This window comes from Triticum dicoccoides, chromosome 4B (assembly GCF_002162155.2).
Source record: "Triticum dicoccoides isolate Atlit2015 ecotype Zavitan chromosome 4B, WEW_v2.0, whole genome shotgun sequence".
Classification (NCBI taxonomy): domain Eukaryota; kingdom Viridiplantae; phylum Streptophyta; class Magnoliopsida; order Poales; family Poaceae; genus Triticum; species Triticum dicoccoides.
In genome coordinates this window covers 90,870,125-90,942,213 of record NC_041387.1, presented here as the reverse complement: position 1 = coordinate 90,942,213, position 72,089 = coordinate 90,870,125, and the positions used below count along the sequence as shown (strand labels likewise).

At 46.0% G+C, this 72,089-nt stretch overlaps 2 protein-coding genes across 2 annotated transcripts; one reads left to right on the top strand and one right to left on the bottom strand.

The window, feature by feature from the left end:
• Positions 1–15,986: 15,986 nt before the first annotated feature.
• LOC119292545 lies at positions 15,987–48,687 on the bottom strand. Its single transcript, XM_037571352.1, has 3 exons — positions 48,256–48,687; positions 19,437–19,445; positions 15,987–16,688 (listed from the first exon to the last, which is right to left on the bottom strand). Exons 1-3 carry the CDS (start codon positions 48,685–48,687, stop codon positions 15,987–15,989), a joined length of 1,143 nt encoding a protein of 380 aa, XP_037427249.1.
• A 5,715-nt stretch (positions 48,688–54,402) lies between these two features.
• On the top strand, positions 54,403–55,385 carry LOC119293404 (21.9 kDa heat shock protein-like). The gene has a single exon (XM_037571894.1). It carries the CDS (start codon positions 54,563–54,565, stop codon positions 55,172–55,174), a length of 612 nt encoding a protein of 203 aa, XP_037427791.1. The 5' UTR covers positions 54,403–54,562; the 3' UTR covers positions 55,175–55,385.
• Positions 55,386–72,089: the final 16,704 nt, after the last annotated feature.

The following is a 72,089-nucleotide window of genomic DNA, read 5'->3' as shown; positions in this document are numbered from 1 at the left end:
CCCCTCAATGCAACCGGAAGCAGTTGCGTCATAATCACGTGGCAGTCACGAGACTTTAGGTTCTAAAACTTTTTCTCTGCCATATTTATTATTCCTTTTATATTAGACGAGAAGCCAGTCGGGACCTTCATACTAAGCAGGCATTCAAAGAAGATTTCCTTCTCTTCTTTGGTAAGAGCATAGCTGGCAGGACCTTCATACTACTTTGGAGGCATGCCGTCTTTTTCGTGCAAACGTTGTAGGTCCTCCCGTGCCTCAGCTGTATCTTTTGTCTTCCCATACACGCCCAAGAAGCCTAGCAGATTCACGCAAAGGTTCTTCGTCACGTGCATCATATCGATTGAAGAGCGGACCTCTAGGTCTTTCCAGTAGGGTAGTGTTGGGGAACGTAGTAGAAATTCAAAATTTTCCTACGTGTCACCAAGATCTATCTATGGAGAGACCAGCAACGAGTAGAAGGGGAGGAGAGTTTGCATCTACATACCCTTGTAGATCGCTAAGCGGAAGCATTCAAGTGAACGGGGTTGATGGAGTCGTACTCGTCGTGATTCAGATCACCGATGATCAAGTGCCGAACGGACGGCACCTCCGCGTTCAACACACGTACAGCCCGGTGACGTCTCCCACGCCTTGATCCAGCAAGGAGAGAGGGAGAGGATGAGGAAGACTCCATCCAACAGCAGCACAACAGCGTGGTGGTGGTGGAGGAGCGTGGCAATCCCGCAGGGCTTCGCCAAGCACCATGGGAGAGGAGGAGTAGGGAGAGAGGTAGGGCTGCACCAAGAGGGAGAGAACTCATGTGTATGGCAGCCCCAAACCTCATCTATATATAGGGGGAAGGGGGGGCTGCGCCCCCTTTAGGGTTTCCCACCCCCAAGGGGTGCGGCCAGCCCTAGATGGCAAAGGGGGTGGCGGCCAAGAGGGGAGAGAAGAGGGAGGCGCACCAATATGGGCCTTAAGGCCCATCTGGACTAGGGTTTGCCCCCTCCCACTCTCCCTTGCGCCTTGCACCCTTGTGGGGGGCGCACCAGCCCTCCTAGGGGCTGGTCCCCTCCCACACTTGGCCCACGCAACCTTCTGGGGCAGGTGGCCCCACTTGGTGGACCCCCGGGACCCTCCCGGTGGTCCCGGTACAATACCGATATCGCCCGAAACTTTTCCGGTGACCAAAACAGGACTTCCCATATATAAATCTTTACCTCCGGACCATTCCGGAACTCCTCGTGACGTCCGGGATCTCATCCGGGACTCCGAACAACATTCAGTAACCACATACAAGCTTCCTTTATAACCCTAGCGTCATCGAACCTTAAGTGTGTAGACCCTACGGGTTCGGGAGACATGCAGACATGACCGAGACGTTCTCCGGTCAATAACCAACAGCGGGATCTGGATACCCATGTTGGCTCCCACATGTTCCACGATGATCTCATCGGATGAACCACGATGTCAAGGACTCAATCGATCCCGTATACAATTCCCTTTGTCTAGCGGTATTTTACTTGCCCGAGATTCGATCGTCGGTATACCGATACCTTGTTCAATCTCGTTACCGGCAAGTCACTTTACTCGTTCCATAACACATCATCCCGTGATCAACTCCTTGGTCACATTGCGCATATGATGATGTTCTACCGAGTGGGCCCAGAGATACCTCTCCGTTTACACGGAGTGACAAATCCCAGTCTCGATCCGCATAAAACAATAGATACTTTCGGAGATACCTGTAGTGCACCTTTATAGTCACCCAGTTACGTTGTGACGTTTGATACACCCAAAGCACTCCTACGGTATCCAGGAGTTACACGATCTCATGGTCAAAGGAAGAGATACTTGACATTGGCAAAGCTCTAGCAAACGAACTACACGATCTTTTGTGCTAGGCTTAGGATTGGGTCTTGTCCATCACATCATTCTCCTAATGATGTGATCCCGTTATCAACGACATCCAATGTCCATAGCCAGGAAACCATGACTATCTGTTGATCACAACGAGCTAGTCAACTAGAGGCTCACTAGGGACATATTGTGGTCTATGTATTCACACGTGTATTACGATTTCCGGATAATACAGTTATAGCATGAATAAAAGACAATTATCATGAACAAGGAAATATAATAATAACTTATTTATTATTGCCTCTAGAGCATATTTCCAACAGTCTCCCACTTGCACTAGAGTCAATAATCTAGTTCACATCACCATGTGATTAACACTGACAGGTCACATCACCATGTGACTAATACCCAAGAGTTTACTAGAATCAGTAGTCTAGTTCACATCACTATGTGATTAATACTCAATGAGTTTTAGGTTTGATCATGTTGCTTGTGAGAGAGGTTTTAGTCAACGGGTCCGAACCTTTCAGATCCGTGTGTGTTTTACAAATCTCTATGTCATCTCCTAGATGTAGCTACCACGTTCTATTTGGAGCCATTCCAAATAACTGTTCCACTTGGAGCTATTCTAAATTGTTGCTCCATTATACGTATCCGGTATCTCTACTTAGAGCTATCCGGATAGGTGTTAAGCTTGCATCGTCGTAACTCTTTATGTCGAACTCTTTATCACCTCCATAACCGAGAAAATTCCTTAGTTCACTAGTTACTAAGGATAACTTTGACCGATATACTGTGATCCATTCTTGGATCACTCTTGTACCCCTTGACTGACTCATGGCAAGGCACACTTCAGGTGCGGCACACAGCATAGCATACTGTAGAGCCTACGTCTAAAGCATAGGAGACGACCTTCATCCTTTCTCTCTTTTCTGCCGAGATCGAGCTTTAAGTCTTAACTTCGTACCTTACAACTCAGACAAGAACTTCTTCTTTGACTGATCCATCTTGAACACCTTCAAGATCATGTTAAGTTATGTGCTCATTTGAAAGTATTATTAAGCATTTTGATCTATCCTTATAGATCTTGATGCTCAATGTTCAAGTAGCTTAATCCAGGTTTTCTATTGAAAAACACCTTTCAAATAACCCTATATGCTTTCTAGAAATTCTACATCATTTCTGATCAACAATATGTCAACGACATATACTCATCAGAAATTCTATAGTGCTCCCACTCACTTCTTTGGAAATACAAGTTTCTCATAAACTTTGTATAAACCCAAAATCTTTGATCATCATCAAAGCATACATTCCAACTCCGAGATGCTCACTCCAGTCCTTAGAAGGATCGCTGGAGCTAGCATACCTTTTAGCATCCTTAGGATCGACAAAAACTTTCTGATTGTATTACCTACAATCTTTTCTCACGAAAACTGGTAAGGAAACTCGTTTTGATATCCATCTGCCAGATTTCATAAATACAGCTAATGCTAACATGAATCCGACGGACTTTAAGCATCGCTACGGATGAGAAAATCTCATCGTAGTCAACTCCTTGAACTTGTGAAAAACTTTTCGCCACAAGTCGAGCTTCATGGACGGTGACATTACCATCCACGTCCGTCTTCTTCTTAAAGATCCATTTATCTTAATGGCTTGCCGATCATCGGGCAAGTCTACCAAAGTCCATGGATCCGTTCTCGGATTTTATGGCCTCGAGCCATTTATCGGAATCCGGGCCCACCATCGCTTCTCCATAGCTCGTAGGTTCATTGTTGTCTAGCAACATGACCTTCAAGACAGGATTACGTACCACTCTGAAGTAGTACGTATCCTTGTCATCCCACGAGGTTTGGTAGTGACTTGATCCGAAGTTTCATGATCAATATCATAAGCTTCCACTTCAATTGGTGTAGGTGCCACAGGGACAACTTCCTGTGCCCTGCCACACACTAGTTGAAGAGACGGTTCAATAACCTCATCAAGTCTCCACCATCCTCCCACTCAACTCTTTTGAGAGAAACCTTTCCTCGAGAAAGGACCCGATTCAAGAAACAATCCATATTGCTTTCGGATCTGAATTAGGAGGTATACCCAACTGTTTTGGGTGTCCTATGAAGATGCATTTTATCCGCTTTGGGTTCGAGCTTATCAATCCTGAAACTTTTTCACATAAGCGTCGCAGCCCCAAACATTTAAGAAACGACAACTTAGGTTTCTCTAAACCATAATTCATACGGTGTCATCTCAACGGAATTACGTGGTGCCCTATTTAAAGTGAATGTGGTTGTCTCTAATGCCTAACCCATGAACGATAGTGGTAATTCGATAAGAGACATCATGGTACGCACCATATCCAATAGGGTGCAACTATGATGTTCGGACACACCATCACACTATGGTGTTCCAGGCGGTATTAATTGCGAAACAATTTCCACAATGTCTTAATTGTGTGCCAAAACTCGTAACTCAGATATTCATCTCTATGATCATATCATAGACATTTTATCCTCTTGTCACAATGATCTTATACTTCACTCTGAAATTATTTGAACCATTCAATAATTCAGACTTGTGTTTCATCAAGTAAATATTCTCAACATCTACTCGAATCATCTGTGAAGTAAGAACATAACGATATTCACTGCATGCCTCAGCACTCATTGGACTGCACACATCAAAATGTGTTACTTCCAATAAGTTGCTATCTTGTTCTATCTTACTGAAAAACGAGGCTTTTCAGTCATCTTGCCCATGTGGTATGATTTGCATATCTCAAGTGATTCATAATCAAGTGAGTCCAAACGATCCATCTGCATGGAGTTTCTTCATGCGTATACACCAATAGACATGGTTCGCATGTCTCAAACTTTTCTAAAACGAGTGAGTCCAAAGATCCATCAACATGGAGCTTCTTCATGCGTTTTATACCATTATGACTTACTTGGCAGTGCCACAAGTAAGTGGTACTATCATTACTATCTTATATCTTTTGGCATGAAAATGTGTATCCCTACGATCAAAATTCAATAAACCTTTCCTTTAGGTGCAAGAGCACTTATTCAGGTTTAATACTAATCTTGATGGTAGAGGGAGCGTGCGATGTTAGATCACATCAAACTTGGAAACACTTCCAACACGTATCGTCAGCTCACCTTTAGCTAGTCTCCGTTTTATTCCGTAGCTTTTATTTCGAGTTACTAACACTTAGCAACCGAACCGGTATCTAATACCCTGGTGCTACTAGGAGTACTAGTAAAGTACACATTAACATAATGTATATCCAATATACTTCTATCGACCTTGCCAGCCTTCTCATCTACCAAGTATCTAGGGTAATCTTGCTCCAGTGGTTGTTCCCCTTATTACAGAAGCACTTAGTCTCGGGTTTGGGTTCAACCTCGGGTTTCTTCATTGGTGAAGCAGCTGATTTGCCGTTTCATGAAGTATCCCTTCTTGCCCTTGCCCTTCTTGAAACTAGTGGTTTTACTAACCATCAACGATTGATGCTCCCTTTTGATTTCTACTTTCGCGGAGTCAAACATCGCGAATATCTCAAGGATCATCATATATGTCCTTGATATATTATAGTTCATCACGAAGCTCTAGCAGCTTGGTGGCAATGACTTTGGAGAAACATCACTATCAAGTGATTGTTGCACTCAGACAATCTGAGCACAAGCTCAACGATTGAGCTTTTCTCCCTTAGATTGCAGGCTAAGAAAATCGTCGGAGGTCTCATACCTCTTGACGTGGGCACGAGCCTGAAATCCCAATTTCATCCCTCGAAACATCTCATATGTTCCGCGACATTTCGAAAAACGTCTTTGGTGCCTCAACTCTAAACCGTTTAACTGAACTATCATGTAGTTATCAAAACGTGTATGTCCGATGTTCGCAACATCCACAAACGACGTTTGGGGTTCAGCACACTGAGTAGTGCATTAAGGACATAAGCTTTCTACTGATCGCATAATCGCTACTGTCAACTTTCAACTATATTTTCTCTAGGAACATATCTAAAACAGTAGAACTAAAGCGCGAGCTACGACATAATTTGCAAAAAGGTCTTTTGACTATGTTCAAGATAATTAAGTTCATCTTATGAACTCCCACTCAGATAGACATCCCTCTGGTCATCTAAGTGATTACATGATCCGAGTCAACTAGGCCGTGTCCGATCATCACGTGAGACGGACTAGTCATCATCAGTGAACATCTTCATGTTGATCGTATCTGCTATACGACTCATGCTCGACCTTTCGGTCTCCGTGTTCCGAGGCCATGTCTGTACATGCTAGGCTCGTCAAGTTAACCCTAAGTGTTTTCGCTGTGTAAAACTGTCTTACACCCGTTGTATGTGAACGTAAGAATCCATCACACCCGATCATCACGTGGTGCTTAGAAGCGACGAACTGTAGCAACGGTGCACAGTTAGGGGAGAACACTTCTTGAAATTTTGTAAGGGATCATCTTATTTACTACCGTCGTTCTAAGCAAACAAGATGCATAAACATGATAAACATCACATGCAATCAAATAGAGTAGTGACATGATATGGCCAATATCATATAGCTCCTTTGATCTTCATCTTCGGGGCTCCATGATCATCTTGTCACCGGCATGACACCATGATCTCCATCATCATGATCTCCATCATCGTGTCTTCATGAAGTTGTCACGCCAATGACTACTTATACTTCTATGACTAACGCGTTTAGCAATAAAGTAAAGTAGTTTACATGGCGTTCTTCAATGACACGCAGGTCATACAATAAATAAAGACAACTCCTATGGCTCCTGCCGGTTGTCATACTCATCGGCATGCAAGTCGTGATTCCTATTACAAGAACATGATCAATCTCATACATCACATATCATTCACCACATTCTTGTTGGCCATATCACATCCCAAAGCATACCCTGCAAAAACAAGTTAGACGTCCTCTAATTGTTGTTGCATGTTTTACGTGGCTGCTATGGGTTTCTAGCAAGAACGTTTCTTACCTACGCAAGACCACAACGTGATATGCCAATTGCTATTTACCCTTCATAAGGACCCTTTTCATCGAATCCGTTCCGACTAAAGTGGGAGAGACTGGCACCCGCTAGCCACCTTATGCACCAAGTGCATGTCAATCGATGGAACCTGTCTCACGTAAGAGTACGTGTAAGGTCGGTCCGGGCCGCTTCATCCCACAATACCGTCGAAACAAGATTGGACTAGTAACGGTAAGCATATTGAACAAAATCAACGCCCACAACTACTTTGTGTTCTACTCGTGCAAAGAATCTACGCAATAGACCTAGCTCATGATGCCACTGTTGGGGAACGTAGCAGAAATTCAAAATTTTCCTACGTGTCACAAAGATCTATCTATGGAGAAACCAGCAACGAGTAGAAGGGGAGGAGAGTTTGCATCTACATACCCTTGTAGATCGCTAAGCGGAAGCGTTCAAGTGAACGGGGTTGATGGAGTCGTACTCGTCGTGATTCAGATCACCGATGATCAAGTGCCGAACGGACGGCACCTCCGCGTTCAACACACGTACAGCCCGGTGACGTCTCCCACGCCTTGATCCAGCAAGGAGAGAGGGAGAGGATGAGGAAGACTCCATCCAACAGCAGCACAACGGCGTGGTGGTGGTGGAGGAGCGTGGCAATCCCGCAGGGCTTCGCCAAGCACCATGGGAGAGGAGGAGTAGGGAGAGAGGTAGGGCTGCACCAAGAGGGAGAGAACTCATGTGTATGGCAGCCCCAAACCTCATCTATATATAGGGGGAAGGGGGGGCTGCGCCCCCTTTAGGGTTTCCCACCCCCAAGGGGTGCGGCCAGCCCTAGATGGCAAAGGGGGTGGCGGCCAAGAGGGGAGAGAAGAGGGAGGCGCACCAATATGGGCCTTAAGGCCCATCTGGACTAGGGTTTGCCCCCTCCCACTCTCCCTTGCGCCTTGCACCCTTGTGGGGGGCGCACCAGCCCTCCTAGGGGCTGGTCCCCTCCCACACTTGGCCCACGCAACCTTCTGGGGCAGGTGGCCCCACTTGGTGGACCCCCGGGACCCTCCCGGTGGTCCCGGTACAATACCGATATCGCCCGAAACTTTTCCGGTGACCAAAACAGGACTTCCCATATATAAATCTTTACCTCCGGACCATTCCGGAACTCCTCGTGACGTCCGGGATCTCATCCGGGACTCCGAACAACATTCAGTAACCACATACAAGCTTCCTTTATAACCCTAGCGTCATCGAACCTTAAGTGTGTAGACCCTACGGGTTCGGGAGACATGCAGACATGACCGAGACGTTCTCCGGTCAATAACCAACAGCGGGATCTGGATACCCATGTTGGCTCCCACATGTTCCACGATGATCTCATCGGATGAACCACGATGTCAAGGACTCAATCGATCCCGTATACAATTCCCTTTGTCTAGCGGTATTTTACTTGCCCGAGATTCGATCGTCGGTATACCGATACCTTGTTCAATCTCGTTACCGGCAAGTCACTTTACTCGTTCCATAACACATCATCCCGTGATCAACTCCTTGGTCACATTGCGCATATGATGATGTTCTACCGAGTGGGCCCAGAGATACCTCTCCGTTTACACGGAGTGACAAATCCCAGTCTCGATCCGCATAAAACAATAGATACTTTCGGAGATACCTGTAGTGCACCTTTATAGTCACCCAGTTACGTTGTGACGTTTGATACACCCAAAGCACTCCTACGGTATCCAGGAGTTACACGATCTCATGGTCAAAGGAAGAGATACTTGACATTGGCAAAGCTCTAGCAAACGAACTACACGATCTTTTGTGCTAGGCTTAGGATTGGGTCTTGTCCATCACATCATTCTCCTAATGATGTGATCCCGTTATCAACGACATCCAATGTCCATAGCCAGGAAACCATGACTATCTGTTGATCACAACGAGCTAGTCAACTAGAGGCTCACTAGGGACATATTGTGGTCTATGTATTCACACGTGTATTACGATTTCCGGATAATACAGTTATAGCATGAATAAAAGACAATTATCATGAACAAGGAAATATAATAATAACTTATTTATTATTGCCTCTAGAGCATATTTCCAACAGGTAGGTCCCAAAATATAGATTTCTTCTTCCACATGGGTGCGTGTCCCCCAGCGTCACTCGGAACAGCTAGTGCGCCGGGACCCTTTCCAAAGATTACGTGTAAATCATTGACCATAGCAAGTACGTGATCACCGGTACGCATGGCGGGCTTCTTCCGGTGATCTGCCTCGCCTTTGAAATGCTTGCCTTTCTTTCGACATTGATGGTTGGTCGGAAGAAATCAACGATGGCCCAGGTACACATTCTTCCTGCAGCTTGCCAGGTATATACTATCGGTGTCAAGTAAACAGTGCGTGCATGCGTGGTATCCCTTGTTTGTCTGTCCTGAAAGGTTACTAAGAGCGGTCCAATCGTTGATGGTCATGAACAGCAACGCCTTTAGGTTAAATTCCTCCTGTTTGTGCTCATCCCACGTACGTACATCGTTTCCATTCCACAGCTGTAAAAGTTCTTCAACTAATGGCCTTAGGTACACATCAATGTCGTTGCCGGGTTGCTTAGGGACTTGGATGAGAACTGGCATCATAATGAACTTCCGCTTCATGCACATCCAAGGAGGAAGGTTATACATACATAGAGTCACGGGCCAGGTGTTGTGATTGCTGCTCTGCTCCCCGAAAGGATTAATGCCATCCGCGCTTAAAGCAAACCATACGTTCCTTGGCTCACTTGCAAACTCATCCCAGTACTTTCTCTCGATTTTTCTCCACTGTGACCCGTCAGCGGGTGCTCTCAACTTCCCGTCTTTCTTACGGTCCTCACTGTGCCATCGCATCAACTTGGCATGCTCTCTGTTTCTGAATAGACGTTTCAATCGTGGTATTATAGGAGCATACCACATCACCTTCGCAGGAACCCTCTTCCTGGGGGGCTCGCCATCAACATCACCAGGGTCATCTCGTCTGATCTTATACCGTAATGCACCGCATACCGGGCATGCGTTCAGATCCTTGTACGCACCGCGGAAGAGGATGCAGTCATTAGGGCATGCATGTATCTTCTGCACCTCCAATCCTAGAGGGCATACGACCTTCTTTGCTGCGTATGTACTGTCGGGCAATTCGTTATCCTTTGGAAGCTTCTTCTTCAATATTTTCAGTAGCTTCTCAAATCATTTGTCAGGCACAACATTCTCTGCCTTCCACTGCAGCAATTCTAGTACGGTACCGAGCTTTGTGTTGTCATCTTCGCAATTGGGGTACAACCCTTTTTTGTGGTCCTCTAACATGCAATTGAACTTTAGCTTCTCCTTTTGACTTTCGCATTGCGTCCTTGCATCGACAATGACCCGACGGAGATCATCATCATCGGGCACATCGTCTGGTTCCTCTTGATCTTCAGCAGCTTCGCCCGTTGCAGCATCATCGTGCACATCGTCTGGTTCCTCTTGATCTTCAGTAGCATCACCATATTCAGGGGGCACATAGTTGTCATTGTACTCTTCTTCTTCGCCGTCTTCCATCATAACCCCTATTTCTCCGTGCCTCGTCCAAACATTATAGTGTGGCATGAAACCCTTGTAAAGCAGGTGGGTGTGGAGGATTTTCCGGTCAGAGTAAGACTTCATATTCCCACATATAGGGCATGGACAACACATAAAACCATTCTGCTTGTTTGCCTCAGCCACTTCGAGAAAATCATGCACGCCCTTAATGTACTCGGAGGTGTGTCTTGAACCGTACATCCATTGCCGGTTCATCTGCGTGCATTATATATAATTAAGTGTGTCAAAAATCATTACAGAACATCATGAATAGATAATTAAGTGATCAAATTAATAGAAGTTCATCATCACATTAAAACCAAAGTACATACATAGTTCTCATCTAACAACATAAAGCTCTGCAGAGCATCTAAATTAATTAAACCATACACTGAAACTATGTAAAACATTTCAATGCGAAAACAAATGCGATCATAATCGCAACCAATGTAACAACTGATCCAACGGCATAATGATACCAAGCCTCGGTATGAATTGCATATTTTCTAATCTTTCTAATATTCAAGCGCATTGCATCCATCTTGATCTTGTGATCATCGATGACATCCGCAACATGCAACTCCAATATCATCTCCTCCTCCTCAATTTTTCTAAGTTTTTCCTTCAACAAATTGTTTTCTTCTTCAACTAAATTTAACCTCTCGACAATAGGGTCGGTTGGAATTTCCGGTTCAACAACCTCCTAGATAAATAAAATCTATGTCATGTTGGTCGGCATAATTGACATAAACAATAAATGAACCAATAGTTATGAAAAGATAATATATACCACATCTGAATCATAGAAAGGACGAGGGCCGACGGGGGCGGATACCAAAACCATCGCACTATATAAGATGCAATAATAAAAGTAAGAAAATTATACAAGTATCTATATAAATATACAAGTAAGATTTTTTTTCCTTTCAGAAAGAAGATAAGAACAAGAGGCTCACCACGGTGGTGTCGGCGACGAGATCGGCGCGAGCGATCGACGGTGGTGAAGACGGGGACGGGACGTGACGAACCGCTAAACCTAGACAAATATTGAGGAAAATGAAGCTTGGAGGTCGAGCTTGGAGAGGAGAAAGCTTAAGTAGTGTGGCTCAGGCATTCCATCGAACACCTCGTGTGCATAGGAGGTGAGCTAGAGCACCACAAAGCTCTCCCCTCGCCGGCCACGAAAAACAGAGCACTGGGAGTGCTCTGCTCGCGGGCGAGGGGTAGATATAGGCAACTAATTGGTCCCGGTTCGTGCCACGAACCGGGACTAAAGGACAGCCTTTGGTCCCGGTTCACTCCACCAACCGGGACCACTGGTGGTGGGCCAGGAGCGAGGCGCATTGGTCCCGGTTCGTCCCACCAACCGGAACCAATAGGTCCAGCCGAACCGGGACCAATGGCCCACGTGGCCCGGCCGGCCCCCGGGGCTCACGAACCGGGTCCAATGCCCCCATTGGTCTCGGTTCTGGATTGAACCGGGACTAATGGGCTGACCCGGCCTGGACCATTGCCCCCTTTTCTACTAGTGTGATTATGCCATTGATATGAGTAAATGTGAGACCTAAATGTTATTGTGAATATGGTTAGTTCATGATCTTTGCTGAAAACTTGAATGTTGACTTTACGTAGTTGCAACAACAAGATCAAACAGAGTTTGTAAAAGTTTTTCTTTATCACTTTCAGTTTGTCAACTGACTTGCTTGAGGACAAGCAATGGGTTAAGCTTGGGGGAGCTGATATGTCTCCAACGTATCTACTTTTCAAAACTCTTTTGCCCTTGTTTTGGACTCTAATTTGAATGATTTGAATGGAACTAACCCGGACTGACGTTGTTTTCAGCAGAGCTGCCATGGTGTTATTTTTGTGCAGAAATAAAAGTTCTCGGAATGACCTGAAACTTCACGGAGATAACTTTTGGAATAAATAAAAAATATTGGCAAAAGAATCAACCGAAGGGGACCCACACCCTATCCACAAGGTTGGGGGCGCGCCCTACCCCCTAGGCACGCCCCCTGTCTTGTGGGACCCCCGGACCTCCACCGACCTCGACTCCAACTCCATATATTCACGTTCGGGGAGAAAAAAATCAAAGAGAAGGATTCATCATGTTTTACGATACGGAGCCGCCGCCAAGCCCTATTTTTCCTTGGGAGGGCAGATCTGGAGTTCGTTCGGGGCTCTGGAGGGGAATCCATCGCCATCGTCATCATCAACCATCCTCCATCACCAATTTCATGATGCTCACCTCCGTGCGTGAGTAATCCCATTGTAGGCTTGCTGGACGATGATGGGTTGGATGATATTTACCATGTAATCGAGTTAGTTTTGTTAGGGTTTGATCCCTAGTATCCATTATGTTCTAAGGTTGATGTTGCTATGACTTTGCCATGCTTAATGCCTGTCACTAGGGCCCGAGTGCCATGATTTCAGATCTGAACCTATTATGTTTTCATGAATATATGTGAGTTCTTGATCCTATCTTGCAAGTTATAGTCACGTACTACGTGTTATGATCCGGCAACCCCGGAGTGACAATAATCGGGACACTTTCCGGTGATGACCGTAGTTTGAGGAGTTCATGTATTCACTAAGTGCTAATGCTTTGGTCTGGTACTCTATTAAAAGGAGGCCTTAATATCCCTTAGTTTCCATTAGGACCCCGCTGCCACGGGAGGGTAGGACAAAAGATGTCATGCAAGTTCTTTTTCATAAGCACGTATGATTATATTCGGAATGCATGCCTACATTATATTGATGAATTGGAGCTAGTTCTGTGTCACTCTAGGTTATAACTGTTGCATGATGAATGACATCCGACATAATTATCCATCATTGATTCATTGCCTATGAGCTCGTTTCATATTAATCTTTGCTTGTTACTTCTCCGTTGTCACTGTTACGATTGCTACAAAACTGCTACTGTTACTTTTGCCACCGTTACCATTATTTTCATACTACTTTGCTAATAAATACTTTGCTGCAGATATTAATTCTTTCAGGTGTGCTTGAATTGACAACTCAGCTGCTAATACTTGAGAATATTCTTTGGCTCCCCTTGTGTCGAATCAATAAATTTGGATTCAATATTCTACCCCCGAAAACTGTTGCGACCCCCTATACTTCTGGGTTATCACTTATTAACCTAGTGCCCAGTGCCAGTTGCTATTTTCCCCTTGTTTTTACCTTTATAGAAAATCAATACCAAACGGAGTTCAAATGGAACAAACTTTTTTGACGATTTTCCTGGCCAACAAGACACCCAGAAACCTTCAGGAGGAGGTCGGAAGGGCCACAGATTGGCAACAAGCTCTTGAGTCTTGACAAAGGAGCAACATCAAAGACTTCATCATAAAAAAACAGTTATGATCAGCTCTGTGGAAACTTAAGGTCATCCCAAAGGTATGGGTATTTTGGTGGTGAGTACTCCGGGGTATTTTACGAAGTATGCTACCATGCGGTATCGGCATATTAGGACATCATCTTTACGTGATCTTTGTAAATCAGAAGAAGAAAACCTGATGCATGCTCTTGTACTGTGCTCACATGCACAAAGTTTTTAGGGGGCGGCCAGAGAGGTCATGGACCTTAAACTTCCACTGTTACATCATAATACTTGGTCTAGGAACATCGTGGTGGACTAAGTGTTCACTAACGCTCATAGGTGCAAGATTATTACTATCCTGCATGCTATCTGGACTTCTCGAAACCGCTGGACTCATGATCAGTGTGGTACAATCATGTTTAGGCTATCAAGTGGGCGAGGGATGATCCGTTACTTCTTGATTTTCCCAAGAATAATAGCAAGATCCCCCAACAATGTTGGCATCCGCCTGATCTTTGATGGGTTAAGATTAACACCGATGAAGCCATTGATCTTTAGGCACAAAAGGGTGGTGGGGTAGGTGTTGCCCGGTCACATCTCTCCTTAGGTGCATGGAGTGAGCCTCTTCCTAGTGTTACAGATCCGTTCATCGCCGAGGTTTTGGCTTTGCGAGAAGGAGTTATATTTGCTTGTCTGAGTGGCTTCTCGCATGTGGTGATGGAGGTAGACTGTTTAGAGGTTATCAACCTCTAATTTTTGCATCACAATTCAAGGTCGATTGTGACGCCTACCTTTGAAGAAATCTTGGAGTGGGTTTCTAATTCGCATCCTTTTCGTTTCAGCATGCTTCAAGGGAAAATAATGGTCCTGCGGACCTGTGCGCCAAACATGCTCTTTCTCTAGATATTTCTGATTGTTGGTTGGAGCAAGTCCTTCTTTCCTTGTTAGTAGCCTTAGGGCAGACTGTATGTGAATCTGTATTATGTAATAAAGCTTATGAGTTCGTGTAAAAAAGTATTTAGGATCATACTTTCATCATGATTTTTACTAATAAAATATAAGTTATATATATTAAAAATAATATTACCAGAAACTATGTTTAAATACGAATCAAACGATATAATTTTTTATGACATGCATCAACATTTTGTTAGTTAAACTATGCTCAAACTTTGACACAAAATACCCAGGGGACCAACAAACAAGGACGAAGGTAGTAAGAGGGGATTGATTGAACCATCACAATGAACGACGACGACATACTCTTTAATAGCAGAGATGGGGCCGAAAATTGCTTTTGGAGCTCGGTCTCCATGGAGGCCGGTTTTTGAAAAATTCAAAAAAAATAATCATATATTTACATTTCAAAAAAAAATCAGACATACATGAAGGCATAATACACATGTGTGTAAATTTTCAGAACGAAATACGTTGAAATAATGGTGGTGCAAAAAAGACAAATTTATGGCTTTTCAACACATGATACTATTCATCCCAAAAGTCCATGAATTTGTTCTTTTTGCACAAATTGCATCTCAAGGCATTTCATCCTAAAATTTTATACACATCACATCCTTGTATACTTGTACATTTTCTTTAGAATTTTTTGAAACCGGAAAGTATGCATTTTGATAAAAAAAAAATTAAACGGCCTCCATAGAGGCCGAGCTCCAAAATGCCGCTCTCAGATTGGACCATATACTTAGAACAATCCCGTCGTACCACCATGAGAGTATACTCTACCACAACGGTACGCACAAATCGTACGTAGTACAAGTGATCGCACATACGAGAAAATCGATTCTGGCCTGACCATTAGCAAAAGAGAAGATTTGTACGCACAAACCTTTGTTGTCAATCTACCTTCTTGTATTGTTTACAAAACATTTGGTGTGCCCAGTGTTGCTCGCAAACATAGGATATTTGCTCTTATTTCAATGTATTTGACAACATTTCAGTACACCAAGGGAGTAGATGAGCTCGGGCACCAAATTGGATTTCCGATACAAAAGAGCTTTATTCTAAGCAAGAGAATACAAAAATTTGGGATGATGTACAAGGGCATGTAAAGAGCACATCAGGCATCATACATGTACTCCCTCCGTTCGGAATTACTTGTCGTAGAAATGGATGTATCTAGACATTTTTTAGTCTTAGATACATCAACTTCTGCGACAAGTAATTCGGAACGGAGGGAGTATGTACACTTCAAAGCTAGTAGTCGCCGGCTACGGGTATGGGTCTGTCCAGGAGGCGTCGTCCGCCGCGGCTTCCTTCCATCTCCTGTTGAATATCTGCATCTCAGCGAACGATCGCCGCCTCACGGCGACCCGGAAGGCGGCGGCCTTGCCCTCGGTGCCGCCGAGGGTGGGCACTCCCCTGTGGAGGACGTATTTGCTGTCGACGACGCCGACCTTGAGCGTCCTGTCGCCCTGCGTGCAGTAGCCGAGCTTGTGGTCGAGGCCCCACGCGTGCACCAGGTCGTTCTGGACCATGCCCCAGCTGCAGCGCCACGCCGCGCGGGAGAACACCGGGACCATGATCTCCACCCACCCCGCGCACGGCGGCCCCGTGCTGCTGTCGTCGCACCCTCCACCTCCCCAGCCGGCCGCCGGCTTGTAGAACCGCCTGTGCACGTCGCCCCCTCCTTCGGCTCCGGGCCTCAGCAGCGCACGCGTCGTGATGCCGTGGTGGATCTCCGACCGGCGGTCCAGCGCCGGCTGCGATATCTCGAGCCCTTCCCTCTTGACGATGTCGAGATACCTGAGCGGGTCGAAGGCGTCCACCTCGACGTCCTCGTCCCAGAGGAAGACGTAGTCGTACACCGCGACGACGTCGGGGTGCAGGAACCTCTTGGCGAACCACCACTTGGTCTGGCCGAGCGCCGAGACGTGCACCGCGCGGCGCGACCACTCGAGGTCGCCCCACTGCTCCTCGCCGGTGTCGAGTAAATAGGCAGTTTCTCGATTAAATTAATCCACAAGTAAATCACTAGCATGTCATTGACTAAGTTGATGACGTACTGACTTTGATCTAAACATGCACGTACTAAGCAAACAGTAGACAAATCTACACATACTGCTAGTACTGCTAATATGAAATTAATCAGGAGCGGGATAAACGAGTTATACCCTCCAGTAGGCCATGCAGAGGCCGCGGCTTTGGTGGCAGCAGCCGCGTCCTCGGCGACCTTCTTGTCGGCTTCAGCTTTCTCGGTGGCGGCATGGTCGGGGTCGGTGGACATGGTGATGATGAAGGCGACGCGGACGTAGAGGAAGTAGACGATCGGAAGCGAGCAGTCGCGTAATCGCTGCCCAAAAACCTATTCGCCCCTCACCCCGTACAGGAACCAGAAGGGCGTGGTTTCGGAGACCTGCTTTCCCGTCGACCATGTACGCGGCGGACGGGATGGAGTCACGGGCGGCAGCAGCAGCAAAGGAACAACGGTGGGCGTGCGCGTGAGCAGATGTGATCTGTTCGTGGCGGCTAGGGTTAGGGGACACCGCACACTTATATAGACGCAGCCGCGTGGAGAGACGTGGGCTTGACCCACGTCCGAGTCCGTGTCAGCCCACGATCCGACGTCTCGGATCGTGGCCCTGCTGTCAGAACCTCTCCGTTAGTGACTGGCAAAAATAAGCGCATAGGTGTGAGCTCGGCTCGGCTCATTCCCGCAACCCGCGGCGCGTCGTAACGAGGCGAGGCGAGGCGTGGCGAGGCGGCAGCGGAGGAGGAGTGCGCGAGGGCCTCTTCTCTTCTCAAGCTCCAATAGCATGTAGAAGAGCCACCCTTATAAACCACTCCAACTTTCCTTCCACTAGCATGGTAGGACTAAACTTCCCACCACCTTGTCATGCCACCTACATGGGCCCTTAGAGATCAAATCTGAAATTATCATATGGGCTCTAGGCCCATCTCACATTTCAACAATCCCCCACCAGATCTCAGGGGCCCACTTTGTCCTTTGTTCCAAACGATGTTTTGATATACTAGTGTTTCAGTGAAGACCTGTTAAGGTTGAGCTTCACCTAGAGCAAGTAGCTACACTCCTTCACAACTGAACAATGGATTATGCCTTGAATTGTCAGTTTGGCGTAAAGAAGTTTCACCACATGTCTTACTAGTACTGGGCTGCCGAAGGCTGACCCCTCGGGTGGAGCATATAAGTCACACTCCTGGTCTATTCATGAGCTTACTAGAGATCACCCCAATCTCATAGACTGTGACTAGCAGTCGGGCTCATATAGGTGTGTTCCTCCAAAGATCGCTCTGTAGGATAGCATCTTGCTTATACATATAAGCCTTGGAACACATTAAGACAGTAGTCATCCTTCCATACAGTTTCCGAGAGTATTGCATCTCCAACTGAGTGGGTTAGTAAAGTTACTCTCCTAAGTTCATCACTGGCTTGTTTCCCAGGTCCTACTTCACGGGATCTCCGATCACATAGGTTGGGTTACCACCATGGCAACTCATGTGGGTCTCATACCCATCTTCCTCGATGCACTATCTATCACGACACGTGATAGCCCTTTCGTAAAGGGATCTGCCAGATTCTTAGCCGTATGGACATAGTCCAGCGCTATCACTCCGGAGTTTCTTAATTTTCTGACAGCTTTTAATCTCATTCTTATGTGTTTGTTGGAGTTCATGTTGTCCTTTGAACTCTTCACCTTGGTGATGACAGTCTGATTGTCAAAGTTCATAAGGATAGCCGGAACCGGTTTATCAACCAGTGGCAAGTCCATCAAAAGATCTCGAAGCCATCCTGCTTCAACACCAGAAGTGTCTAATGCTGTTAATTCTGCTTCCATTGTCGATCTCGTTAAGATCGTTTGCTTGCAAGACTTCCAGGAAACAGCGCCACCTCCAAGAGTAAACATATACCCAGTTGTGGCCTTCATCTCATCAGCATCAGAGATCCAATTCGCATCACTATACCCTTCAAGTACCGACGGGTCTCCGGTATAGTGAAGTCCATAGTTCATAGTACCTTTCAGATAGCGCATAACTCTTTCAACAGCATGCCAATGTACATCACCCGGTTTGGAAACAAACTGGCTCAGTTTGCTCACAGCAAACGCGATGTTAGGCCTCGTTGCGCTCGCTAGGTACATCAGTGAACCAATGATTTGAGAGTATCTCAATTGATCTTTAGCCATGCCTTTGGACTTTCGAATCAACACGCTAGGATCATATGGTGTTTGAGATGGTGTGCAGTCCGAATATCCAAAACGACTCAACACCTTCTCAACATAATGGGATTGCAGAAGTGTGATCCCACCCTCATTATCTCTCAGTAGCTTGATATTCAAGATAACATCAGCCACACCAAGGTCCTTCATCTCAAAGTTCTGAGACAGAAACGATTTGACCTCCTCAATGACTTTGAGGTTTGTTCCGAATATCAGTATGTCATCAACATACAAGCACAGTATAACTCCTTCGCCCCCACCATGGCGATAGTATACACATTTGTCAGCCTCATTAACAACGAAACCAACAGATGTCAGAGTTGTATTGAACTTATCATGCCATTGCTTAGGTGCTTGCTTCAGGCCATATAAAGATTTCAGCAACTTACACACCTTCCTTTCCTGACCATCTATCACAAAGCCATCTGGCTGTTGCATGTAGATTTCCTCATTTAGCTCTCCATTCAGAAAAGCCGTCTTAACATCCATTTGCTGGACGAGAAGACCATGTGAGGCCGCCAACGAGAGTAATACTCGAATGGTGGTCAGTCTAGCCACAGGTGAATAAGTATCGAAGAAATCTTCCTCTTCTTTCTGGTCATAGCCCTTGGCCACAAGCCTGGCCTTGTACTTTTCAATCGTACCATCGGGCCTAAGCTTTTTCTTGAACACCCACTTACATCCCAATGGTTTGCAACCATAGGGACGCTCAGTGATCTCCCATGTCCCGTTAGCCATGATGGAATCCATCTCGCTACGAACCGCATCCTTCCAGTAGTCAGCTTCTGGAGAGGCATACGCTTCTGAGATAGAAGTGGGAGTATCATCCACGAGGTACACGAAGAAATCATCACCAAAGGTCTTTGCAGTCCTTTGTCTCATGCCCCTACCAAGGGTTTCCTCGTCATCCTCCTCAGGATTTTCATCATGTGTTCGTTCATAATATTCCATAGGAATGGCAGGCTCAGGAGTCTCCTCAGATTCCTGTCTAGTAGTGCTTTGCATATCTCTCATAGGAAAAATATCCTCAAAGAATGTAGCATACTTAGACTCTATGATTGTACCGACCTTCTGGTCAGGTAACTCAGATTTCACTACTAGAAATCTATAGCCAACGTTGTTCTTAGCGTAGCCCAAATTAACGCAGTCCACAGTCTTGGGTCCAAGCTTACGCTTTTTGGGGATCGGCACGTTGACTTTCGCCAAATAGCCCCAAGTACGCAAGTACGAGAGTGTTGTCCTTCTCTTTGCCCATCTCTCATAGGGAGTGATATCATTATCCTTTATCGGAACTTTATTCAGGACATGACATGCCGTCAATATAGCCTCCCCCACCATGCCTTGGATAAACCCGACGTATCTAAAATGGCGTTAACCAGATCAGTTAGAGTACGGTTTTTCCGCTCGGCAACCCCGTTTGACTGGGGTGAATAGGGAGGCGTCCTCTCATGAATAATGCCGTGTTCCGCACAGAAGGAATCAAACTCACTCGAGAAGTACTCTCCACCACGATCTGAACGGAATCGTTTAATTTTCTTTTCAAGTTGATTCTCAACTTCTGCCTTATAGATTTTAAAGTAGTGTAGAGCCTCATCTTTAGTATTTAACAGATACACATAGCAATATCTAGTGGAATCATCTATCAATGTCATGAAGTATTTCTTTCCACCTTTAGTCAATACACCGTTCATCTCACAAAGATCAGAATGTATGAGTTCTAATGGTGCCAAGTGTCTCTCCTCCGCAGCCTTGTGAGGCTGGCGAGGTTGCTTAGCTTGCACACATGACAGGCACTTAGAACCTTTGGCTAAAGTGAAACTCGGGATTAAATCCAACTTAGCTAGCCGCGTCATAACACCAAAACTTATGTGACAAAGACGTGAATGCCAAACCACAGATTCATTAACACTCGAATGAACATGGTTCACGACTTTATTACAGAAATCTGCGAGGGAAAGGCGGAACATCCCTCCGCTCTCATAACCTTTTCCAACAAATAGTCCATACTTAGTAACAACTAATTTATTAGACTCGAATACCAACTTAAACCCTTCTCTACATAGAAGGGAGCCACTAACAAGGTTCTTCTTGATGGCGGGGACATGTTGCACGTTCTTCAGCTGCACGATCCTTCCCGAAGTAAACTTCAGATCGACCATGCCAACACCATGAATAGAAGCACTCGCGCCATTCCCCATCAATACGGACCCATGGCCTGTGACCTGGTAAGAAGAGAACAATGAAATGTCAGCACACACACATGAACACCTGCACCTATATCCACCCACCAATCGGTAGGCTGAAACACTGAAAAAAACAGTAAATAAATTACCGTACCCAGATGCACCATTCTCATTGTTGCCCACAATCATGTTGACAGGCTTGGAGTCCTGTCCTGACTTCTTAAACTTGTTTGGGCACCTGTTGGCCCAATGTTCAGTCGAACCACAAGTAAAGCAGCCCTCATCCTTCTTGTTCTTCTTGAAGGTCTTCTTACCCTTCTTCTTGAAGTCGGTATTCTGTTGGACACCGTTCTTTCCCTTGAAATTGTGGGAGTTGAGGTTCCTCTAGTTCACCATGTTGGCAACAGAAGTCCCTTCGGCCCCTTTTCCGTGTGAGTCCTTTGCCCTCGAATTCTGCTCGACACTCAGATGGCCAATGACATTCTCCACAGAGAATTCACGCCTCTGATGTTTCAGAGTGGTGGCAAAGTTCCTCCAGGAATTGGGGAGCTTAGCGATTATGCAGCCCGCGACAAACTTGCCCGGTAAGTCGCACTTCAGAAGCTCAAGCTCCTTAACAATGCATATTATCTCATGAGCCTGCTCCAGTACAGGACGGTTCTCAACCATCTTGTAGTCGTGGAACTGCTCTATAATATACATCTCGCTCCCTGCATCGGCGGCCCCGAACTTAGATTCGAGCGCCTCCCACAAGTTCTTGGCGACATGCACATGTAAATATGCATCGACCAGTTTATCTCCGATCACGCTAAGAACTGCTCCGAGAAACATAGTGGTTGCCTCCCTGAACGCCTTCTCCTGTTTAGGAGCAATCATTCCCGTGGATACACCGGTGACCCAGAACACGTTCATAGCCGTGAGCCATAAAGTGGTCTTTGTCTGCCAACGCTTAAAATACGTACCGGTAAACGTATCCGGTTTCAGTGCTGCGGCAAAGCCACTTGCCGAAAAATTCCCTACACATAATAGGTTTTTGGATTGTTGAGTAAATGGGCAATTTCTCGATTAAATTAATCCACGAGTAAATCACTAGCATGGCATTGACTAAGTTGCTGACATACTGACTTTGATCTAAACATGCACGTACTAAGCAAACAGTAGACAAATCTACACATACTGCTAGTACTGCTAATATGAAATTAATCAGGAGCGGGATAAACGAGTTATACCCTCCAGTAGGGCATGCAGAGGCCGCGGCTTTGGTGGCAGCAGCGGCATCCTCAGCGGCCTTCTTGTCGGCTTCAGCTTTCTCGGCGGCGGCACGGTCAGGGTCGGTGGACATGGTGATGATGAAGGCGACCCGGACGTAGAGGAAGTAGACGATCGGAAGCGAGCAGTCGCGTAATCGCTGCCCAAAAACCTATTCGCCCCTCACCCCGTACAGGAACCAGAAGGGCGTGGTTTCGGAGACCTGCTCTCCCGTCGACCGTGTACGTGGTGGACAGGATGGAGTCACCGGCGGCAGCATCAGCAAAGGAACGACGGTGGGCGTGCGCGTGAGCAGATGTGATCTGTCCGTGGCGGCTAGGGTTAGGGGACACCGCACACTTATATAGACACAGCCGCGTGGAGAGACGTGGGCTTGACCCACATCCGAGTCCATGTCAGCCCATGATCCGACGTCTCGGATCGTGGCCCTGCTGTCAAAACCTCTCCGTTAGTGACTGGCAAAAATAAGCGCATAGGTGTGAGCTCGGCTCGGCTCATTCCCGCAACCCGCGGCACGTCGTGACGAGGCGAGGCGAGGCGTGGCGAGGCGGGCGGAGGAGGAGGAGCGCGCGAGGGCCTCTTCTCTTCTCAAGCTCCAATAGCATGTAGAAGAGCCACCCTTATAAACCACTCCAACTTTCCTTCCACTAGCATGGTGGGACTAAACTTCCCACCACCTTGTCATGCCACCTACATGGGCCCTTAGAGATCAAATCTGAAATTGTCATATGGGCTCTAGGCCCATCTCACATTTCAACAATCCCCCACCAGATCTCAGGGGCGCACTTTGTCCTTTGTTCCAAACGCTGTTTTGATATACTAGTGTTTCAGTGAAGACCTGTTAAGGTTGAGCTTCACCTAGAGCAAGTAGCTACACTCCTTCACAACTGAACAATGGACTATGCCTTGAATTGTCAGTTTGGCATAAAGAAGTTTCACCACATGTCTTACTAGTACTGGGCTGCCGAAGGCTGACCCCTCGGGTGGAGCATATAAGTCACACTCCTGGCCTATTCATGAGCTTACTAGAGATCACCCCAATCTCATAGACTGTGACTAGCAGTCGGGCTCACATAGGTGTGTTCCTCCAAAGATCGCTCTGTAGGATAGCATCTTGCTTATACATATAAGCCTTGGAACACATTAAGACAGTAGTCATCCTTCCATACAGTTTCCGAGAGTATTGCATCTCCAACGGAGTGGGTTAGTAAAGTTACTCTCCTCAGTTCATCACTGGCTTGTTTCCCAGGTCCTACTTCACGGGATCTCCGATCACATAGGTTGGGTTACCACCATGGCAACTCATGTGGGTCTCATACCCATCTTCCTCGATGCACTATCTATCACGACACGTGATAGCCCTTTCGTAAAGGGATCTGCCAGATTCTTAGCCGTATGGACATAGTCCAGCGCTATCACTCCAGAGTTTCTTAATTTTCTGACAGCTTTTAATCTCATTCTTATGTGTTTGTTGGAGTTCATGTTGTCCTTTGAACTCTTCACCTTCGTGATGACAGTCTGATTGTCACAGTTCATAAGGATAGCCGGAACCGGTTTATCAACCAGTGGCAAGTCCATCAAAAGATCTCGAAGCCATCCTGTTCAACACTAGAAGTGTTTAATGCTTTTAATTCTGCTTCCATTGTCGATCTCGTTAAGATCGTTTGCTTGCAAGACTTCTAGGAAACAGCGCCACCTCCAAGAGTAAACATATACCCAGTTGTGGCCTTCATCTCATCAGCATCGGAGATCCAATTCGCATCACTATACCCTTCAAGTACCGACGGGTCTCTGGCATAGTGAAGTCCATAGTTCATAGTACCTTTCAGATAGCGCATAACTCTTTCAACAGCATGCCAATGTACATCACCCGGTTTGGAAACAAACTGGCTCAGTTTGCTCACAGCAAACGTGATGTCAGGCCTTATTGCGCTCGCTAGGTACATCAGTGAACCAATGATTTGAGAGTATCTCAATTGATCTTTAGCCATGCCTTTGGACTTTCAAACAACACGCTAGGATCATATGGTGTTTGAGATGGTGTGCAGTCCGAATATCCAAAACGACTCAACACCTTCTCAACATAATGGGATTGCAGAAGTGTGATCCCACCCTCATTATCTCTCAGTAGCTTGATGTTCAAGATAACATCAGCCACACCAAGGTCCTTCATCTCAAAGTTCTGAGACAGAAACGATTTGACCTCCTCAATGACTTTGAGGTTTGTTCCAAATATCAGTATGTCATCAACATACAAGCACAGTATAACTCCTTCGCCCCCACCATGGCGATAGTATACACATTTGTCAGCCTCATTAAGAACGAAACCAACAGATGTCAGAGTTGTATTGAACTTATCATGCCATTGCTTAGGTGCTTGCTTCAGGCCATATAAAGATTTCAGCAACTTACACACCTTCCTTTCCTGACCATCTATCACAAAGCCATCTGGCTGTTGCATGTAGATTTCCTCATTTAGCTCTCCATTCAGAAAAGCCGTCCTAACATCCATTTGATGGACGGGAAGACCATGTGAGGCCGCCAACAAGAGTAATACTCGAATGGTGGTCAGTCTAGCCACAGGTGAATAAGTATCGAAGAAATCTTCCTCTTCTTTCTGGTCATAGCCCTTGGCCACAAGCCTGGCCTTGTACTTTTCAATCGTACCATCGGGCCTAAGCTTTTTTTCTTGAACACCCACCCATGATGGAATCCATCTCGCTACGAACCGCATCCTTCCAGTAGTCAGCTTCTGGAGAGGCATACGCTTATGAGATAGAAGTGGGAGTATCATCCACGAGGTACACGAAGAAATCATCACCAAAGGTCTTTGCAGTCCTTTGTCTCTTGCCCCTACCAAAGGTTTGCTCGTCATCCTCCTCAGGATTTTCATCATGTGTTCGTTCATAATATTCCATAGGAATGGCAGGCTCAGGAGTCTCCTCAGATTCCTGTCTAGTAGTGCTTTGCATATCTCTCATAGGAAAAATATCCTCAAAGAATGTAGCATCCTTAGACTCTATGATTGTACCGACCTTCTGGTCAGGTAACTCAGATTTCACTACTAGAAATCTATAGCCAACGCTGTTCTTAGCGTAGCCAAAATTAACGCAGTCCACAGTCTTGCGTCCAAGCTTACGCTTTTTGGGGATCGGCACGTTGACTTTCGCCAAACAGCCCCAAGTACGCAAGTACGAGAGTGTTGTCCTTCTCTTTGCCCATCTCTCATAGGGAGTGATATCATTATCCTTTATCGGAACTTTATTCAGGACATGACATGCCGTCAATATAGCCTCCCCCCACCATGCCTTGGATAAACCCGACGTATCTAACATGGCGTTAACCAGATCAGTTAGAGTACGTTTTTTCCGCTCGGCAACCCCGTTTGACTGGGGTGAATAGGGAGGCGTCCTCTCATCAATAATGTCGTGTTCCGCATAGAAGGAATCAAACTCACTCGAGAAGTACTCTCCACCACGATCTGAACGGAATCGTTTAATTTTCTTTTCAAGTTGATTCTCAACTTCTGCCTTATAGATTTTAAAGTAGTGTAGAGCCTCATCTTTAGTATTTAACAGATACACATAGCAATATCTAGTGGAATCATCTATCAATGTCATGAAGTATTTCTTTTCACCTTTAGTCAATACACCGTTCATCTCACAAAGATCAGAATGTATGAGTTCTAATGGTGCCAAGTGTCTCTCCTCCGCAGCCTTGTGAGGCTGGCGAGGTTGCTTAGCTTGCACACATGACAGGCACTTAGAACCTTTGGCTAAAGTAAAACTCGGGACTAAATCCAACTTAGCTAGCCGCGTCATAACACCGAAACTTATGTGACAAAGACGTGAATGCCAAACCTCAGATTCATTAACACTCGAATGAACATGGTTCACGACTTTATTACAGAAATCTGCGAGGGAAAGGCGGAACATCCCACCGCTCTCATAACCTTTTCCAACAAATAGTCCATACTTAGTAACAACTAATTTATTAGACTCGAATACCAACTTAAACCCTTCTCTACATAGAAGGGAGCCACTAACGAGGTTCTTCTTGATGGCGGGGACATGCTGCACGTTCTTCAGCTGCACGATCCTTCTCTAAGTAAACTTCAGATCGGCCGTGCCAACACCATGAACAGAAGCACTCGCGCCATTCCCCATCAATACGGACCCGTGGCCTGTGACCTGGTAAGAAGAGAACAATGAAATGTCAGCACACACATGAACACCTGCACCTGTATCCACCCACCAATCGGTAGGCTGAAACACTGAAAAAACAGTAAATAAATTATCGTACCCAGATGCACCATTCTAATTGTTGCCCACAATCATGTTGACAGACTTGGAGTCCTGTCCTGACTTCTTAAACTTGTTTGGGCACCTGTTGGCCCAATGTTCAGTCGAACCACAAGTAAAGCAGCCCTCATCCTTCTTGTTCTTCTTGAAGGTCTTCTTACCCTTCTTCTTGAAGTCCGTATTCTGTTGGACACCGTTCTTTCCCTTGAACTTGTGGGAGTTGAGGTTCCTCTGGTTCACCATGTTGGCAATAGAAGTCCCTTCGGCCCCTTTTCCGTGCGAGTCCTTTGCCCTCGAATTCTGCTCGACACTCAGATGGCCAATGACATCCTCCACAGAGAATTCACGCCTCTGATGTTTCAGAGTGGTGGCAAAGTTCCTCCAGGAATTGGGGAGCTTAGCGATTATGCAGCCCGCGACAAACTTGCCCGGTAAGTCGCACTTCAGAAGCTCAAGCTCCTTAACAATGCATATTATCTCATGAGCCTGCTCCAGTACAGGACGGTTCTCAACCATCTTGTAGTCGTGGAACTGCTCTATAATATACATCTCGCTCCCTGCATCAGCGGCCCCGAACTTAGATTCGAGCGCCTCCCACAAGTCCTTGGCGACATGCACATGTAAATATGCGTCGACCAGTTTATCTCCGATCACGCTAAGAACTGCTCTGAGAAAGACAGTGGTTGCCTCCCTGAACGCCTTCTCCTGTTCAGGAGCAATCGTTCTCGTGGACACACCGGTGACCCAGAACACGTTCATAGCCGTGAGCCATAAAGTGGTCTTTGTCTGCCAACGCTTAAAATACGTACCGGTAAACTTATCCGGTTTCAGTGCTGCGGCAAAGCCACTTGCCAAAAAATTCCCTACACATAATAGGTTTTTGGATTGTTGAGTAAATAGGCAATTTCTCGATTAAATTAATCCACGAGTAAATCACTAGCATGGCATTGACTAAGTTGATGACGTACTGACTTTGATCTAAACATGCACGTACTAAGCAAACAGTAGACAAATCTACACATACTGCTAGTACTGCTAATATGAAATTAATCAGGAGCGGGATAAACGAGTTATACCCTCCAGTAGGCCATGCAGAGGCCGAGGCTTTGGTGGCAGCAGCGGTGTCCTCGGCGGCCTTCTTGTCGGCTTCAGCTTTCTCGGCGGCAGCACGGTCGGGGTCGGTGGACATGGTGATGATGAAGGCGGCGCGGACGTAGAGGAAGTAGACGATCGGAAGCGAGCAGTCGCGTAATCGCTGCCCAAAAACCTATTCGCCCCTCACCCCGTACAGGAACCAGAAGGGCGTGGTTTCGGAGACCTACTCTCCCGTCGACCGTGTACGCGGCGGACGGGATGGAGTCACCGGCGGCAGCAGCAGCAAAGGAACGACGGTGGGCGTGCGCGTGAGCAGATGTGATCTGCTCGTGGCGGCTAGGGTTAGGGGACACCGCACACTTATATAGACGCAGCCGCGTGGAGAGACGTGGGCTTGACCCACGTCCGAGTCCGTGTCAGCCCACGATCCGACATCTCGGATCGTGGCCCTGCTGTTAGAACCTCTTCGTTAGTGACTGGCAAAAATAAGCGCATAGGTGTGAGCTCGGCTCGGCTCATTCCCGCAACCCGCGGCGCGTCGTGACGAGGCGAGGCGAGGCGTGGCGAGGCGGGCGGCGGAGGAGGAGCGCGCGAGGGCCTCTTCTCTTCTCAAGCTCCAATAGCATGTAGAAGAGCCACCCTTATAAACCACTCCAACTTTCCTTCCACTAGCATGGTGGGACTAAACTTCCCACCACCTTGTCATGCCACCTACATGGGCCCTTAGAGATCAAATCTGAAATTGTCATATGGGCTCTAGGCCCATCTCACATTTCAACAATCCCCCACCAGATCTCAGGGGCCCACTTTGTCCTTTGTTCCGAAAGCTGTTTTGATATACTAGTGTTTCAGTGAAGACCTGTTAAGGCTGAGCTTCACCTAGAGCAAGTAGCTACACTCCTTCACAACTGAACAATGGACTATGCCTTGAATTGTCAGTTTGGCGTAAAGAAGTTTCACCACATGTCTTACTAGTACTGGGCTGCCGAACGCTGACCCCTCAGGTGGAGCATATAAGTCACACTCCTGGCCTATTCATGAGCTTACTAGAGATCACCCCAATCTCATAGATTGTGACTAGTAGTCGGGCTCACATAGGTGTGTTCCTCCAAAGATCGCTCTGTAGGATAGCATCTTGCTTATACATATAAGCCTTGGAACACATTAAGACAGTAGTCATCCTTCCATACAGTTTCCGAGAGTATTGCATCTCCAACGGAGTGGGTTAGTAAAGTTACTCTCCTCAATTCACCACTGGCTTGTTTCCCAGGTCCTACTTCACGGGATCTCCGATCACATAGGTTGGGTTACCACCATGGCAACTCATGTGGGTCTCATACCCATCTCCCTCGATGCACTATCTATCACGACACGTGATAGCCCTTTCGTAAAGGGATCTGCCAGATTCTTAACCGTATGGACATAGTCCAGCGCTATCACTCCGGAGTTTCTTAATTTTCTGACAGCTTTTAATCTCATTCTTATGTGTTTGTTGGACTTCATGTTGTCCTTTGAACTCTTCACCTTGGTGATGACAGTCTGATTGTCACAGTTCATAAGGATAGCCGGAACCGGTTTATCAACCAGTGGCAAGTCCATCAAAAGATCTTGAAGCCATCCTGCTTCAACACCAGAAGTGTCTAATGCTGTTAATTCTGCTTCCAGTGTCGATCTCGTTAAGATCGTTTGCTTGCAAGACTTCTAGGAAACAGCGCCACCTCCAAGAGTAAACATATACCTAGTTGTGGCCTTCATCTCATCAGCATCAGAGATCCAATTCGCATCACTATACCCTTCAAGTACCGACGGGTCTCCGATATAATGAAGTCCATAGTTCATAGTACCTTTCAGATAGCGCATAACTCTTTCAACAGCATGCCAATGTACATCACCCGGTTTGGAAATAAACCGGCTCAGTTTGCTCACAGCAAACGTGATGTCAGGCCTCGTTGCGCTCGCTAGGTACATCCGTGAACCAATGATTTGAGAGTATCTCAATTGATCTTTAGCCATGCCTTTGGACTTTCGAATCAACACACTAGGATCATATGGTGTTTGAGATGGTGTGCAGTCCGAATATCCAGAACGACTCAACACCTTCTCAACATAATGGGATTGCAGAAGTGTGATCCCACCCTCATTATCTCTCAGTAGCTTGATGTTCAAGATAACATCAGCCACACCAAGGTCCTTCATCTCAAAGTTCTGAGACAGAAACGATTTGACCTCCTCAATGACTTTGAGGTTTGTTCCGAATATCAGTATGTCATCAACATACAAGCATAGTATAACTCCTTCGCCCCCACCATGGCGATAGTATACACATTTGTCAGCCTCATTAACAATGAAACCAACAGATGTCAGAGTTGTATTGAACTTATCATGCCATTGCTTAGGTGCTTGCTTCAGGCCATATAAAGATTTCAGCAACTTACACACCTTCCTTTCCTGACCATCTATCACAAAGCCATCTGGCTGTTGCATGTAGATTTCCTCATTTAGCTCTCCATTTAGAAAAGCCGTCTTAACATCCATTTGATGGATGAGAAGACCATGTGAGGCCGCCAACGAGAGTAATACTCGAATGGTGGTCAGTCTAGCCACAGGTGAATAAGTATCGAAGAAATCTTCCTCTTCTTTCTGGTCATAGCCCTTGGCCACAAGCCTGGCCTTGTACTTTTCAATCGTACCATCGGGCCTAAGCTTTTTCTTGAACACCCACTTACATCCCAATGGTTTGCAACCATAGGGACGCTCAGTGATCTCCCATGTCCCGTTAGCCATGATGGAATCCATCTCGCTACGAACCGCATCCTTCCAGTAGTTAGCTTCTGGAGAGGCATACGCTTCTGAGATAGAAGTGGGAGTATCATCCATGAGGTACACGAAGAAATCATCTCCAAAGGTCTTTGCAGTCCTTTGTCTCTTGCCCCTACCAAGGGTTTCCACGTCATCCTCCTCAGGATTTTCATCATGTGTTCGTTCATAATATTCCATAGGAATGGCAGGCTCAGGAGTCTCCTCAGATTCATGTCTAGTAGTGCTTTGCATATCTCTCATAGGAAAAATATCCTCAAAGAATGTAGCATCCTTAGACTCTATGATTGTACCGACCTTTTGGTCAGGTAACTCAGATTTCACTACTAGAAATCTATAGCCAACACTGTTCTTAGCGTAGCCCAAATTAACGCAGTCCACAGTCTTGGGTCCAAGCTTACGCTTTTTGGGGATCGGCACGTTGACTTTCGCCAAACAGCCCCAAGTACGCAAGTACGAGAGTGTTGTCCTTCTCTTTGCCCATCTCTCATAGGGAGTGATATCATTATCCTTTATCGGAACTTTATTCAGGACATGACATGCCGTCAATATAGCCTCCCCCCACCATGCCTTGGATAAACCCGACGTATCTAACATGGCGTTAACTAGATCAGTTAGAGTATGGTTTTTCCGCTCGGCAACCCCGTTTGACTGGGGTGAATAGGGAGGCGTCCTCTCATGAATAATGCCGTGTTCCGCACAGAAGGAATCAAACTCACTCGAGAAGTACTCTCCACCATGATCTGAACGGAATCGTTTAATTTTCTTTTCAAGTTGATTCTCAACTTCTGCCTTATAGATTTTAAAGTAGTGTAGAGCCTCATCTTTAGTATTTAACAGATACACATAGCAATATCTAGTGGAATCATCTATCAATGTCATGAAGTATTTCTTTCGACCTTTAGTCAATACACCGTTCATCTCACAAAGATCAGAATGTATGAGTTCTAATGGTTCCAAGTGTCTCTCCTCCGCAGCCTTGTGAGGCTGGCGAGGTTGCTTAGCTTGCACACATGACAGGCACTTAGAACCTTTGGCTAAAGTGAAACTCGGGATTAAATCCAACTTAGCTAGCCGTGTCATAACACCGAAACTTATGTGACAAAGACGTGAATGCCAAACCTCAGATTCATTAACACTCGAATGAACATGGTTCACGACTTTATTATAGAAATCTGCGAGGGAAAGGCGGAACATCCCTCCGCTCTCATAACCTTTTCCAACAAATAGTCCATACTTAGTAACAACTAATTTATTAGACTAGAATACCAACTTAAACCCTTCTCTACATAGAAGGGAGCCACTAACGAGGTTCTTCTTGATGGCGGGGACATGCTGCACGTTCTTCAGCTGCACGATCCTTCCCGAAGTAAACTTCAGATCGACCGTGCCAACACCATGAACAGAAGCACTCGCGCCATTCCCCATCAATACGGACCCGTGGCCTGTGACCTTGTAAGAAGAGAACAATGAAATGTCAGCACACACATGAACACCTTGAAGGAAATATGCCCTAGAGGCAATAATAAAGTTATTATTTATTTCCTCATATCATGATAAATGTTTATTATTCATGCTAGAATTGTATTAACCGGAAACATGATACATGTGTGAATACATAGACAAACATATAGTCACTAGTATGCCTCTACTTGACTAGCTCGTTAATCAAAGATGGTTATGTTTCCTAACCATAGACATGTGTTGTCATTTGATTAATGGGATCACATCATTAGGAGAATGATGTGATTGACATGACCCATTCCGTTAGCCTAGCACTTGATCGTTTAGTATATTGCTATTGCTTTCTTCATGACTTATACATGTTCCTGTAACTATGAGAATTATGCAACTCCCGTTTACCGGAGGAACACTTTGGGTACTACCAAACGTCACAACATAACTGGGTGATTATAAAGGAGTACTACAGGTGTCTCCGAAGGTACATGTTGAGTTGGCGTATTTCGAGATTAGGTTTTGTCACTCCGATTGTCGGAGAGGTATCTCTGGGCCCTCTCGGTAATGCACATCATTATAAGCCTTGCAAGCAATGTGACCAAATGAGTTGGTTACAGGATGATGCATTACGGAACGAGTAAAGAGACTTGCCAGTAACGAGATTGAACTAGGTATTGGATACCGACGATCAAATCTCGGGCATGTAACATACCGATGACAAAGGGAACAACGTATGTTGTTATGCAGTTTGACCGATAAAGATCTTCGTAGAATATGTAGGAACCAATATGGGCATCCAGGTTCCGCTATTGGTTATTGACCAAGAATAGTTCTAGGTCATGTCTACATAGTTCTTGAACCCGTAGGGTCCGCACGCTTAACGTTATGATGACAGTTTTATTATGAGTTTATAAGTTTTGATGTATCGAAGTTTGTTCGGAGTTCCGGATGTGATCACGGACATAACGAGGAGTCTCGAAATGGTCGAGACATAAAGATTGATATATTGGAAGCCTATATTTGGACATCGGAAAGGTTCCAGGTGAAATCGGGATTTTACCGGAACACCGGGGGGTTACCGGAACCCTCCCGGGGGTTAATGGGCCTTAGTGGGCCATAAGGGAGAAGAGGAGGGCCGGCCAGGGCAGGCCGCGCGCCCCCTCCCCCCCCCCCCTAGTCCGAATAGGACAAGGAAGGGGGGGCGGCGCCCCCTTTCCTCTTTCCCCTCCCTCCTTTCCTTCTCCACCAAGGCAAGAGGGGGGAGTCCTACTCCCGGTGGGAGTAGGACTCCTCCAGGTGCACCCCAAGGGGGCCGGCCGCACCTCCCCCTCCCTCCTTTATATACGGGGCAGGGGGCACCCCATAACACACAAGTTGATCTACGGATCGTTCCTTAGCCATGTGCGGTGCCCCCCTCCACCATATTCCACCTCGGTTATATCGTCGCGGAGTTTAGACGAAGCCCTGCGCCGGTAGAACATCATCATCATCACCACGCCGTCGTGCTGACGGAACTCATCCCCGAAGCTTTGCTGGATCGGAGCCCGGGGATCGTCATCGAGCTGAACGTGTGCTGAACTCGGAGGTGTCGTACGTTCGGTACTTGGATCGGTCGGATCGTGAAGACGTACGACTACATCAACCGCGTTGTGCTAACGCTTCCGCTTACGGTCTACGAGGGTACGTGGACAACACTCTACCCTCTCGTTGCTATGCCATCACCATGATCTTGCGTGTGCGTAGGAATTTTTTTGAAATTACTACGTTCCCCAACAGTGGCATCCGAGCCTAGGTTTTATGCGTTGATGTTATATGCACGAGTAGAACACAAGTGAGTTGTGGGCGATACAAGTCATACTACTTACCAGCATGTCATACTTTGGTTCGGCGGTATTGTGAGATGAAGCGGCCCGGACCGACATTACGCGTACGCTTACGCGAGACTGGTTTCACCGTTACGAGCACTCGTGCTTAAAGGTGGCTGGCGGGTGTCTGTCTCTCTCACTTTAGCTGAATCGAGTGTGGCTACGCCCGGTCCTTGCGAAGGTTAAAACAGCACCAACTTGACGAACTATCGTTGTGGTTTTTATGCGTAGGTAAGAACGGTTCTTGCTAAAGCCCATAGCAGCCACGTAAAATTTGCAACAACAAAGTAGAGGACGTCTAACTTGTTTTTGCAGGGCATGTTGTGATGTGATATGGTCAAGATGTGATGCTATATTATATTGTATGAGATGATCATGTTTTGTAACCGAAGTTATCGGCAACTGACAGGAGCCATATGGTTGTCGCTTTATTGTATGAAATGCAAACGCCCTGTAATTGCTTTACTTTATCTCTAAGCGGTAGCGATAGTCGTAGAAGCAATAGATGGCGTAACGACAACGATGCTACGATGGAGATCAAGGTGTCGCGCCAGTGACGATGGTGATTATGACGGTGCTTCGAAGATGGAGATCACAAGCACAAGATGATGATGGCCATATCATATCACTTATATTGATTGCATGTGATGTTTATCCTTTATGCATCTTATCTTGCTTTGATTGACGGTAGCATTTTAAGATGATCTCTCACTAATAATCAAGAAGTGTTCTCCCTGAGTATGCACCATTGCGAAAGTTCTTCGTGCTGAGACACCACGTGATGATCGGGTGTGATAGGCTCTACGTTCAAATACAACGGGTGCAAAACAGTTGCACACGCGGAATACTCAGGTCATACTTGACGAGCCTAGCATATACAGATATGGCCTCAGAACACGGAGACCGAAAGGTCGAGCATGAATCATATAGTAGATATGATCAACATAGTGATGTTCACCATTGAAACTACAACATCTCACGTGATGATCGGACATGGTTTAGTTCATTTGGATCACGTGATCACTTAGATGACTAGAGAGATGTCTGTCTAAGTGGGAGTTCTTAAGTAATATGATTAACTCAACTTAAATTTATCATGAAACTTAGTACCTGATAGTATTTTGCTTGTCTATGTTTATTTGTAGATAGATGGCTCGTGCTGTTGTTCCGTTGAATTTTAATGCGTTCCTTGAGAAAGCAAAGTTGAAAGATGATGGTAGCAATTACACGGACTGGGTCCGTAACCTGAGGATTATCCTCATTGCTGCACAAAAAAGTTACGTCCTGGAAGCACCGCTGGGTGCCAGGCCTGCTGCTGATGCAACTGACGACGTTAAGAACGTCTGGCAGAGCAAAGCTGATGACTACTCGATAGTTCAGTGTGCCATGCTTTACGGCTTAGAACCGGGTCTTCAACAACGTTTTGAACGCCATGGGGCATATGAGATGTTCCAGGAGTTGAAGTTAATATTTCAAGCAAATGCCCGGATTGAGAGATATGAAGTCTCCAATAAGTTCTACAGCTGCAAGATGGAGGAGAATAGTTCTGTCAGTGAACACATACTCAAAATGTCTGGGTATAATAATCACTTGATTCAACTGGGAGTTAATCTTCCTGATGATAGTGTCATTGACAGAATTCTTCAATCACTGCCACCAAGCTACAAGAGCTTCGTGATGAACTATAATATGCAAGGGATGAACAAGACTATTCCCGAGCTCTTCGCGATGCTGAAAGCCACGGAGGTAGAAATCAAGAAGGAGCATCAAGTGTTGATGGTTAACAAGACCACCAGTTTCAAGAAAAAGGGCAAAGGGAAGAAGAAGGGGAACTTCAAAAGAACAGCAAGCAAGTTGCTGCTCAAGAGAAGAAACCCAAGTCTGGACCTAAGCCTGAAACTGAGTGCTTCTACTGCAAGCAGACTGGACACTGGAAGCGGAACTGCCCCAAGTATTTGGCGGATAAGAAGGATGGCAAAGTGAACAAAGGTATATGTGATATACATGTTATTGATGTGTACCTTACTAATGCTCGCAGTAGCACCTGGGTATTTGATACTGGTTCTGTTGCTAATATTTGCAACTCGAAACAGGGACTACGGATTAAGTGAAGATTGGCTAAGGACGAGGTGACGATGCGCGTGGGAAATGGTTCCAAAGTCGATGTGATCGCGGTCGGCACGCTACCTCTACATCTACCATCGGGATTAGTTTTAGACCTAAATAATTGTTATTTGGTGCCAGCGTTAAGCATGAACATTATATCTGGATCTTGTTTGATGTGAGACGGTTATTCATTTAAATCAGAGAATAATGGTTGTTCTATTTATATGAGTAATATCTTTTATGGTCATGCACCCTTGAAGAGTGGTCTATTTTTATTAAATCTCGATAGTAGTGATACACATATTCATAGTGTTGAAACCAAAAGATGCAGAGTTAATAATGATAGTGCAACTTATTTGTGGCACTGCCGTTTAGGTCATATCGGTGTAAAGCGCATGAAGAAACTCCATACTGATGGGATTTTGGAATCACTTGATTATGAATCACTTGGTACTTGCGAACCGTGCCTCATGGGCAAGATGACTAAAACGCCGTTCTCCGGAACTATGGAGCGAGCAACTGATTTGTTGGAAATCATACATACTGATGTTTGTGGTCCAATGAATGTTGAGGCTCGGGGCGGATATCGTTATTTTCTCACCTTCACAGATGATTTGAGCAGATATGGGTATATCTACTTGATGAAACACAAGTCTGAAACATTTGAAAAGTTCAAAGAATTTCAGAGTGAAGTAGAAAATCATCGTAACAGGAAAATAAAATTTCTACGATCTGATCGTGGAGGAGAATATTTGAGTTACGAGTTTGGTCTACACTTGAAACAACACGGAATAGTTTTGCAACTCACGCCACCCGGAACACCACACGAAATGGTGTACCCGAACGTCGTAATCGTACTTTACTAGATATGGTGCGATCTATGATGTCTCTTGCTGATTTACCGCTATCGTTTTGGGGTTATGCTTTAGAGACGGCCGCATTCACGTTAAATAGGGCACCATCAAAATCCGTTAAGATGACACCTTATGAACTGTGGTTTGGCAAGAAACCAAAGTTGTCATTTCTTAAAGTTTGGGGTTGCGATGCTTATGTGAAGAAACTTCAACCAGATAAGCTCGAACCCAAATCGGAGAAATGTGTCTTCATAGGATACTCTATCACAGATCTGAGGGCAAGATTTTCGTTGCTAAAATCGGATCCTTTCTAGAGAAGGAGTTTCTCTCGAAAGAAGTGAGTGGGAGGAAAGTAGAACTTGATGACATAATTGTATCTACTCCCTTATTGGAAAGTAGTTCATCACAAGAACCGGTTCCTGTGACAACTACACCAATTAGTGAGGAAGCTAATGATATTGATCATGAAACTTCAGATCAAGTTTCTACTGAACCTCGTAGGTCTATCAGAATAAGATCCGCACCAGAGTGGTACGGTAATCCAATTCTGGAAGTCATGTTGCTTGACCATGATGAACCTACGAACTATGAGGAAGCGATGATGAGCCCAGATTCCGCAAAATGGCTAGAGGCCATGAAATCTAAGATGGGATCCATATATGAAAACAAAGTATGGACTTTGGTTGACTTGCCCAATAATCGGCAAGCCGTTGAGAATAAATGGATTTTTAAGAAGAAGACTGACGCTGATGGTAATGTAACTATCTACAAGGTTTCATGGCTTGCCGATCTACAAGACTGTCTATAAAGCTCGAGTTGTTGCGAAAGGTTTTCGACAAGTTCAAGGGGTTGACAACGATGAGACTTTCTCACCCGTAGCGATGCTTAAGTCTGTCCGAATCATGTTAGCTATTGCTGCATTTCATAATTATGAAATTTGGCAAATGGATGTCAAAACTGCATTCTTGAATGGATTTCTGGAAGAAGAGTTGTATATGATGCAGCCAGAAGGTTTTGTAGATCCAAAAGGTGCTAACAAAGTGTGCAAGCTCCAGTGTTCCATTTATGGACTGGTGCAAGCATCTCGGAGTTGGAATAAACGCTTTGATAGTGTGATCAAAGCATATGGTTTTATACAGGCTTTTGGAGAAGCCTGTATTTACAAGAAAGTGAGTGGGAGCTCTGTAGCATTTCTGATATTATATGTAGATGACATATTATTAATTGGAAATGATATAGAATTTCTGGATAGCATAAAGGGATACTTGAATAAAAGTTTTTCAATGAAAGACCTCGGTGAAGCTGCTTACATATTGGGAATCAAGATCTATAGAGATAGATCAAGACGCTTAATAGGACTTTCACAAAGCACATACCTTGATAAAATTTTGAAAAGGTTCAAAATGGATCAGGCAAAGAAAGGGTTCTTGCCCGTACTACAAGGTGTGAAGTTGAGTCAAACTCAATGCCCGACCACAGCAGAAGATAGAGAGAAAATGAAAGATGTTCCCTATGCTTCAGCCATAGGCTCTATCATGTATGCAATGCTGTGTACCAGACCTGACGTATGCTTAGCAATAAGCTTGGCAGAAAGGTACCAAAGTAATCCAGGAGTGGATCACCGGACAGCGGTCAAGAACATCCTGAAATACCTGAAAAGGACTAAGGATATGTTTCTCGTATATGGAGGTGACAAAGAGCTAGTCGTAAATGGTTACGTCGATGCAAGCTTTGACACTGATCCGGACGATTCTAAATCGCAAACCGGATACGTGTTTTTATTAAACGGTGGAGCTGTAAGTTGGTGCAGTTCTAAACAAAGCGTCGTGGCGGGATCTACATGTGAAGCGGAGTACATAGCTGCTTTGGAAGCAGGAAATGAAGGAGTCTGGATGAAGGAGTTCATTTCCGATGTAGGTGTCATACCTAGTGCATCGGGACCAATGAAAATCTTCTGTGACAATACTGGTGCAATTGCCTTGGCAAAGGAATCCAGATTTCACAAGAGGACCAAGCACATCAAGAGACGCTTCAATTCCATTCGGGACCAAGTCCAAGTGGGAGACATAGAGATTTGCAAGATACATACAGATCTGAATGTTGCAGACCCATTGACTAAGCCACTCTCACGAGCAAAACATGATCAGCACCAAGACTCCATGGGTGTTAGAATCATTACTATGTAATCTAGATTATTGACTCTAGTGCAAGTGGGAGACTGAAGGAAATATGCCCTAGAGGCAATAATAAAGTTATTATTTATTTCCTCATATCATGATAAATGTTTATTATTCATGCTAGAATTGTATTAACCGGAAACATGATACATGTGTGAATACATAGACAAACATATAGTCACTAGTATGCCTCTACTTGACTAGCTCTTTAATCAAAGATGGTTATGTTTCCTAACCATAGACATGTGTTGTCATTTGATTAATGGGATCACATCATTAGGAGAATGATGTGATTGACATGACCCATTCCGTTAGCCTAGCACTTGATCGTTTAGTATATTGTTATTGCTTTCTTCATGACTTATACATGTTCCTGTAACTATGAGAATTATGCAACTCCCGTTTACCGGAGGAACACTTTGGGTACTACCAAATGTCACAACGTAACTGGGTGATTATAAAGGAGTACTACAGGTGTCTCAGAAGGTACATGTTGAGTTGGCGTATTTCGAGATTAGGTTTTGTCACTCCGATTGTCGGAGAGGTATCTCTGGGCCCTCTCGGTAATGCACATCATTATAAGCCTTGCAAGCAATGTGACCAAATGAGTTGGTTACGGGATGATGCATTACGGAACGAGTAAAGAGACTTGCCGGTAATGAGATTGAACTAGGTATTGGATACCGACGATCAAATCTCGGGCAAGTAACATACCGATGACAAAGGGAACAACGTATGTTGTTATGCGGTTTGACCGATAAAGATCTTCGTAGAATATGTAGGAAACAATATGGGCATCCAGGTTCCGCTATTGGTTATTGACCGAGAATAGTTCTAGGTCATGTCTACATAGTTCTCGAACCCGTAGGGTCCGCACGCTTAACGTTATGATGACAGTTTTATTATGAGTTTATAAGTTTTGATGTATCGAAGTTTGTTCGGAGTTCCGGATGTGATCACGGACATGACGAGGAGTCTCGAAATGGTCGAGACATAAAGATTGATATATTGGAAGCCTATATTTGGACATCGGAAAGGTTCCAGGTGAAATCGGGATTTTACCGGAACACCGGGGGGTTACCGGAACCCTCCTGGGGGTTAATGGGCCTTAGTGGGCCATGAGGGAGAAGAGGAGGGCCGGCCAGGGTAGGCCGCGCGCCCCCTTCCCCCCTAGTCCGAATAGGATAAGGAAGGGGGGGCGGCGCCCCCCTTTCCTCTTTCCCCTCCCCCCTTTCCTTCTCCACCAAGGCAAGAGGGGGGAGTCCTACTCCCGGTGGGAGTAGGACTCCTCCAGGCGCACCCCAAGGGGGCCGGCCGCACCTCCCCCTCCCTTCTTTATATACGGGGCAGGGGGCACCCCATAACACACAAGTTGATCTACGGATCGTTCCTTAGCCGTGTGCGGTGCCCCCCTCCACCATATTCCACCTCGGTCATATCGTCGCGGAGTTTAGGCGAAGCCCTGCGCCAGTAGAACATCATCATCATCACCACGCCGTCATGCTGACGGAACTCATCCCCGAAGCTTTGCTGGATCGGAGCCCGGGGATCGTCATCGAGCTGAACGTGTGCTGAACTCGGAGGTGTCGTACGTTCGGTACTTGGATCGGTCGGATCATGAAGACGTACGACTACATCAACCGCGTTGTGCTAACGCTTCTGCTTACGGTCTACGAGGGTACGTGGACAACACTCTCCCCTCTCATTGCTATACCATCACCATGATCTTGCGTGTGCGTAGGAAATTTTTTGAAATTACTACGTTCCCCAACACACCTGCACCTGTATCCACCCACCAATCGGTAGGCTGAAACACTGAAAAAACAGTAAATAAATTACCGTGCCCAGATGCACCATTCTCATTGTTGCCCACAATCATGTTGACAGACTTGGAGTCCTGTCCTGACTTCTTAAACTTGTTTGGGCACCTGTTGGCCCAATGTTCAGTCGAACCACAAGTAAAGCAGCCCTCATCCTTCTTGTTCTTCTTGAACGTCTTCTTACCCTTCTTCTTGAAGTCGGTATTCTGTTGGACACCGTTCTTTCCCTTGAACTTGTGGGAGTTGAGGTTCCTCTGGTTCACCATGTTGGCAACAGAAGTCCCTTCGGCCCCTTTTCCGTGCGAGTCCTTTGCCCTCGAATTCTGCTCGACACTCAGATGGCCAATGACATCCTCCACAGAGAATTCACGCCTATGATGTTTCAGAGTGGTGGCAAAGTTCCTCTAGGAATTGGGGAGCTTAGCGATTATGCAGCCCGCGACAAACTTGCCCGGTAACTCGCACTTCAGAAGCTCAAGCTCCTTAACAATGCATATTATCTCATGAGCCTGCTCCAGTACAGAACGGTTCTCAACCATCTTGTAGTCGTGGAACTGCTCTATAATATACATCTCGCTCCCTGCATCGGCGGCCCCGAACTTAGATTCGAGCGCCTCCCACAAGTCCTTGGCGACATGCACATGTAAATATGTGTCGACCAGTTTATCTCCGATCGCGCTAAGAACTGCTCCGAGAAACACAGTGGTTGCCTCCCTGAACGCCTTCTCCTGTTCAGGAGCAATCGTTCCCGTGGACACACCGGTGACCCAGAACACGTTCATAGCCGTGAGCCATAAAGTGGTCTTTGTCTGCCAATGCTTAAAATACGTACCGGTAAACTTTTCCGGTTTCAGTGCTGCGGCAAAGCCACTTGCCGAAAAATTCCCTACACATAATAGGTTTTTGGATTGTTGAGTAAATAGGCAATTTCTCGATTAAATTAATCCACGAGTAAATCACTAGCATGGCATTGACTAAGTTGATGACGTACTGACTTTGATCTAAACATGCACGTACTAAGCAAACAGTAGACAAATCTACACATACTGCTAGTACTGCTAATATGAAATTAATCAGGAGTGGGATAAACAAGTTATACCCTCCAGTAGGCCATGCAGAGGCCGCGGCTTTGGTGGCAGCGGCGGCGTCCTCGGCGGCCTTCTTGTCGGCTTCATCTTTCTCGGCGGCGGCACGGTCGGGGTCGGTGGACATGGTGATGATGAAGGCGACGCGGACGTAGAGGAAGTAGACGATCGGAAGCGAGCAGTCGCGTAATCGCTGCCCAAAAACCTATTTGCCCCTCACCCCGTACAGGAACCAGAAGGGCGTGGTTTCGGAGACCTGCTCTCCCGTCGACCGTGTACGCGGCGGACGGGATGGAGTCATCGGCGGCAGCAGCAGCAAAGGAACGACGGTGGGCGTGCGCGTGAGCAGATGTGATCTGTTCGTGGCGGCTAGGGTTAGGGGACACCGCACACTTATATAGACGCAGCCGCGTGGAGAGACGTGAGCTTGACCCACGTCCGAGTCCGTGTCAGCCCATGATCCGACGTCTTGGATCGTGGCCCTGCTGTCAGAACCTCTCCGTTAGTGACTGGCAAAAATAAGCGCATAGGTGTGAGCTCGGCTCGGCTCATTCCCGCAACCCGCGGCGCGTCGTGACGAGGCGAGGCGAGGCGTGGCGAGGCGGGCGGCGGAGGAGGAGCGCGCGAGGGCCTCTTCTCTTCTCAAGCTCCAATAGCATGTAGAAGAGCCACCCTTATAAACCACTCCAACTTTCCTTCCACTAGCATGGTGGGACTAAACTTCCCACCACCTTGTCATGCCACCTACATGGGCCCTTAGAGATCAAATATGAAATTGTCATATGGGCTCTAGGCCCATCTCACATTTCAACAATCCCCCACCAGATCTCAGGGGCCCACTTTGTCCTTTGTTCCAAACGCTGTTTTGATATACTAGTGTTTCGGTGAAGACCTATTAAGGTTGAGCTTCACCTAGAGCAAGTAGCTACACTCCTTCACAACTGAACAATGGACTATGCCTTGAATTGTCAGTTTGGCGTAAAGAAGTTTCACCACATGTCTTACTAGTACTGGGCTGCCGAAGGCTGACCCTTCAGGTGGAGCATATAAGTCACACTCCTGGCCTATTCATGAGCTTACTAGAGATCACCCCAATCTCATAGATTGTGACTAGCAGTCGGGCTCACATAGGTGTGTTCCTCCAAAGATCGCTCTGTAGGATAGCATCTTGCTTATACATATAAGCCTTGGAACACATTAAGACAGTAGTCATCCTTCCATACAGTTTCCGAGAGTATTGCATCTCCAACGGAGTGGGTTAGTAAAGTTACTCTCCTCAGTTCACCACTGGCTTGTTTCCCAGGTCCTACTTCACGGGATCTCCGATCACATAGGTTGGGTTACCACCATGGCAACTCATGTGGGTCTCATACCCATCTCCCTCGATGCACTATCTATCACAACACGTGATAGCCCTTTCGTAAAGGGATCTGCTAGATTCTTAGCCATATGGACATAGTCCAGCGCTATCACTCCGGAGTTTCTTAATTTTCTGACAGCTTTTAATCTCATTCTTATGTGTTTGTTGGACTCCATGTTGTCCTTTGAACTCTTCACCTTGGTGATGACAGTCTGATTGTCACAGTTCATAAGGATAGCCGGAACCGGTTTATCAACCAGTGGCAAGTCCATCAAAAGATCTCGAAGCCATCCTGCTTCAACACCAGAAGTGTCTAATGTTGTTAATTCTGCTTCCATTGTCGATCTCGTTAAGATCGTTTGCTTGCAAGACTTCCAGGAAACAGCGCCACCTCCAAGAGTAAACATATACCCAGTTGTGGCCTTCATCTCATCAGCATCAGAGATCCAATTCGCATCACTATACCCTTCAAGTACCGACGGGTCTCCGGTATAGTGAAGTCCATAGTTCAGAGTATCTTTCAGATAGCGCATAACTCTTTCAACAGCATGCCAATGTACATCACCCGGTTTGGAAACAAACCGGCTCAGTTTGCTCACAGCAAACGTGATGTCAGGCCTCGTTGCGCTCGCTAGGTACATCAGTGAACCAATGATTTGAGAGTATCTCAGTTGATCTTTAGCCATGCCTTTGGACTTTCGAATCAACACGCTAGGATCATATGGTGTTTGAGATGGTGTGCAGTCCGAATATCCAAAACGACTCAACACCTTGTCAACATAATGGGATTGCAGAAGTGTGGTCCCACCCTCATTATCTCTCAGTAGCTTGATGTTCAAGATAACATCAGCCACACCAAGGTCCTTCGTCTCAAAGTTCTGAGACAGAAACGATTTGACCTCCTCAATGACTTTGAGGTTTGTTCCGAATATCAGTATGTCATCAAGATACAAGCACAGTATAACTCCTTCGCCCCCACCATGGCGATAGTATACACATTTGTCAGCCTCATTAACAACGAAACCAACAGATGTCAGAGTTGTATTGAACTTATCATGCCATTGCTTAGGTGCTTGCTTCAGGCCATATAAAGATTTCAGCAACTTACACACCTTCCTTTCCTGACCATCTATCACAAAGCCATCTGGCTGTTGCATGTAGATTTCCTCATTTAGCTCTCCATTCAGAATAGCTGTCTTAACATCCATTTGATGGACGAGAAGACCATGTGAGGCCGCCAACGAGAGTAATACTCGAATGGTGGTCAGTCTAGCCACAGGTGAATAAGTATCGAAGAAATCTTCCTCTTCTTTCTGGTCATAGCCCTTGGCCACAAGCCTGGCCTTGTACTTTTCAATCGTACCATCGGGCCTAAGCTTTTTCTTGAACACCCACTTACATCCCAATGGTTTGCAACCATAGGAACGCTCAGTGATCTCCCATGTCCCGTTAGCCATGATGGAATCCATCTCGCTACGAACCGCATCCTTCCAGTAGTCAGCTTCTGGAGAGGCATGCGCTTATGAGATAGAAGTGGGAGTATCATCCACGAGGTACACGAAGAAATCATCACCAAAGGTCTTTGCAGTCCTTTGTCTCTTGCCCCTACCAAGGGTTTCCTCGTCATCCTCCTCAGGATTTTCATCATGTGTTCGTTCATAATATTCCATAGGAATGGCAGGCTCAGGAGTCTCCTCAGATTCCTGTCTAGTAGTGCTTTGCATATCTCTCATAGGAAAAATATCCTCAAAGAATGTAGCATCCTTAGACTCTATGATTGTACCGACCTTCTGGTCAGGTAACTCAGATTTCACTACTAGAAATCTATAGCCAATGCTGTTCTTAGCGTAGCCCAATTCAACGCAGTCCACAGTCTTGGGTCCAAGTTTACGCTTTTTGGGGATCGGCATGTTGACTTTCGCCAAACAGCCCCAAGTACGCAAGTAAGAGAGTGTTGTCATTCTCTTTGCCCATCTCTCATAGGGAGTGATATCATTATCCTTTATCGGAACTTTATTCAGGACATGACATGCCGTCAATATAGCCTCCCCCCACCATGCCTTGGATAAACCCGACGTATCTAACATGGCGTTAACCAGATCAGTTCGAGTACGGTTTTTTTTCTCGGCAACCCCGTTTGACTGGGGTTAAAAGGAGGCGTCCTCTCATGAATAATGTCGTGTTCCGCACAGAAGGAATCAAACTCACTCGAGAAGTACTCTCCACCACGATCTGAACGGAATCGTTTAATTTTCTTTTCAAGTTGATTCTCAACTTCTGCCTTATAGATTTTAAAGTAGTGTAAAGCCTCATCTTTAGTATTTAACAGATACACATAGCAATATCTAGTGGAATCATCTATCAATGTCATGAAGTATTTCTTTCCACCTTTAGTCAATACACCGTTCATCTCACAAAGATCAGAATGTATGAGTTCTAATGGTGCCAAGTGTCTCTCCTCCGCAGCCTTGTGAGGCTGGCGAGGTTGCTTAGCTTGCACACATGACATGCACATAGAACCTTTGGCTAAAGTGAAACTCGGGATTAAATCCAACTTAGCTAGCCGCGTCATAACACCGAAATTTATGTGACAAAGACGTGAATGCCAAACCTCAGATTCATTAACACTCGAATGAACATGGTTCACGACTTTATTACAGAAATCTGTGAGGGAAAGGCGGAACATCCCTCCGCTCTCATAACCTTTTCCAACAAATAGTCCATACTTAGTAACAACTAATTTATTAGACTCGAATACCAACTTAAACCCTTCTCTACATAGAAGGGAGCCACTAACGAGGTTCTTCTTGATGGCGGGGACATGCTGCACGTTCTTCAGCTGCACGATCCTTCCCGAAGTAAACTTCAGATCGACCGTGCCAACACCATGAATAGAAGCACTCGCGCCATTCCCCATCAATACGGACCCGTGGCCTGTGACCTGGTAAGAAGAGAACAATGAAATGTCAGCACACACATGAACACCTGCACCTGTATCCACCCACCAATCGGTAGGCTGAAACACTGAATTAACAGTAAATAAATTACCGTACCCAGATGCACCATTCTCATTGTTGCCCACAATCATGTTGACAGACTTGGAGTCCTGTCCTGACTTCTTAAACTTGTTTGGGCACCTGTTGGCCCAATGTTCAGTCGAACCACAAGTAAAGCAGCCCTCATCCTTCTTGTTCTTCTTGAAGGTCTTCTTACCCTTCTACTTGAAGTCGGTATTCTGTTGGACACCGTTCTTTCCCTTGAACTTGTGGGAGTTGAGGTTCCTCTTGTTCACCATGTTGGCAACAGAAGTCCCTTCGGCCCCTTTTCCTGCGAGTCCTTTGCCCTCGAATTCTGCTCGACAATCAGATGGCCAATGACATCCTCCACAGAGAATTCACACCTCTGATGTTTCAGAGTGGTGGCAAAGTTCCTTCAGGAATTGGGGAGCTTAGCGATTATGCAGCCCGCGACAAACTTGCCCGGTAACTCGCACTTCAGAAGCTCAAGCTCCTTAACAATGCATATTATCTCATGAGCCTGCTCCAGTACAGGACGGTTCTCAACCATCTTGTAGTCGTGGAACTGCTCTATAATATACATCTTGCTCCCTGCATCGGCGGCCCCGAACTTAGATTCGAGCGCCTCCCACAAGTCCTTGGCGACATGCACATGTAAATATGCGTCGACCAGTTTATCTCCGATCACGCTAAGAACTGCTCCGAGAAACACAGTGGTTGCCTCCCTGAACGCCTTCTCCTGTTCAGGAGCAATCGTTCCCGTGGACACAGCGGTGACCCAGAACATGTTCATAGCCGTGAGCCATAAAGTGGTCTTTGTCTGCCAACGCTTAAAATACGTACCGGTAAACTTATTCGGTTTCAGTGCTGCGGCAAAGCCACTTGCCGAAAAATTCCCTACACATAATAGGTGTTTGGATTGTTGAGTAAATAGGCAATTTCTCGATTAAATTAATCCACGAGTAAATCACTAGCATGGCATTGACTAAGTTGATGACGTACTGACTTTGATCTAAACATGCACGTACTAAGCAAATAGTAGACAAATCTACACATACTGCTAGTACTGCTAATATGAAATTAATCAGGAGCGGGATAAACGAGTTATACCCTCCAGTAGGCCATGCAGAGGCCGCGGCTTTGGTGGCAGCAGCGGCGTCCTCGGCGGCCTTCTTGTCGGCTTCAGCTTTTTCGGCGGCGGCACGGTCGGGGTCGGTGGACATGGTGATGATGAAGACGACGCGGACGTAGAGGAAGTAGACGATCGGAAGCGAGCATTCGCGTAATCGCTGCCCAAAAACCTATTCGCCCCTCACCCCGTACAGGAACCAGAAGGGCGTGGTTTCGGAGACCTGCTCTCCCGTCGACCGTGTACGCGGCGGACGGGATGGAGTCACCGGCGGCAGCAGCAGCAAAGGAACGACGGTGGGCGTGCGCGTGAGCAGATGTGATCTGTTCGTGGCGGCTAGGGTTAGGGGACACCGCACACTTATATAGACGCAGCCGCGTGGAGAGACGTGGGCTTGACCCATGTCCGAGTCCGTGTCAGCCCACGATCCGACGTCTCGGATCGTGGCCCTGCTATCAGAACATCTCCGTTAGTGACTTACAAAAATAAGTGCATAGGTGTGAGCTCGGCTTATTCCCGCAACCTGTGTCGCGTCGCGTCGGGGCGCGGCGGACAGCGGTGGAGGAGCGCGCGAGGGCCTCTTCTCTTCTCAAGCTCCAATAGTATATAGAAGAGCCACCCTTATAAACCACTCCAACTTTCCTTCCACTAGCATGGTGGGACTAAACTTTCCACCGCCTTGTCATGCCACCAACATGGACCCTTAGAGATCAAATCTGAAATTGTCATATGGGCTCTAGGCCCATCTCACATTTCAACAGCCGGCCCCGTCGTAGTGGAACAGCATCACGGTGAACCGGTCGGCGGGAAACTTGGAGACGAGTTTGTCGACGGCCGCCTTGTTCTTGATGCCGACCGGGATCGCGAGGAGGCTCTTGGACGGCCTGCTGCCGCCCTCCTGCTCAGGGTCGCCGACCATGGGCACCATCTCGAGGTCGGACGTGGCTTGCACGATGCCCCTCAGCAGAGCCGAGCCGCCCGACGACGGCTTCTCGGATTCTCGTGCTTCCGTTCGGTGGACGGCTACGCGCAACAGTTTGCGTGGCATGGACCTGGAATCCTCGGACAGTTCGCTCGCGCGTGACACCGACGGGTTACAATCCTTGTGATGAAGCTTGAAGCCTGCGCCGGCGACGAATAGCAGCACGAGGAGGAACACGAGCGCCACCGGCAGCGAGAAGCGCTTCTGCGACGCCATGGAGTGCTTGGAACAGATCCACGCGAGGTGAGGCAAGCGATCTATAAGACTATGACGGGTTCGAGCTTGTGCTGGTGCTATATATATGCTGGAGTTGCACGTACATCAGACCGAGACTGATCTGCAGTCGGGCGCTGGAAACATGACACAATCTGTTCAGGAATCGGACAGGCGATGTAAATCTCGGACGTCCGTCGACAATCCAAACCGCCTGTCTGTCGCTATAAGCTTCGTGCATGCGATCTGATTATTTATTTTTGGAATCTAAGCACACTTGCCTTATTAATCAAGTAATGATCATGGGATTACAGGGTTTAGAAGCCACACATGGAAAAGGAAATTAAATAAAAAAACAACTAAAAATGAAAATAAAAAAGAAAAACAAAAAAACGACTTATAAATAAAAAGGAGAAAGTAAAAGAAAAGGAGACTGCTGAAAACTGAAGAAATGAAGAAGTCAGAGTGCATACATTTGTTCTTGAATTTAATTTAATTTTAAGAAATTCATGTTAAGCTTTCCACGGAGGCAGGCTGATACTGGGCCTCGCGGCGTCCGAGCAGGCCATGCGAAAGCTATTTGTCGTCGGTCTTTTGTTCTATTTGTTAATCTTCTCGAGACCCCCTATTCAAGGAGTCCTTAGGGGCGCTGATATGTCTCACCTACAGCCTGATGAGAGGAAGTCTCGCCGAAGGCGAGCTCCATATAGGGCCGGCCCTTCATGCCAATGGCCACAGGCCATATACTCCTTTTTTTTCTTGTTTCTTTTCTTTATTTTATTTATTTTCCAGATATTCTATTTTACAAAAAATACATAAATAATTCAAAATATATTAAATGTGCATAGGAAAATGTTTATCATGTATACAAAACATATACAACGTGAAATGTCTATAGAAAATATGTTGGCCATTTTATTTAATTTTTCAATCCAAGAATTTTTAAAAATGGTGAACAAAGTGTTTGAAAAATGTTAAATTTGTATTTGAAAAATGTTGACCATCTATCCACAAAATTTTAAACTTATATTTGAAAAATGTTAAATCTGTTTAGAATTCTTTTTGACCAAGTATTGTAAAATGTAAAAGTTGTCTTTCAATAATGTTAAATGTGTATAGAACAAATATTGACCATGTATTTAAAGAATGTTAAACTTGTCTTTGAAAGATGTTAAATGTGTATAGAAAAATATTGACCATGTATTTACAAAATTGTTAAACTTCTGTTTGAAAAATATTAAATGTGTATAGAAAAAAATATTGACCATGTATACAAAAAATGTTAAATTCTTATTTGAAAAATGTTAAATGTGTGTAGAAAAAATATTGGCCATGTATTAAAAAAGTGTTAAACTTGCCTTTCAAAAATGTTAAATGTGTATAGAAAAGATGTTGACCATGTATACAAAAAATGTTAAACTTGTCTTCAAAAATGTTAAATGTGTATAGAAAAAATGCTGATCATGTATTCAAAGAATGTTAAACTTGTCTTTCAAAAGTGTTAAATGTGTATAGAAAAAATGGTGACCGTGTATTAAAAAAATTAACTTGTCTTCGAAAAATGTTAAATGTGTATAGAAAAAGATGTTGACCTTGTATACAAAAATGTTAACATTGTATTTGAATTTTTTTTAATGTGTATAGAAAAAATGTTTTCCCATGTATTAAAACAATATTAAATTAGTCTTTGAAAACTTTTAAATGTGTATGTAAAAAATATTGACCATGTATTAAAAAATTGCTAAACTTCTATTTGAAAAATGTCAATAAACCATTTGAAAAAATTGTTCAATGTGTATAGGAAAAAAGTTGACCATGTATTGAAAAATGTAAATTCACTATTTGAAAAATGTAATAAAGCATTTGAAAATTGTCTAAATGTGTTTAAAAAATGTTAAACATGTATTCAATAAGTGTGAATCGTATACTAGAAAAATAAATTAGATATATACTAAAAGTGTGTATAGAATAACAACGAAACCCAGACAGAAAACAACCCATAGTCAGATGAAAAACGAGAAAAGAAGCAAACAAAACGTGGGGTGTAAAGAAAAGAAAAAAACTAGTGAAAACCGAGTAAGAAACAAAGAGACCCGAACAAAATAAATAAAAAGGTAAAAAAACCGAGAATGAAACAAAGAAAACGAAAGAAAGAAAAAATGCAATAGAAGAGATAAAGAGACAAAGAAAAACTTCTAAAAAAGGAAAAATAAATAAAGAACCCGTAAAAACCAATAGAAACCTGCCTTATTTCCTTTAAGTAGTTCGCGCCCTATTGAGAGAACGCAAACTTGCTACTTGACGCAGTGGCTAGCAAGCTACGTGGGAACCAGTTGATCTTGGGATCAATTCCCTGGCTGCTCCCATTTTTTATTTTGTTGAGGCAGCCGGCCCAATATGGGATCCTGCTGGAGTTGGTTTTTTTTCTTACTTAGTTAGAGACAACAATTAGTTGAGGAGTGCTTCTTCGGGAGCCTCCTCAGCAATCACATAGGGTGGACATGCTCTCAGTCCCGCCACTTGTGGCACTTTGGACCATTCCTTCGGATTATGCATTTTTATTTTTCCGCACGCGTTTTCAGCTTTTTAAATGATCTTTTTTGATTTTTCAGTTTTTCACCTGTCTATTTTAGTTTTTTGACAAAAATTCGGGAAAAAATATGGGCAAAAAAATAAGTTTTTCCGTGAAAGGCATGATTTTTTTTCGCGAGCTCTCGGAAACGGAAAAAATAAATGTGTTTTCTCTTTTTTTTTTTGTGGGATGCATGTTTTTGCTTCCGTGAGAGGCACGACCATGCCTCTCGGAAATGGAAAAAAATACGTCTTCTCTTTTTCCCCCTTCCGTGATAGGTACGATTTTGCTTTCGCGAGAGGCACGACTGTGCCTCTCGGAAATGAAAAAAAACTTATTTGCTTTTTTTTTCATTTTCTTCCATGAGAGGCAGGTTTTTGCTTCCGCGAGAGGCATGATTTTGCCGTGCCTCTCGGAAACAAAAAAAAACATGTTTTCTCTTTTTTTTTCATGAAGGCGCGGTTTTGCTTTTGTGAGAGGTATGGATTTGCTTCCGCGAGAGGCACGGCTATGCCTCTTGGAAACAACTTCCGAAAAGGGAAAAAACATGCTGCCGGTTCGATTTTCTCGCTCAGTTTTTTCATGAATTTTTTTCGGCAAAATATATCAACATGGAATCTAATTTTGAAGACCTCGACATGAGGATCCGACGGTGAAGATGATTCGAGATTTGGACGCACGATTTAAGAGATAAAACGTTTTGAATAAACAGATTTATGAAAAAGGGAAAAAACTCACAGGTTGTGACAAGTGGCGCACATGCAGCACCCCACTGGTCACAACCTGAGAAGGGGGAGTGATCTCTGAAAGGAGTGCTTCTCAATTAGTGATTTCTTCTGTATTCTTTGTTGGTTTTCATTGGTTCCTGCTCTAAGGAAAACAGGCAATGTGTCGGCCCATATAGCAGGGCAGCTCTCGCAATGGTTATCCATCGACCTACAAGCAATGGGCTGGCATATATAGCAGGACCAGGATGTTCCCTATTCGAGGGTCAAACAGGGAAAACCACCCATGCCAGCCTATATAGCCTATAAACATCCACGCCAACCTATATGGGATATAATTTTGGCTAAAAAGAAAATGGGATATAGATATTATGAAAATATATAAGGATATATTGTTAAAGCAAGTTTAAATACTGAAAAAGTTCCACAAAATATTAAAAAAAGGTATTTGGAAAATATTTATGTGTAAAAAAAGATCACCATGCACAATAAATGTTTAAACTGTTTGTAAAATGCTCACTGTGTGTTTAGAAATTGGCTATCCTATATTTTAAAAGTTCATCAAATATTGAAAAATGTCCAAGATGTGTTTTGAAAGTCTATGGTATGCTTAGAAAGTGTATGTGTATTTTATAAAAGAAAAGGTAAAACCCGAAGGAGAAAACCCCAAGAGGAAACCAGAAAAACAAAAGAAAATAGACAAAAAGTAGGTATGGAAACTGAAAATAAAAATAACCAAAACAATAAAAAAGACTTATAAATGGAAATGAGTAATACGAAGAAAAAGGAAACCTTAGAAAACCGAAAAAACTTAAAGCACATATATTTTGTTGTTGAATTTAGTTTAAGGTTATCGAAGAAACCCTAGAAAGGTCACATGTAATTTTTTTTAAAATCCGAAAGAAACTAGAAATTATACTTGTGAATAGTTCTTAACACTCGATAACATGCACACATAGCAACAATAATATTGGGCCGGGCCAAGCCAAGGGTGTGGGAGGATGCATGTTGTGTCAACTATATGACGGAAAATGCCGGTTTTATGAAATGTACACAATTTTAGAATAAGAGTCACATGCTTTTTTAATGTTCAGGGCCATGTCATAATCGGAATTATAATAAGAGCCATGTACCCTTTTTCCAAAATATGAGAGATGTACGAATCCTGCGTACCCTACTCACCTCCCTTCTTCAGTAATAAAACACCCCCTCTGAATTTTAAGGTGGGCCCGCATGCCCACTAGTGGTCAATAAGAAGCTGACATATCATTACCTAAACCATTAGGTGTAGCAAAGCTCATTCTTTTCAGGGATGGGCCATGTTCATGTCCTAAGTTGCCTCGGGATTTTACTGTCAGGATGAAAGGGGGGGGGGGCTCAGTCACCGGAAAAAAAACCGTAAGTGGAGAGGTAAATGTAGAGGAAGGGTTAGAGAGATGGCTTGGATGGCAGTGGTTTGAGGGTGGGGCGGCGATTAATGCACATTAGACCATTGGCGCCACGGGCCGTTGGAACGCATGAGTAGGCGGTTAGAGCGGGGTAGGTCAAAGGCTCAAGAGGAAGAAAGGTATTGCGGGGAAGATAAACAGTGGCTTTGGGCTTCCGCTGTTGCATGTGAATTCAAAGGGTTTACATAATCGGTTGAAACTAAAAATAATCTGCTACCCGATGAATAGGCGTTTCCAAAAAAATCATCATCCCAAACTTCGATATACAACAGAAAATCACCATCCGAAACTTTAATGAGCCCGTTGTTGACGAAAAACATCCACGCCGAACAGAACTTTTTCTTCTCTACTACTTAAAAAAAAGCAGTGTTTCTTTTTCAGATGTCATACCACTTTGTCAACCAATCTCCCCCCTCCTATCTTGTCCCTCCATTGATTTTTTTCGCTCAACCGGTCTTTTGTCCCACACACCCTTTGTCTGCACCTTATCCATATGCTTATCAATCAATTTGAATTATTTATCAAATTGCATCACGTTAATATGGACCAAATTTGATAAAAATTATTTAGACAACCGCATTAATATAGACAGGCAAATCACCTACATGATTTGATAAATATTTATTTTCACAATCACATTAATATGGAATATAATTTCGAGGTAACATACTACAATATTTATATCTCATTACAACGAACGGTCATTGTTCTAATTAAATTTCTCGCAAAAAAATTGTTCTAATTAAATTAAAAAGGCCGAAAAAAAACTTGGAACAAACCCCCTGATGACGCGCCGGGTATATTGAGCCCGAATGCCCAATTGGCCGGCGGGCCGAAGATATTTCGAGAGTATGCCAGAACATCCTCGTCACCCACCTCCGTCTCCAAGTCCTACTGAACACTATGCGAAGCTCCTAGAAATGAATGGAACGATCAACTGAACGAACCTTCTCGAGTCCTCGAGCTCACCTCACACCTGCATGGAATTGACCCCTCATGCCATCTTCTATAAATAGCACGCAAACACTTTCTACGTATCATCTCAAGAGAGAAAAAGAATCAAGCACGCGTAGCGCATCCACACATTCGAGAAAGAAACAGCAAGATCTCATCAAACAATTGAAGCTGTAGCAATGGAGGCAGTGTCCAAGAAGGCTCTGGTAACTACGGCTATTCTGGCGTTGGCCGTTCTGGCCCCGCCTGTCGCCGGGCTGGTGCCGTACGGCGTCAGCAGCGGGCTGTGGGACCTGCTCGACGACCCGTTCCGGGTGCTGGAGCAGACACCGCTGGCGGTGCAGAGGCCGGCATCCGCAGGCGGCCCGGGAGCGTCCATCTCGTCGGCGGTGGCGCTGGCGAGGTGCGACTGGAAGGAGACACCCGACGCGCACGTCATCTCGCTCGACGTGCCCGGGGTGAGGCGGGATGACGTGAAGGTGGAGGTGGAGGAGAACCGGGTGCTGCGGGTCTCCGGCGAGCGCAAGGCGGACGAGGAGAAGGAGGGCGAGCGGTGGCACCGCGCCGAGCGCGCCGCGGGGAGGTTCTGGCGCCGGTTCCGCATGCCCGCCGGCGCCGACGTTGACCACGTTACCGCGCGCCTCGAGGACGGCGTGCTCATCGTCACAGTGCCCAAGATTGCCGAGCACCAAAGGCGAGAGCCGCGCGTCATCAACATCGCCGGGGAGGACGCCAACAGCGGCGGCAAGGGCGCGGACGCGGAGGTCAGGCCGTCGAAGGCCGAGATGTGAGCTTTCGTGTAGGAGACCACGACGAGAGCGATGCGTCACGTTTGGATGTGTTTTGTCGGTTCATGCTTACCTTTGCGTGTGTGGTACTGGTACTGAAGTGTGATGTTGTTGTTGTCAGGTAACCTAAGTTACCGATAGAGCTGTCGTGTCTTGTTCAGTTGGATCTTTTGCAACCTGATCAGTCACATTTGCAAAACCCTACATTTTTACTTCTTAATAATTGCTGGTTTGCCTTATTTCTCCCCGTACTGGTTTCGATATCTAAATTATCATATCCAAGCATCTTACAATACTACCTCCATCTCAGTTTACAAGGCTTGCACCTGTATCTAAGTCGTCAATTTAACTTTTACAAGGCTTGCACCTGCATCTAAGTCGTCAATTTAACTTATATAAAATAAATTGTTTAACATAAAATTTATAGTATTAGAAAATAGAATATCTAAAGTTTTTAATAATTTTTTTAATATATGCCTTCTATTAAGTTGGTCAAATTAACGACCTAGATACATGTGCAAAACTTGTAAACTGAGATAGAGGGACATGTGCAAAACTTGTAAACTGAGATAGAGGGAGTACCTTTTTCTTTACGGTCGAAGCATCTTACAATACACCAACTAAAAAGGCATCTAACAATTCATAACTTTTCATAATATCAGCAAAACTTGTTTCTGATAACCAACTAATATAGACGCGTAGGAACTGTTGTATGATTGTTCAAGGAGTTAAATATGCTTAAAAATTCTGAAAATGTTAGGGCTTCATCACTATTCAGCAAATCGGACACACAAATTATAATATGTTTAAAAATTCTGAAAATGTTAGGGCTTCATCACCGTTCAGCAAATTGGACACACGGGGAGGGAGCGTCTAACACAAAACATTCCGAATGATATTTGTTAAACTTTGACATATTTACAATCAATGTTGGAATTTAATGAAGTTCAGTTAGGCCGAACGAAATTTAAACTAAACCAAAACTAGAATAAGCGAGGTACCCGACTTTGACCTAGTACCCATGGCCTCCAAGGCTGCCGGCACCTCCGTCGCCGCCTCGTCTTAGGCATGGCCTTTGAGGCTGCCGGCACCTCCATCGCCATCTCAATCGTGGTCGTTGTCGTCCTCCTTTCAGTGGTTGAAGGCCTCCCAGGAGTCACAGATTGATTGCAGTGGAGCCACTCCACCTCACACAGGTGACCCGCCACGTTCGACGACGATGACAGACGTCTGTGGACTCTGACCCGTGCTCCTTGCCCTTGCCTTTGTCGCCGAGGTGCTAGGCCAAGTGGATTTGAAAGAAGTTCACTTATTTGAGGAAAAAAGTTCACAAATCTAAAAGAAGTTTAGAAATTTAAGGAAAAAATTCACAAAAATTCAAAAAAACTTCACAAATTTGAGCGAAAAGTTCACGACAAAAGTTCATGAATTTGAAGGAAATTATTGAATTTGAAAAAAACTCATGTATTTGAAAAAAGAGAAAGGAAATAACAAAAAAGTAAAGAAAAGAAAAAAATGAATACAAAACTGGGTAAAATAGTAGAGAAGGAAAAAAGCGGTCCGAAAGATTCCAGAAGCTTCCTAAAACCGGTCTTGGAAGTTTCCCAAACTCGGCAGGAGGAGCTCTCCACTAGATCGCACGCTACACTAGAGGGGCATACCTTTTAACAAATGAAACAATCGAAGGGGTGTGCCCTGGTTTCCGAATAGTACTAGGTTTCCTCGTCTCCTGCCGGCTCCGTCGCTGGTCCGCTTCGTCTCCGGTGGCGTGGTGGATCCCGGCCCTTGCAAGCTGGAGGGCTCTATTTTTAGATGTTTTTCAAGTTTTGTTAGGGTTTGTGTCCTGCTCGGGAAGGCGAGACAATGGCGGATTTTCGAAGATGGAATAAGGTTCTCCCCGCCTAGTCCCCGTTCTGATGGTTCGTCTAACATCATCGATGGGCGTGTGGAGGTGTGTCTCCGGTGGATCTGTCATTGGTGAATTTGCTCGGATCTTGTCTCAGTTCGTGAAAGGATCGATGTAGTTGACTAAGGGGGGGGGGGTGAATAGGCAACTAACAATTTTTTAGCTTTTCTTTACCAAATTAAACTTTGCATGAAAATAGGTTGTCTAGATATGCAACTAGGTGAGCAACCTATATGATGCAACAACAAAACGCACACTAGCAAGCAACGGAAATAACACAATATAGCTTGCACAAGTAAAGGTGAGAGATAACCAAAAGTGGAACCGATGAAGACGAGGATGTGTTACCGAAGGTCCTTCCCTTTGAGGGGAAGTACGCCTCCGTTAGAGCGGTGTGGAGGCACAATGCTCTCCAAGAAGCCACTAGGGCCACCGTATTCTCCTCACGCCCTCACACAATGCAAGATGCAGTGATTCCACTATTGGTGCCCTTGGAGGCGGCGACCGAACCTTTACAAACAAGGTTGGAGCAATCTCCACAACTGAATTGGAGGCTCCGAATGACACCACGAATCTTCACCACAATGGACTATGGCTCCGAGGTGTCCTCAACCGTCTAGGGTGCTCAAACACCCAAGAGTAACAAGATCCGCAAGGGATTAGTGGGGGAAATCAAATTTCTCTTGGTGGAAGTGTAGATCGGGGCCTTCTCAACCAATCCCTAGAGAATCAACAAGTTTGATTGGCTAGGGAGAGAGATCGGGTGAAAATGGAGCTTGGAGCAACAATGGAGCTTAGAGATGGAAGAGGTAGTCAACTAGAGGAAGAAGACACCCCTTTTATAGTCATGGGGCATTCCAACCGTTACCCACCTACTCAGTCCGCGACCCGCGATACTACCGCACACCAGAAGTGGTACTATCGCACGGGCCTGCGGTACTACCACAGAGGCTTGCGGTACTACCGTGGGCACGACAGGGCCTAGACCCGTTCTGATGAGCATCGACAGGGCACGGTAGAACTGCTGGCGCGGTACTACCACGACCTCATGCGGTACTTCCGCAAGGCAAGCATGGTCTAGGCACTGTAGGCACGGATATAAAAAAATACATTCGTGACTACCTCCGCTGAGAATATATCTATGCAAAAGTCCGACAGGGTACTACCGCAAACCAGGCACGGTACTACCATGGAGGGCGCGGATGTAAAAAATTGCATCCGCCCCTACTTCCGCTTCATGCCGTTGTGCCTGGCCTGGCATCACGGTACTACCGCGCCGGAGCACGGTACTACCGCGTGGGGCGCGGATGTAAAAAATTATATTCGCCCCTACTACCGCTTGCGCAGCAGCGCCCGGCCACAGCTCATGGTACTACCGCTCAGGAAGAGCGGTACTATCGTGGACGCCTGCGGTACTACCACAAGGGCCTGCGGTAGTATCGCTCTGGGGAGCAGTACTATCGCCAGCCTTTGAACAACAACACTAGCAAGCCTTCATTCTGCAGAGACACGGTGAGACGGAGGAAACTCCAAAGAGCCAAAGGAAAGAGGGTGCAAACGGAACATGTGTACGTTAGATTCCACCCAAACCTTTCCAACACGGACCCCCTCTTAAAAGTACGGCTCTCCTATGACTCAAATCCACCGAAAAGAAACATAGAGAAACGCCGTCTTCAAAAGTCTTCGAGGGGCACCAAATCGTCTTGTGCTCCTACATGATCTATCTGAAAAGCTCAATGCATACGATTAGTCCGCAAAACCATTGTCATCAATCACCAAAACTACTAAGGGATAAATATGCCCTTACAATCTCCCTCTTTTTGGTGGATTGATGACAAAACGGGATTTGCACATATGGATAAACAGTGAGGCAACGGCAAACCCACAATCTATAAAATATAGACGGGCTCCCCCTAGATGTGTGCACTCTAGAGATGTGCTTTGAACTGGACGTCACACATACTAGGATCAACACTCCTCCTATATTTTATGGTCAGGGCATCACTTGCAGCAATATACTCAACACTAAGCAAGTATGCAAGATGATGGATATGACTAAGTAACAACGATAAATGATATGATAGAGTGCATATGTCTTACACCAGATGAAGGATAACTTAGTCTCAACTTAGTCTCACAGTCTCACAAGCACAAACCAAACAAACTAAACCAAAGCAAACGAGGTTCAACAGATAGAAAGCAAAGCAACAGAGCTAAAACACACGACACGCAAATCCTACACTCTCTCCCCCTTTGGCATCGAGGCACCAAAAAGGCAGAGGACACCTACGACGTAGCTGGTAGCTCAAGCTGAAACGACTCCTCGTCGGACTCAGCAGCAAGAATGGGCTCCTCCTTCTCCTCCTTAGACTCGGTCCACATGAAGCCCTGCTTGGCCATCCAGTCCGCCTCGGGGGGGATGTGCTTCTCGGATCCGCTAGACACCTCCTCGCCAAGCTTCCTCAAGATCCTCTTGTCGCCACATTGACTCTGCTTCTGAGCAACATGGGCCCTATACTGTCCCTGAATCTACATGCAGAACAACTTCTTCATCTTTGACTTCAGCTTCTTCACCCAAGATGGCTCAGAAGAGGGAGGGGTGTATCCATCAGAACTGTCCTCATCAGCTTCCTCCTCCTCGATCTCATCCTCATCCACATCCATTATGGCAGCCGCGGCCTCAGCAGTGGTGGTGGTGTTAGCCCATTGGCTCTTGATGCGGAGCTTGATGGGCTCATGACGAATCCAATCGAGGGCCTCAAACTCATCATCGGGAAGAAGCTTCTCCCAAGTCTTGGAGATCAAGTGAAACAGATAAGGCCCATAGATGGGGACCTTACGGTTGAGCACCACAAACTGAAGCTCGCACCACATGATATGTGAGACATCAAGGGGTTGAGTCTGAGCCCGACGCACATCCTCACAAATGAGCATCATATCCACCAGATAGGCATGCACATGGCCCATGTCACCGATGCGCGGGAAGAGCGTGTTGCGGAAGATCCGATGCATGATGTCAAGGAAGGAGTTCAGCACCCTTACCTTCTTCTTACTAGCAAGTGTCTTCTCAACAAGGAAGGGCTGGAGCTTGTTCTTGTTGGCAGAGTCAGTGTTGGCATGAGGGCGAACTCCAATGGGCGTGTCGAGCCCCTCATCGGGAACCTGAAGTAGATCCATGAAATCCTTCCACGTAGCAGTCAACTTTTGACCATTGGTCATCCATGTCATGGTTAGTGCTTCATCATAATGGAAGTGGACCGAAGCAAAGAACGGAGCCACAATGTCTGGGTCAAAGTCCAGGTGAAAGGTAAGCATGTGCTCAATGCCAAACTGCTCCACCAGATCCAAAGCTTCTCCAAAATAGTTACGATGCTTGTCCTGCCTCATGTGATGCATGTCAATCCAGTGAACTTCCACAAAAAGGTTCTGCTTGTCCTTGATCACATCCAAATAGATGAGGTTCTGCTGCTTGGTCCAGAACAGATCATTCCCTTTGAAGTTTGCACGGGAGTTCACATAGGAGTTGATCTTCCTTCAAACAATGAACTCGGCCAGAGGAATCTCACCCATGCCCGTGGTGGGCTCCTTCTGCTTGTTGACGGTGTGCTTGGTTCTGCGTTGGGAGGCATTGGAGCCCTCTCGAGCTTCATCCTGGTTGCGCAGCCTCTTTCACCCTATGTCACGGCTGGGATTCGAGCAATGAACATGGGAACCGGAGCCACCACCTAGACACAAAACACAAGAACATGCACGAAAAACATGAAGGATCAATGCAAATACCAAGGCCAAAGCCAAAAGAAACAAGTAAGAAGGAGATTTGGACTGACAAAGTAGCAAAATTTGCATCTACGGTAGTACCGGGCTAGCGTACGGATGTAAAAAATTACATCCACGCCAGCCGCGGTAGTACCGTGCCGGGGTGGCACGGTAGTCCCGCGCCTGGAGCAGCAGTAATTTTTTACTTCTGTGCTCCGAGCGGTAGTACCGCACGAAGGAGCGGTAGTACCGCGCTGAGCGGTAGTACCGCACCAAGAAGAGCGGTAGTACCGCGTGGAGCAGGACGCCACAGTAAACGCGGATCTAGATCTAGAACATCCGCAAAGACTAGATCAGAACTACCATTGATCAAACTGAACTAATGTGTCACTCCAAAAAGCATGCCTATCACACTACCACTCTCCTACAAATCCCTCTTGCACAGATTTAGCCAAAAATCTCATGAACACCACATGCATCTCCCCAAGACCTAGAAGCACAAAAATGGAAGATGGGAAGAGGAACTTGGGGAAATACCTTGGTCCATGGCAAAGGGGCGAGGTGGGGAACGATCCCACCGGTTGGAATCCGAGGAGAGTGGCCGGAGATGGAGATCCGACGAGGGCCTCCGGCGCTGTTCTTGGGCAGGAGAGAGAGAGAGAGAGAGAGACGGGGTGGGGAAAAGAGATGAATGGGTATGGGGGAGTTAGAACTCCCCCTACCCCGCTCTTAACCCCCACCCGCTCGCGTGGGCGCAGAAGTACCGCGAGTCATCGCGGTATTACTGCCCGGGCGGAAGTACCGCTCGCTGGGCGGTAGTACAGCTTGTTGGACGGTAGTACCGCTCTTCCAGCGGTAGTAAAAAAATACTGCCGCGATGGAAGCGGTAGTACCGTGCCCCTGGGATGCAGTTGTGTACACACAGAGCAACCAACCCCTGCAGTAGTACCGTGGCTCCCCACGGTAGTACCGTACCCCCAAGAAAATGCAAGTTTCACACGAAAAACGACATTTGCAAATCAACCTTCAAGACGCCGAACAACCAAGAGGCAAGCACCAACGAAGACACGGACACGGCACAGAGAAAAGGCAAAAGACAATGAAGACCAAAACACTAACCACAACTCGCAGGACGAGAAACACTAACCACAACTCATAGGACGAGAGGGAGGTGGCCGGAGCCACCTATGTATGAGTCACTTGGTATGGCACCGTGAAGAATTATCCTTGGGCCCATGACCAAGACTCGTCTTTGAAGCACAAGTACCATAAAAATGGCTAATGTGAAAGAGTTGATCAATTTATGCATAATGGGGGGAGGAGAAGTTCATTGAGAGAACAACACTCCCCCTATGTCCATGCCTAGACCTAAACAAGATAGCATGATGAGTATGGTGGGGTGTGCAAGGATTCAAACCACATTGCTCGAATCAATGATATTTAGCTCATGCCTTAACTCACAAAATCTTGCTTCATCCAAGGGCTTCGTGAAAATATCTGCAAGGTTATCATGAGTGTTGACATACTTGAGATTGATCTCCCCTCGCCTAATGTGATCCCGGATGAAGTGATACCGAATCTCAATATGCTTCATCTTGAAGTGTTGCACCGGGTTGAGAGAGATCTTGATGGCACTCTCATTGTCACACCAAAGAGGCACTTCGTCACAAGTGACACCGTAATCCTTCAAAGTTTGCCTCATCCATAAAAGCTGAGCACAACAACTACCGACAACCACATACTCCGCTTCGGTGGACGAGAGAGACACACAACTCCAGTTCTTAGAAGACCAACTCACCAAAGAGCAACCAAGAAATTGGCACCCTCCGGAGGTGGACTTCCTATCCACTTTTTCTCCCGCCCAATCTAAGTCTGAATAGCCCAAAAGATCAAAGTTGGCTCATCTTGGGTACCGTAAGCCAACGTTTGGGGTATGAGCCAAATATAGAAAGATTCGCTTGACCGCCACAAAGTGGCTTTCCTTAGGTGCAACTTGAAACCGTGAACAAATTCCCACACTCAACATGATATCCGGTCTAGATGCACAAAGGTAAAGCAAGGAGCCAATCATGGAGCGAAATACCTTTTGATCCACCGCTTTACCATTGGGATATATGTCAAGTTGGCATTTGACGGGCATTGGAGTGGAGGCCGGCTTGACATCACTTAGCTTGAATCTCTTGAGCATGTCTTGAGTATATTTGGCTTGATTGATGAAGGTTCCTTCTCTTCTTTGCTTGATTTCGAACCCGAGAAAGAACTTCAACTCTCCCATCATAGACATCTTGAACCTTGAGGTCATGAGAGCGGCAAATTCTTCATTGAAAGCTTTGTTAGGAGAACCAAAGATAATATCATCAACATATAGTTGGCACACAAACAACTCCCCTTTGACCTTCTTAGTAAAAAAAGTGGGGTCGATTTTCCCAATTCCGAACCCACGATCTTGTAACAACTCAGTAAGATGCTCATACCACGCACGTGGGGCTTGTTTAAGGCCATAGAGAGCCTTGTTGAGTTGGTACACATGATCGGGGAGATAGGGATCCTCGAACCCCGGGGGTTGTTTGACATACACCAACTCATTAATGGGACCATTAAGAAAAGCACTCTTCACATACATTTGTTGCAACTTAAAATTATGATGAGAAGCATAAGCAATAAACAAACACATAAATTCAAGGCGAGCAACGGGAACAAAGGTTTCACCATAGTCTATACCCTCGACTTGGGAGTAGCCTTGTGCCACCAAACGAGCCTTGTTGCGAACAATGCTTCCATGAGCATCTTGCTTGTTCTTGAATATCCACTTGGTTCCAATGACATTATGATTCCCGGATGGCCTTGGCACTAATTTCCACACTTGGTTGTGCTCGAAGTTGTTGAGTTCTTCATGCATGGCATTGAGCCAATCCGGATCCTCGAGCGCCTCATAGACCTTTTGGGGTTTGACACAAGAAACAAACACGTGATGTTCACAATAGTTTGCTAATTGTCTACGAGTGCTTACCCCCTTTCTTAGGCTTCCAATGACATTCTCCATGAGATGACCTTTGGTGTGAGCTTGGAAGCAATCTTCATGGCACGACGCTCTAATTCCTCCTCGAATGTGAAAGGAGGAGGGGAAACTTGATCATCTTGAGCGCTGTCATGAGCTTGTTCTTGATCTTGAGTTTGCTCTTGATCTTGAACTTGCTCGGAAGAGAGAACTTGACCTTGGGCATCACTTGGTGGTTCACTACTATCTTGAGATTGATCTTGCCCTTGATCTTATTCATGAGGTTGAGGGCCTTCACTTTGTTCTTCGGAAGCGTGTGGGTCTTGGGTTGGTGATAGCTCCACTTGAGTGGATTATTGTCCTTCTCCTTCGGCCACAAGGGGTTCCTCAATGGGTAGGATATGACCAACACCCATTCTTCTTATGGCTTGGGGAGGAATTTCATCACCTACATCACAAGTACCAGTTTGCTCCACTTGGGAGCCGTTATTCTCGTCAAACTCCATGTTACATGTCTCCTCTGTGAGTCCGTTCGACTTGTTAAGGATACTGTAAGCACGGGAGTTTGTAGCATAACCAACAAATATGCCCTCATGAGCTCTAGCCTCAAATTTAGACAAACGAACACCTTTCTTGAGAATGAAACACTTACACCCGAACACCCGGAAGTACTTGAGGTTGGGCTTGTTACCGGTGAGTATTTCATAGGGAGTCTTGTTCAAGCCCTTGCGGAGATAGAGCCGATTGGATGCATGACATGTTGTGTTGATGGCTTCGGCCCAAAAGTTGTAAGGAGACTTGAACTCTGCCATCATGGTCCTTGCCGCATCCATCAACGTCTGATTCTTCCTCTCCGCGACACCATTTTGTTGAGGGGTGTATGGTGTAGCATATTGATGCTTGATCCCCTCATCACTAAGAAACTCATCCAAGGTGTAGTTCTTGAACTCAGTGCTGTTGTCACTCCTTATTATCAAGATCTTTGCATCATGTTGACGTTGAGCTTCATTTGCAAAGTCAATGACGGTTTGTTGAGTCTCACTCTTCCTCTTGAAGAAATATACCCACATGTATCTTGAATAATCATCCACAATCACCAAGCAATACTTTCTACCCCCAAGACTATCAAAGGATGGAGGCCCAAAGAGATCCATGTGAAGGAGCTCCAAGGGTCTCTTCGAGTAGATGATAGTCGTGGGAGGGTGAGCCTTCTCATGTAGCTTTCCTTCGATACAAGCACTGCAAGCACGATCTTTGGCAAAACTAACATTTGTTAGTCCATGGACATGGTCCCCCTTGAGAAGACTTTGAAAGATCTCATATTGACGTGGGAAAGATGGCGATGCCAAAGCCATCCCACATCAACTTTAGCCATTAGGCATGTCGCGGTCTTAGTGGGTCACTCCGAAAAGTTAATCACATAAAGACCGTTCTCGACATGCCCAACAAAAGCTACTTTAAGAATCTTGCTCCACAAGATGGCCATGGAAAGAAAGTGGCAAAACCCATGAGTGCAAGTTGACGAACAGAAAGTAAATTATATGCAAGGGACTCAACAAGCATGACTTTCTCGATCGTGAGATCATGAGAAATGACGACCTTGCCAAGACCCAATACCTTGGAGAACGAGGCATCACCCCACTCGACATTGGTGGGCATAGATGGAATCTTTTGCACATCCACCACCAAGTCCTTGCTTCCGGTCATATGATTTGTGGCTCCACTATCGAGCAACCATGATCCCCCACCGGAAGCAAAGACCTACAAGAGATCAATGCTTGGTTTTAGGTACCCATTGAGTAATGGGTCCTTTGATGTTAGTAACAAGGGTCTTAGGAACCCAAATAGACCATTCAATGTACTCATAAGGAGAACCAACAAATTTAGCATAGACATGCCCGTCACTAGCACGACACAACACATAAGAAGGGTTAAAGTCGTCGGCTTTGTTGGAAGGGATGGCATTGCCCTTTTTGACGTTGCCACCCTTTAGATTGTTCTTCTTCTCCTTAGAAGCACCCTCTCCCTCCTTCACAAAGGTTTTCTTGAGAGGGGGAGGTCGTTTGGTCTTGTCATTCTTCTTCTTTTTATTGGACTTGGGTGTGAACCCAACTCCCTCCTTGGCAACAACTTCCTTTTGATTGCTCAAAACGTCATTGAGATTCTTCTCACCTTGTATACACGACACAAGGCCTTTCTTAAGTTGCTCCTTCAACTTGGCATTTTCCTCCACAAGATGCACATGCTCACAACACGGGTTAGTAGCATTTGCATTATCAATTAAGACCATATAAGGAAATGTGGATTTCTCCTTGGTTAGCTTTACTTGGAGTTGATCATGAGACTCCTTGAGGCTAGCATAAGCACCCTTCAAGGCCTTGTGAGACTTGTCAAGTAAATCAAACTCCTCTTTGAGTCTAGCAAGATCAACCCCAAGTTTAGCCTTATCAGAGTTTAGCACACGAGAAACAACAAGAGCATGACCAAGATCTTTGTTTATTTAGCATGGTCATCGTTGTGTGACTCCTCAAGAGCCAAACGATGCCCACGCTCTTCCTCAAGAGCATTAGAGAGATTCGATATCTCATCGACATAGTCACGACTATGACCTTCCATCTTGGAGATGGCTTCTTCATGAGCCTCGATCATGTCAGTGGCTTCACCAAGTTGTTCCAAGAGAGAAACGAAGTGCTTCTTGGATTTGCCCTTGAGCTTACTCATAAAAGACTCAAATTCATTTATCTCTTCATTAGACCCCTCATTTTCATCAATGCAATACATCAAGGAGGTATTAGTAATGATGGTAGTTTTGATGCCGGGGGTTACCTTGTTGGTGGCTTTGGCCATGAGGCATTTGGCGGTGATGTTCTCGTTGGGTGAATCGAAGAGAGACACCTGTGGAGTGGTGGCAATGGCAACGGAGGCCATGGCCATGAATTCACTATCTTCATCATCATCATCATCCTCATTGTATTCTTCTTGTGCCACCAACCCTTTGGTAGGAGTCTTCTTGGTGAAGTTGTTCTTGTTGGGGAAGGACTTGGCTTTGTCTTTTCGGATGAGCTTGCCACCATTGTCTTCCCGCTTATTGTAAGGGCAATCCACAACAAAGTGGCTCATGTTGCCACAATTGTAACATGTTCTCACACGCTGCTTGCCCTTGTAGCCACTTGAGTTGTTCTTGTTGAAGTTGGGCCTTGTGTTCTTCTTGCTCCAAAATTTCCTTGAAGCAAGATCCATGTGCTCATGATAATCATATTTCATATCTTCGGGGTTACTCTCCTCATCTTCCTCTTCTTCCTCTTCTTCCACACTAACCTTGGCCTTCAAGGCAAGGTTGGGCTTCTTTGCTCTTTGAGAATGCAACACCGCATTGTTGGCGGTCTTGTCCAAGATCCTCATCGCCATAAACTCATCCAACATGGCATTTGAGGACAAGGTGTGGAAGTCCGGCCTTTGACGGATGAAGGAAGACATGGCCTTGTGGTAAGGCATCATGGCCTTGAGGAACTTGTGCTTGATCCAATTGTTATCCGTATCCTTACTCCCATGATCTCGGAGTGAGATCGCGAGGTCAATCTCCGGTCAAGCACACGAGGTTCTTCATCTTCATTCATTGCAAACTCATCGGCTTCATCTTGCACCACTTCATAGTTTGAGCGTTGAATGATAGCGCTTCCCTTGTAGAGGGAAACAACATGGTGCCATGCTTCCTTGGCCACGGTGAATGGTCGGAGATGAGCAATGTCTTCGGGTGGAATTGCATCTTGAAGGATGAAGAGAGCATTCTCATTGAATTGATTATCCGCGGCTTCTCTTGGGGTGAAGTTGCTTGGGTCATGCGGATAGAAACCTTCTTCAATAATTCTCCAAAGATTAGTATTAACATGTTTTAAATGACGCTTAAAGCGATAGACCCAAGCATCAAAATCTTCATTTTTCACAATCTTAGGGGGAGGGCCGACATGATTTAAATGAGTAGAGGGAATTGGTCCTCCATAGGTAAGAGGAGGTTCCACATGGGCAAACATGCCATTTCCATTTCTACCACTAGATAAAGGAACTCTTTCACTAGAAGCTTCCCCCTTATCGGAGTTGGCATCCACCACCTTGGTAGTGGGATCGACCACTTCCAACGGCGCGGTGGATAATTTGAGACCATCAAGAAAGTTTTTAAGCATGCCTTTGACCTCGGCCGTCATGGAGGTTTTCAATGTGTCCAAAGCCACATTGCATTCATCACGTGAGACTGAGGTTCCCCCATCGACCGTAGACGAGGTAGGATTCACACCGGGGTGCTCCTCCCCACCGTCTACGGTGTCAACCATACTCTTTGGATGACAAAGTACTTAATAAAGAGACGAGGCTCTAATACCAATTGAAAGGATCAATATAGTTGACTAGAGGGGGGTGAATAGGCAACTAACAACTTTTTAGTTTTTCTTTACCAAATTAAACCTTGCATCAAAATAGGTTGTCTAGATATGCAACTAGGTGAGCAACCTATATGATGCAACAACAAAAAGCACACAAGCAAGCAACGGAAATAACACAATATAGCTTGCACAAGTAAAGGTGAGAGATAACCAAAAGTGGAACCGATGGAGACGAGGATGTTTTACCGAAGTTCCTTCCCTTCACTACAAAAAAAGACACATCTGTGACATTTTGGGCAAACGAAATATTTTTCTGTCATACTTATGACACTTCTATGACGATAATTGTGACAAAACCCAGTATCATCATAGATGTGGTGGGATCCTATTTCTATGACAAAAAATCATGGCAGAAAATGGGCTTTTCGTCCTGGGCAGGCCGGAGATGCAGCTACATGACATTCTTTGGGCCATCCATGACGGAGAAAACCATGGTAGAAGCGAGGGCGAGGAAAATATCGGGGTGTTCCCGGTTACTGTGGGTGGTCGGGGCCGAGCAATGCATGGAGGTTTGCGCCTTTCTCTCGTACACGCACGCACGTGGGTGTGAGGCTTTGTGCTCTAACTGAACTCGAGCGAGGCGTTCGCCTACTGAACCCGAGCGATTGCACTGCAGTCTACGTGTTACTGAACCCGAGTCGATCGATGGCTGTTAACTGAACCCGATCGAGCAATTCCTTCGCTACTACTGCTAACTGAAGCCGATCGATGCTACCTCTGGATGAACAATGAGCGTTGCGTGGGGGTTTGGATGAACAGTGAGCGGTGGGGGTGGATCAACATGACCCCGTGGTGTTGCCTCTGGATGAACATGACCCCGATTGATCGAGATGGTTGGGGCTGGATGAACAGGATCCCGTGGAGGGCTAGATGAACAGGACGACCACGTGGAGGGCTGGATGAATAGTAGACGGTGGAGGGGTGGATGGACAATATCCCGTGGAGGGGTGGTTGAACAGGAGCCTGTGGAGAGGGGTGGTTGAACAGTAGCCGGTGGAGTAGCGCGCAGGTGGAGGCTAGATGAACAGGAGCCCGTGGATGAGCAGTCGCAGGTGGAGGCTGGAGGAGGTCAATGGTGGATGAACAGTACCCCGTGGAGGCTGGAGGAGGTCGACGGTGGAGATGAGCAATATCCCGTGGAGTCCCGTTTTGCGGTACGCCACACCCCTCCCGATGAACAGGACCCCCGTTTCGACCGTAGCGCTCTAACACAAGTCCGTTTCCTTTGTTTCGCGGTACACCACACCCCTCCCGATCAACAGGACCCCGTTTTGACCGTAGGAGGTCCAACACAAGTCCGTTTCCTCTATTTTGCAGTACGCCAGACCCCTCCTGATGAATAGGATCCCGTTTCGAACGTGGCCGGTCAAACACAAGGCCGTTTCCTCCATTCTGCGGTACGCCAGGCCTCGTTTCCATTGCCTGTTCCGTCCAAGCCGGTTGGCTCCCATGCGTTCTGTTGCCTCCCGATGAACATGACGCATTCCGTTGCCTCCTGATGAACACAACGCATTCTGTTGCCTCCCCATGAACACGACGACGACGCAGTTTCTCTGTTCCGACCCAACCATGTACACGAGCCCTGGCCGTACGTATGCGCGAGTAGGCGTTCGACACCCCGCCCGTATGTACATACGTGGCCATATTTTCTTTCTTGTACCCTGGCCGCTGTACGTATGTGTACATGCTACGTACACGCCTCTACTACGACACGTGCGTGCCTCTACATCGACCAGTATGTACATACACGTTCGCGACCAGAATGACAACGCTACGTACGCTTCGACCAGGTGGGTCCCGACTGTCAGGCACTTCCTTGCGTGTGAAGATGTAGCTGGTGGGTCCCAGCAGTCAGGGGGCGAATCATTTTTTTGCCCGTAATATGGACGCACTTCCTCGCGTTTGAAGATGTAGCTGGTAGGTCCGACCTATCAGCGGGGGGCACTTTTTTTGCAAAATACAGAGTCCCTTCCTGTGGGTCCCAGATGTCAGTTGGAGGAATCATTATTTTGCGCGTAATAAGGAGGCACTTCCTTGCTGCGGCCGTGGACCCAACTGTCAGCCTCTCCACGTACAGTCCATGTCCGATGGAAGTCGTTCCTTGACCACGTTGACCATGCCGTGCCAAGAGCACCAGGGCGGTGGGCGAGGGCGAGGCCTAGGAAGGAGACGACACGGAGCCGGGAAAGACACGGTAGTGGAAGCCCGCGCGAAGAGGAGTATGAGGGTTCACTGGTTCAGCTGCGATGTGAGGCTGCCGTCGCCATAGGGCCTGGCCAGCGGTAGGAGTAGTAGGGGGCGGTGAGGCCTCCGCGGCAGCACATCCGGCCACGGGAGGCAGGAGCAGGCGGCACAACCGGCGCTGCTTTGGGCGGTTGGAGCAAGAAGACCAGAGGTTGAAGAAACACTACGACCGTTGGAAGTAGGGATGAAAACGGCTCGGAAACGGACGGAACTAGGTGCTACCATATTTATTTTCATATTTTTTTGCAGAAGCGAAAACGAATATAGAAACCCCGGAAACGAATACGGAAACAAATACTACCAGAAACAAACACGGAGCGAATACAGAGCGGACACGAAAACAAAACTGTGTGTTAACGGGAACTTAAAGCCCCCTTGAATCATGAAGAAATACATACAAAAACAAACAAATTGATGGAATTGTTAACATGGATACAAAATAAAATGGTTGTGTTGGTAACACAGGGTAGTATTGTAGTAGTACATGACAATTCCGTATAGGGTCTAGTTGTGTATGTGTGTGGTAGTAAAAGTTGGAACTCAAATGATACATTTTGCTCATTCTACTCATTGTGTCATTGCGTGTTGTTTGATAGTTGGGCTACAAAGTAGCCATGGGCCTATATTAGAAACGAAAATTTCATATTAACGGAAACAGAAAGTTTCGTTTCCACGTGTGTTCCACCGGAAAACACCATTCCGGTTTTGTTTCCGTTTCCGCATTAAAAATTCTATTTCCATTTCCGTTTTGCAAATTTCCATTTCCATTTTCATATTTCCTCTCCATTTCCGTTTTTCCTCCGGAAAAGCGGAAACTTTCCACTCCATTTTCATCCCTAGTTGGAAGAACATCGTACGATAACTGGAGCTAGAATCGTTCATATTGACTAAGTTGACAAAGCCCTTCATCCCCGTCAACTTAGTAGGCCCACAAGTCAGCATCCCACTATGCTGGGTCCCAGCTAGCCAGGGGAGTATTCATTTTTTGTGCGTAATAAGGAGGCACTTCCTTGCGTGCGAAGATATAGCTGGTGGGTCCGACCTGTCAGCGGGGGGCATGTTTTTTCGCGAAATACAGAGGCCCTTCCAGTGGGTCCCAGGTGTCAGCTGGAGGAATCATTATTTTGCGCATAATAAGGAGGCATTTCCTTATGTGTGGTTGTGGACCCAACTGTCAGCCTCTCCACGTACAGTCCACGTCCAATGGAAGTCGTTCCATGACCACGTTGACCACGCCACCCCAAGAGCACTAGGGCGGTGGAGGATGGCGAGGCCTAGGAAGAGGATGACGCGGAGCCGGGGAAGACGCAGCAGTGGATGCCCACACGGAGAGGAGTATGAGGGTTCACTGGTTGGGCTGCAGTGAGAGGCTCCCGTTGCCGCAGGGCCTGGCTAGCGGTGGGAGTAGTAGGGTGCGGTGAGGCCTCAACGGCAGCACAGCCGGCCACTGGAGGCAGGAGCAAGCGATCTCGTCGGCGCTGGTTTGGGCGGCTGGTGCAAGAAGAGCAGCGATTGAAGAAGCAGCAGGACCGTTCGATTCAAATCCAACGGTTACTGCTGCTAGAATCATTTGTTGAC

Coding starts and splice junctions, on each gene's coding strand:
- LOC119292545 (XM_037571352.1), bottom strand. CDS start 48,687: ATGGCGTCGCAGAAGCGCTTCTCGCTGCCGGTGGCGCTCGTGTTCCTC.
- LOC119293404 (XM_037571894.1), top strand. CDS start 54,563: ATGGAGGCAGTGTCCAAGAAGGCTCTGGTAACTACGGCTATTCTGGCG.